The sequence below is a fragment of the Trichosurus vulpecula genome, chromosome 3, assembly GCF_011100635.1.
Source record: "Trichosurus vulpecula isolate mTriVul1 chromosome 3, mTriVul1.pri, whole genome shotgun sequence".
Lineage (NCBI taxonomy): Eukaryota > Metazoa > Chordata > Mammalia > Diprotodontia > Phalangeridae > Trichosurus > Trichosurus vulpecula.
Genome location: NC_050575.1, coordinates 128,917,026 through 128,989,114, shown reverse-complemented (window position 1 = coordinate 128,989,114; position 72,089 = coordinate 128,917,026). Strand labels below are relative to the sequence as shown.

Below are 72,089 nucleotides of genomic sequence, written 5' to 3'. Positions count from 1 at the left end.
CTAGAAGGAACCCTACAGATCTTGTAGTCTGATCCCCTCATTTTACAAAAGAAAATGGGAGCCCAGAGAGGCTTGTCTGAAGTGTGGCAGAACCAGGACCAGAACTTCAAATAATAATGATAGTGACCAATTTTATAGTGCTCCAACATTTGACAAATATCACACAACCTTAGGAGGCACATGCTTTTATTATCCCCATTTTACAATGGAGGAAACTAAGGCAGGCAGAGGTCAAATTACTTGCCAGGTCACATAGCTTTTTCTTGTTTTTCTCAGTTCTTTTAGTTGTGTGTGGCACTTTGTGACCCATTTGGGATTTTCTTGGCAAAGATACTAGAGTGGTTTGCCATTTCCTTCTCCAGTGGATCCATTTTGACAGGCAATCAGAGGTTAAGTGACTTGCCCAGGGTCATACAGCTAGTGAGTATCCAAGGCTGGATTAGAACTCAAGTCTTCCTGACTCCAGACCCAGCATTCTATCCACTGTGCCACCTAAAAAAGCACTGGAGGCAGCTGGTGGCTGGAGGTGTGGTGAGAATCAAATACTATTTGTGAAGTACTTAGCATGATCTGGCACATAGTAGGTGCTAGATGGATGCTTGTTCTCTTCCCTTCCTTCCCTCCACATCATACTGCTGAATTGATTTGGCTAACCCACCTGCATGTCAAACCCAACATGCCCCAAAGTACACTCTTGATCCTTCCTCTAAAACCTACCCCTCCTCCCAATTTCCCTGTTTCTATCAATGACACCACCATCCTTCTTGTCCCCCAGGCTCATAACCCAGGGATCATCATCTCACCTCTCCCTCACTTTCCACACCCAGCTAGTTACCAAGTCCTGCTGACTCTACCTTGGAGATCTCTGTCCCATCCATCTCTTCCTTTACACTCTCACTGTACCTGATCACTGCACGCACCTCTCCTTTGGATTATTTTAATAGCCTCCTACCTAGTCTCTCTGCCTCCTTTCCCCTCCAACCCATCCTTCATACCAATGCCAGAAAAATCTTCCTAAAGCTTCCTATGCAATATGGCCCGACCTTACAGTTCCTCTGCTCAAGCGCCATCAGAGACTCCCTGTGGCTCATCACATAAACTACAAACTTCTTTGCCTGCCATTCAAAACCTTCTTAGACTTATCTGATAGTGCGCTACATCATGCATTCTAAAATCCACCAAACCAGACTCTTGGCCTTTACCTGAATTTGCTCTTTTTTTTTTTTTGACTCCTTGCCTCTGCTCATACTGTCTCCTCTATTGGGAATGCTCTTTCCTACCCTTTATTTTCTATGTGTCGAAAATCTATCTACCCTTCAAGGCTCAGCTCCGGTGTCACCTCCTGCATTAAGCCTTTCTTGGTCCCCGAGGGAGGAGGGAAACAACTCTCCCACCTATGAGCTCTCCGCAGCCCTGGTACCTCTTGTAGGCACTTGTATTCCATTTTTTTTTTTAGGAGGAAGGCAGGGCAATTGGGATTAAGTGACTGGCCCAAGGTCACACAGCTAGTAAGTGTGCCAAGTGTCTGAGGCCAGATTTGAACTCAGGCCCTCCTGACTCCAGGGCCAGTGCTCTACTCACTGTGCCAGCTAGCTGCCCCCTCCACTTTCTACTAATGCAATTTGTGCACATGTTTTTGCTGTAGTTCAACCAATTATACTCAAAGCTTTGGCCTCTGCCTCCCCCAGCTGGTGCCCTCCCTCTGAAATTCCCTTCCTCAGGAAGTCATTTGCACTGCTATTGTATGGACACTTATCTTGTATGTACACTTTTTGGGGGGCATGTTTTAGAATGTAAACTCCTTGAGGGCAGGTACTGTCCTTTTGCCTTTCTTTGCATCTCCAGAGCTGAGCACAGGGCCAGACACACAGTAATCCCCTAATAAATGCTTGTTGACTGACAAATATTTATAAAGTAGCTGTGTGTAGGGTCCTGTGCACAGCATTGGGGAGACAAAGTTGGAAAAAAAGGACAGTCTCTGCCTTCGAGGAGCTTAGAGTCTAACAGTGTGTATACATACATATTTTATGAAGAAATATGATGTGTGGCATCATCATAATAGCTAACTTTTATATAGTCCTTACTACGTGCCAGGCTAAGCACTTTGCATTATCATCTCATCTGACACGGCAACCCTGGAAGGAGGAACCGTTATTATAACCATTTTACAGACAAAGCAACTGAGGCAAAGGGGGGTTAAGTGACTTGCCCAGGGTCACACAGCTAGTAAGTGTCTGAGGCAAGATTTGAACTCAGATATTCCTGACTCTGGGTTTAGAATCAGGAAGACTCATCTTCATGACTTCAAATCCAGCCTCAGATACTTACTAGCTGTGTGACCCTAGGCAAGTCACATAACTCCATTTGCCTCAGTTTCCTCATCTGTAAAATGAGCTGGAGAAGAAAAGGCAAACCGCTCCAGTATCTTTGCCGAGAAAACCCCAAAGAGGGTCACGAAGAGCTGGACACGACCGGAACAGATGAACGCTAACAGCAACAGCGTCCTGACTCCAAGCCCAGCATGGTGCCCTAGGAAAACCTGAGGAAGAAGCGGCGACTGTCAGCTGAGGCTTCGTGGAGATGGTAGCACTTTTGCTGGATCTGAAGGAAAAGGAAACAGCTCAGAAGTAAGGGAGGTAAGACTTGAGTGAGAGCCGGCTTCCTGTCTCTAGGTTTTCCCACCGTGCAACACTGTAGATTGCTATTAGGCTCTTGTTAAAAGTTGGGTGTTCCTCAAGATAGCATTTGCAGTGACGTCCTTCCAATCCAGGGAGCTGGTCAGGCACATTGAGAGCCACGGGTATGTTCCCCAGCTCTGCTTGGGAAGGTCAAAAGGTGAGAGAGGGGACAGGAAATAGAGAAACAGGCTGGCTGCAAGGATGGAGATCGGGCCAGACCACAGGCCACTGAGGAAGGAGTGGGGAGATGGGCCACACCTGCCTGGCTACACAGTCCAGCTGGGATGCTTTGACCCTGAATGGCTCCTCTCTCTCTCGGGCCTCCTGTTCCCAACTGCTGCCTGGTGACCTTCTAACTACCAGCCGACAGTATCCACAGTAGAGCCCTGTTTGGCTCTGTCCAGACCTGTTTGATCTACTTAATGCCTTCTAGTCTTGCTCTATAATCCCTTCTGCCTCATCTCAAACAGTGATTCATAGCCTCACTTGAGTGCCAGCATCCATTTCCATTGTTCCATTCCCTCTTACCTCCCCACCTAGCCCCTCCCCAGAATGCTTTTCATGTTTAAGTGCCTTCTAGTTCTAACATTCTACACTCTAAGGACAAAAAGAACTTTCCAATGGAATGGGCTTTCTCAAGAGACAGTGAGCTTGCTACCACTGGAGGCCTTCAGTGAGAGATCACTTGTCAAGAGGGGATTCCATCGAGGTACATATCGGTACAAGGGACCCACTGAGGCTCCTTCCAGTTTTGAGATGCTGTGATTTTGTGAAGGCCACTTCCAGTTCAATCTAACATTCTATGAATCCCCATGTGGAAATTCCTGTAGCCCAAAAGTCTTCTTCCATGTAAAACCTGGTATATGTGAATGCATATTATTTGTTGCCTCTGCAGATACAGGAGAGGGATTGGGGAGGTCCCAACAGCAACACTGGCTTGCAATGTAGAACCTACATTGGATTACATGCCATCTTGCAGGGAGGGCAGGGGGGAGGAGAGGGAGGGAGAGAAAATTTGGAACCCGTAAACTTGTGGAACTGAGTGTTATAAACTAAAAATAAAAAATAAATTCATTAAAAAAAAGAACTGGGTGATCTGAATTATAATGTTAACTCTACAGAGTGCTTTCTCACAACCACTCTGTAAGTGAAGTGAATGAAGTAGGTGTTCAAGATTATCTAGTTTAGTACACAAGAACGGGCAACAAGTGTTGCCTTGAGGAATAGTTTATCAGTATTTATTCCCCCCATTCTTCTCCCCTATAGCCCCTGAAAGAGTCCCCTACAATATTCCATAATCTTTTGTACCTCTGTCCATATTCTCCAGTGTTTTTTCAAAAAATAAACTCATAACAAAACAGTCTAGAAAGCCCAGGACAGGACTAATGAGGGTTTCTTATTCTGTACAGTATTTGTAAGTAGGGATGGGGAGGGCTCTAGGTTTTAGCAAAGTGGAAGCAGGAGTCATTCATTCATTGCCCCTGGGGCTGGCCTTGTGATTGGACTTCTTCGTGTGGATGTGATTTCATTCTGAGTAGAGGCAGAGGACAGACCCTAATGACCCTTTCTTTGTTCCTTCCAGTCTAAAGAAGTAGTGCTGAAAGTGGAGAGGAAAGAATCAAAGACCTGAATTTGAATCCTGCCTCTACTGCCCCTAGTTGTGTGACTTTACGTGAGTCATTTCCTTGTTTGGGCCTTAATTTGCTCTTTTGTAAACAAGAGTTTAGGGGCATGGCAGTGACTATGGATGTAAATACTAAATAGTAACTGTCTCTCTTTTGGCCAGTAACCCTGAAGGTCTTCCCTTCCCAGTGAGATTTTATTTTTGTTTTATTTTGATTAAAGGGATCATCCCTTGATTAACATCTTAAAGAGGCCTACTCATTGAATGTGCATTTCCTCACTCAAAGTGAGAACCTGAAAAGACCTTAGCCTGAAAGGGCCAGGGTCTCCCAATGCATCCTGGGCCATCTCCAGTCCTCCTGGTGACTATCATCATCAGGCTACTGGACCCAGGTGGCTCTGGAGGAGAAAGTGAGGCTGGTGACCTTGCGCAGCCCTCCCTCACTCAAATCAAAGTCAACTGCAAGTCAGGTCATCATCTCCCTGATGTCACCGTCCTCTTTGAGAACAAAGGACGAACACAGCCAGGCCTGGAGTCAGGAGCTTAATAATAACCTCCCAGAGTTGTTGTGTGGCTCAAATGAGATAACATATGAAAAGTCCTTAGCACAATGCCTGGCATATAGTAGGCACTATATAACTGTTAGCAATTAGCTATTAATTAAGCTAAGCGGTAGAGCAGAGTGCCAGGCCTGGAGTCAGGAAGACTCATTTTCCTGAGTTCAAATCTGACCTCTGACATTTACTGGCTGTGTGACCCTAGGGAAGTCACTTCACCCTGTTTGCCTCAGTTTCCTCATCTGTAAAAACGAATTGGAGAAGGAAATGGCAAATCGCTCTAGGATCTTTGCCAAGAAAACCCCAAATGGGGTCATGAAGAGTCAGACGTGACCAAAAAATGGCTCAACAACAACAAATAAGAGTTTGGGTTCCATGATCTCTGAGATCTCCTCCAGCTTTTATACCCTTGGCCCTACATTCTAACATTCTGTGGTCTAACATATCTTACAGTTCTAGTATTTTGAGATTTGTGTTCTAACTTTCTATATTTTAAGATCTCCTCCTGCTGTGACATTCTGTGATTGAGCTTAAGGAGTCCTTTATAAATACACACACACACACGATGTATTTTAATAGAATTGGTTTCCCTGGAAATCCTATGCACTTACTTTATTCATTTAAAAACATTATTCTGAGGAGTTCATAGGTTTTGCTCAACTGCCAAAGGGGTCCATTGACACAAAAGAAGTCAAGAAGCCCAGCTAGACAAATCCTTCCATCGGACACTGGAAGCTGAGGAGACTTGAATTGGAAACTGAGGCCCAAAGAGAGGAAGAGGGAGTGACTTCTCCAAAGTCATTAATATGTGTCAGAGCTGGGATTTAAACAGCCCTCATTCTAAATCTCACTCTTTTCCCACTCTGCTTATCCATGTTAGTGTCTTAATCACCTACTAGGCTCTGAGTTCCATGAGAGGAGGGAGTTATCTAAGTATTATATTTTATGCCCGGTTCTCTGGACACAGTGAGTGAAGATTGACTTGTATTTTGTGGTGTCTATCTGCATTGACTCTCCTCTCCCTTCCTTGATTTTATTTTACACTAGAAGGACCCAATGTGTAAACTGAGGCACATTTTTGGGTCATTTTAATTTCTCCTCTCTGTGCAAATGCACCTTAAATAAAAATAATTGCAAGTAGAAATTACAATTTTACTCAAATAAAAATGTTCCTCCTACTATCTCTGATTTCTTTTCCTTATGAAAAAAATCACTGCCTCCTTCAAGGTATTCTTAAATTCCAGTCCTGCTGTTTAAATTAATCTTATGTTGTTATTTCTTTATTCTCCAAATGCAGCTTGTTTGAAGTCTCATTTTTATGAACTATTTTTTTTAGTAGTAAATCCTCTCACATGGTTAAGCTGTGACATCATGGGACACAGAGTCTTGTAAAATAAACCAGAGGGTCAGCAAAACAAACGCCACTTTCACTGTGGGAGAATGACTTCAAAACTTCAAAAGAGCTGTGATTTCCTATGCTTTCCCCCATGCCTTAGTAATAATAACTGATGTTTCTATAGCCTTTAGCATTTACAAAGCACTTTGGACGCATGATCTATCTCATTGGTGCCTCATCACCCACCCTTGGGAGGGCAGAGATTATTTTCCTCATGATCAGGTAGTGAAACAGAGGTTTTAGAGATGCCAAGAGGTGACTTTCCCAAGGCTATGATTGTTTATAAGTGACAGAACTAAGACCCAGACTCGGGTCTTCTGATTTCAAATCCAGTGTCCTTTTCCACTATGCCAAACAAGATAATTCTTCCGGAGTTCTTGTCGCCAAGAAAATGTATCACCTGGAGATACGCCTCCCTGTAGTTGATGGCAGTTGGACCTCCAACTGAGCAAGCAGGTCCTTGAAAGACTTTCTGGTTTGACAAGCCTGGCCAGAACCCGGACTCTGCCAGGATGGCCATCAACAACTCAGTATCATCTCCATGCCACAATGAGGGTCACAGAATCACAGATCTAGATCTGGAAGGGACCCCAGAGGCCATTTGGTCCAACTGCCTCATTTGACAGATGAGGATCCTGAGGTCCAGATAGATGTGCCCCAGGTCACATAAGTAGTGAGTGGCAAAGGCAGGCTTTGAACCTAGGTCCTCTAGGGGGGACAGTGGATAGAGCACCGGACTTGCAGTCAGGAAGACTCATCTTCCTGTGTTCAAATCTGGCCTCTGACACTTCCAAGTTGTGTGACCCTGGGCAAGTCACTTACCCTTGTTTGCCTCAGTTTTCCTCATCTGTCAAATGAGCTGGAGAAGGAAATGACAAACCACTCCAGCATCTTTGCCAGGAAAACCCCCAAAAGGGCCATGAGGAGTCAGACATGCCTGAAAAATGCAGGATAAACCTGTGACCCCCAGTTCAGTATTCTTTCTACTGCACCAATACTACTGGAAGATGACATAATTATCACACAGACAATTGAAGTTGAATCATGTGGTTGTGACAGATTTTACTCCCCAGACTTCTCTGTCCTAATCTTTAAATAATATTTATTTGAAATGACACAATCCTTGATTTGGGATCATATTTTTCTTTTATTTCAAAGACTTGTTACATGTTAAAAAAAAGTCGCCAACCAATGTGGACGCATGGCTGATATAAGCAGATTCTACAGGATGCACATTTGTGTGCCCCGCTCTATATAGTGCTGCTGTGGTCAGTTAGGCCTTTACAAGGAGAACTTTGCACTGGAGCTGGGCTTGGCAAACCATGGTCATCTGCCTGTTTTTGTGGGCCCATTTTTACATTTTTAAATACAGTAAGACATTATTTTTAAAATGTCCAAATCATCCTTAGCTCACAGCAGGACAAAAACAGGCAGTAGGGCAAACACGGCCTGCAGGACTTAGTTTGACAACCCCTGGACCACAGGAACTAAAGGAGTCAGTCCTGAAAACCCTAGTATTGACACATGATGGAGGGGAACCCATTTCTTCCTCTCTTCTTAGAGACCCTCAGATCATCCGAGGGGGCCAGATTGGGCTTCACAGGTTACCCCTGTGTCCATAAATAATGATAAGTGACTGTTCTAGATGGGCCCTCCAGACTAAATGAATGATGGCATTGGGCTGGCTCCATGCAGTGAGGGTAGCACTGTAGGCTTTGGGAGCTGGACTTTCTGATACTGTCATAGGAAATAGGGCAATTATCCTAGCCCTGCGAAACACACATGGTTGTTGTTAAGTAAAGCACTATAGAAATGGGATTTATTATCATAGAATATCAGGACAAGTGGTCATTTTATAGAGAAAAACTGAGGACAAGAGAAATTAAGGGCATTGTTTCAGGTCACATTGGCAGGATAGAAAAGTCAGGATTTGAATCTAGGTCCTCCACCCCCCAAAGCTGACACTTGCGATTCCTTCCACTTCTAAAGTTTTTTTGGATTGCTGTATACAAACACAATTCCTTCCTGATCCCAGAGTCAATAATTCTGTGGTATCTGGCTATATTCTCAACCACTGTCTGTATGAGGAGCTAGTGCTCACAAGGAAATGGGCTTACAGATTGGGAGAAGTGGGATCATCTTCAAACAGATGGTAAGATGGGTCTCCTGAAGGATGGGGAGAGGGGAGGGACCACAAAGTCCACCCCTTCCTTGAGAGAGTCAGGCGGGAAGAAGAGAAGGCCATGAAGAGATTCCTGAAAGAAGGCCATCCTGTAAAGGAAATTGTGTGAAACACTTTTGCCTATTTGAGAGGCAGGTTAAGAATGGCTACACACTCCTTCACAACAAGCACTGGGGCTGGGGTCATGTTAGGGGTAGAAACCATGCCTGACTATCCTGGGCCCATTGAGGCCTCAACCACTGGGATGGATGTCACTCTGAGAACGTAAAGAGCTAGTGGAGTCCTTAGAACCAACACTATTAGAGCTGGAATGACCTCTGAATACATATAGAATGCCCGAGATAGATGAGACCTAGAATACAGAATTGTAGCCTATCAAACAGTTGGTCAAGAAGCATTTATGAAGCACTTACGACATGCTGGGCCAAACAAGTCCCTGCCCTCAAGTAAAATATATTCTAAAGGGAGAGACAAGGTGACAGTAACTCGATATGTACAAGGTATATACAGAATAGATGGAAGGTATTCTCACAGGGGAAGGCACTAGCAGTTGAGGGGACCAGGAAAGGCCTCTTGCAGAAATTCTAATTTGAGCTGAGTCTTATCGGAAGCTAGGAGGCAGCAGTGAGAGAGAGCATTCCAGGCAGATGAGACAGTCACAGAGGTGGAGCGTTGTGAGCAAGGAACCACAAGTAAGTCAGCGTGTTGTAAACTGTAAAGCGTGCGGAGGTGAGCAGAAGAAGACTGGAAAGGTACGAAGGGGCCAGGTTGTAAAAAGCTGTAAATGCAGATTTTGTTGTTGGGTCTATCTGATGCTTCAACCCCCATTTGGGGTTTTCTTGGCAAAGATCCTGGAGTGGTCTGCCATTTCCTTCTCCAGCTCATTTTACAGATGAGGAAACAGGGTTAAGTGACTTGCCCAGGGTCATACAGCTAGTAAGTGTCTGAGGCTGGATTTGAACTCAGGTCTTTCTGACTCCAGGCCCACCACTCTATCCACTGCACTGCCTAGCTGCCCAAATGCCACTTAGTTTAATTTATATTCACTGTAGTTTATTGTGAGGTGGGTGGCAGGGGTTGGGGTGGGTGGGTAGGTGTGTGGAATTTTAAGGAGGAGGATGACAAGGCCAGATTTGAGCTTCAGGAAAGTCACTTTGGTGGCTGGGTAGAGGATGGGTTGCATTGGAGAGAGTTAAGGCCAGGTGGAATAACAGATTGTTGCAGTTCTCCGGGCAAGAGGTGATCAGGGCCTGAATGAGAGCAGTAGCTGGGTGAGTACAGAGGAGACATATAAGAAAGATTTCATGCCAAGATTTCACATGAGCATGAAGAGCTCCTAGACCATACAACCAGACAGCTAGAAGGAACCCTAGCAGATAGATTATCAGAACATGGAACACTGGATCAAAAAACATAAAATATTAAAATGGAAAAGGACTTTAAAGGTGATCTAATCCTCCATTTAAAGAGGACAAAAAATGAGAGGGTTAGTGGTTTGTTCAAGGTTACACGGTGAGTTAGTAGCAGCCTCAGCACTCAAATTCAGGTGCCTACATTCCCAATTCAAGACTGTTTCCACTCCCCACCCAGTGGCTTCCTTCAGACCTGACTCTGCTTCTCCCACTGAACGGTTTTCCCATTGAAAGAGAGCCTTCAGGGCTGGTATTCTTTTAGAAAAGCCTGGCCTCCTCTTCCTCACAATCTCCCTCCATTTTTTCTTTCTCCCAACTCCTAGCTGTCTCTGGTCAGTGACAGGTCTCTTTCCTTGGGAAAGCCTTTGCCAGCCACAAACCAGATACGAAGCTCCCTAGGGGAGAAAAGTTCAGGACTCCTGCTATCTGGAACCCCAGCCCTTGAGATACGAATTACATAGGATGTCCCAGTGCTTATAATTCAGACTGAATCCAGCAGAACTAGGGTGGAGGTTCAAAAGGAAGTATGAGAGAAGCGCTCTTTGCACGCACAATACTGATCTGAGTATAGGCCATATTATTCCCACCCTCCCCTTTGAAACAACTCCCAGTTCAGCCCATAATGGGTACCATTGTTCAGCCTAAGTCTGTAGGCTGTTTTTCTAAGAATCTCATCATCTTAGAGCTGGAAGGGACCTTAGATAGCTCTTTTATTTGATAGATGGGGAACCTGAGGCCCAAAGAGGTTAAATGATTCGCCCAAGGTCACACAGGGAGCAAGTAGCAGAACCAGGAAACAAAGCAGACTTCTTTACCCTAGAATCCAGTGCTCTACCAAGCTCCTCCATCAAATTACAGAATTTCAGAGCCGGAAGGGTCCTCGCACGTCACCGGGTTCAACAAGTACCTGAGCGGGGATCCCTTGTCCTATATCCCTGACAACTGGCCTTCCAAGCTTTACCTGAAGCCCTCTAGGATGAAGCACTCGCTACCTCTGAAAGCTGCCTATTCCACTCTTAGTGAGCTCTAACTGGTGAGTGGTTTTCCCTTCTGTTGAGCTAGTTCCGTAACTTCTACCCATTGCCCACTGTTCTTTGTTTTTCCAAAAATGTCTGACTTTAAGAGGGCAGTCTATATCTGGGGGAAAGGTCGGCCTACATTCACACCAATATCGAATTCCATAGCCTGGCAAATAGCAAAGGTGGTGATTCGCATTACAGTTTGGGACGAGTGATTAGTCTGAGGAAAGTTTCCCTGAGTGTGTAGGAAGTGTGTTTAAAATGCCCATTGTGACAGGATTCAAAGCCAGAAGGGACGTTAGTGACCACATAGTCCAAGTCCTCTATTTTACAGATGAGGAAGCTGGGGCCCAGAGAAGTAATTTGTCAAAGGTCATACACAGGGGATGACACGACTTTAGCAGGTGCACTCTGGGAACCTCAGGTGGGGACACTGTGAAAGCTGCCAGGATCATCCGCTGCTCCATATCAAGATGGGAGTGGGGGTAGGGAGTGGGGTGGAGGGCAAAGATATCAGGCATTTGGCCAAAGCAAGCATTTCTGCAGTGGGAGGGAGCCTCAGGCTGGGCCAGAATTGGGGGGAGGGTGAGAAAGGGAGGGGGACAAGCTGATGGAAACAGTGCTCCCCTCCCGACATTTCCTGGCACACAAGCACTTACAGCATTCTTGGGCCCCAACTGCAGAAATAGATGACAACATTTATGAATTACAAAAGAAAAATCAGTGTGGAAGAAAGGGAGAGGACCTTGGAACAAGCTCTCATGTTTTCTTGGTATTTGATTTCAGGCCGGCTCGTGGGTGACTGTGGAGGGATGGAATGTGTGTCGGACAGTGTACAACAGCATCCCAAGAGATGAGGAAGCCACGGGCCTGAATTTAGACCAGAGCAGCCCGAAGAGGCCTCTGGCTAAATACAGCCCGGGTTTACCAAGGAACGGAAAATGTTCCCTAAACCCGGGCTCTCTTGCATACAGAAGACAGAAGACACTTAATATTTGTTGAACTGAAATAAGTCCATAGGACCACAGGATTTAAAGTTGGGAGGGACTGGAGAGGACATCTAGTCTGATTCCTTCATTTTCACAAAAAAGGAAACTGAAGCGCACAGAGGTGAAGGGATTTGTCCAAGCCGGCACTGGTAGTCAAGTCAAGACTTGAACCCAGGACCCCCAGCTGAGGCACAAACAGATCTCAGTCCAGCCTTTTCTTCCCTGTGCAATAGATCATAGGATTTAGAGCCGGGACAAAACTTAGAGGTTCTCTAGTTCAACTCCTTCACTTTACAGAGGAGGAAAGGGAAGCCCCAAGAGAGGAGAGGGGACCTGGTTCACCCGAGGTCTTTCACTGAGCAAGTACGAGAGCCAGTTGTGAGACTTAGGCTTTTTTATGCCATAACGAGTGCTCTTTCCACTAGGCTATACTGTGCTGAATTAAATTAAATAAAATTAAACCCAGGGAAATGACTGCTTCTTGGGTAGACAAATAGGGAGAAAAAGGCAAACAAAATGCTGTCTTATTACCTGTTTTGCCATTAAGCTATGCACATGCACATGCAATCAATATATGTATGTGTATACATACATGTATACATAAACCTAGGTAACCATATGTGTATATCATGCAACATATGTATACATACCTACGTGGATATATATACACACAAACATGCACACATATATAGTTGTAACCTTGCTGATGTTTCTTCCACTGACCCATCCTCACAGTATAGAGGAGACCCTGGTTCTCCTAAGTCATGCCAGTGAAGCCAAGCTCTGGTAGGATAGCCCAGTGACAGAGTGTGTATCTGCCATTGGAGACTAGCCAGCCTAGCAAAGGGCAGAGGGCTCCTCCACAGAAGGATGGCCACCATGGGATGAATTTTTTTTGGCTCCAGAAACTCATGAAACCACTCCCTTTGGGGTGGGGGCCTGGGGCTGGTTAGAACCTGCACTGGTAGAAAGAGCAGCCATGCCATGAGCATCCCAGGTCTTTGAAGTACTGGGTTATATATGTAATCTTTCTATATTACATAGTCATAGGCATTTTTCTGGTAGGAAATTAAGGTGATTTCTGATTTCTGTTAAAGAGGGCAAAATATTTTAGCCCTCAGGCCTCTCAGTAAAGGGTCAGTTTGGACTAGATGACCTTGAAGGTTCCTTTCAATCCAGAGGTTCTAGGATTCTCTTCTTTTCTGTGCTACAGTGGCCTGTCTGCCGGTTCTGGCTTCAGGAGGTCCCCTGGGAACACAAGAGCAACTGAACTTTGTTTCAAGAATGAAGAGACAGTAGAAGGGAGAAAGAAGAAAGGAGGGAGAGAGGATGGGGGTCTAGCTCTAGAAAGCTTTTAGGGACAGGTGAAGCCTATTCCAAGTCTTCTACAAAGTTTGCCCCTCTCTCTGCTCTGTCTCTCTCTCCCTGCCTCCAGTAACACCACTCCAGTCTGGGCAGACCCAGAAATGTTCCCAACATACCCCTGCTCTGTGGGCATGGGGGCTATTATGAGTAATCTCAGAGGGGGGTACTGGTCACCCGTGGCCTCCTCCTTTATGCTTTCGGGGGTGGCCAAAAAGTGCTTCCCACTGTGGTGGGAGAGAGGACCCTGGCTTCCCTCAGACCACAAAATGGAGTGTGTAGGTGACCTGGTGGCCATTGTCCCAGGCATAGAGGACCCTCTCCTTGGGATTGTAGTCAATTTGAGTGGTGAAGGAGTGCTCATTGAGGAAAGGCAGCTTGGGATAGGCATCAGTGTTGGTGTGAGTGTCGAAGGCATAGGAGATCTGCCCCTCCCTCTGGTTGTAGACATCCACTGCATACAGGATCCCACACACTAGGAAGCAATTTCCATAGGAGTTACGCCTCAATCGGGTTTTCCAGGTGGTCTCCCGCCTCACAGACAGGTCACCAGGGTCCAGCCGACTCAGCACAATCACCTCCTGCTGGGAAAAGCCGCCCTCATCCACTGATGGGTAAATGACCCATAGGCCACTCTCATCCACAGCAAAGTCAATGTCAGAGTGGCCTCGCCACTTCCATGGGGTAGTATCCTCATACACCACATCTGGGAGCAGGGTCCAGGCTGCCACGTAGCGCTGCCGGAGGTCGTATTTGATGATATTTTTGGTGAAGGCACGGTTGTAGTAGAAAGCACCCTGGAACACCACATGGCCTGTCCCAATCCAGTTGTACGGGAGTTTGTACATGTTACTCCAGCGGCCTGCAGGGAGAGTGGGAGAGATCAGGAGCCCCAGTTAAGGACCACCATGCCGAAAATGTTTCAGGGTTCTTGGACCTACCCCAGCCAAATCATAAGAGAATAGAGCTGGAAGGGACCTCAGAACAATCCTTTTATAGATAAGAAAATAAGACTCAGTGGGGTCAATGGAGGTAATGTGGTACAGGAGATGAAAGCACTGGCTCTGGAGTTAGAGGATCTGTGTTCAAATCTTGCCCCTGAAGCTACCACTTGTTCAACCCTGGGCAAGTCATCTAACCTCCTTTGTCTTCAGCATCCTCAAAAAGGACAGAAAAAATGGCTCATCAGACTCCTTCAGGTTGTATTCCAATGACTTGCCCAAGGTTGTAGGGTCCTAGGAATTAGAATTAGAAAAGAACCCTAGATACTGTAGTCCACTTCATTATTTTAAAGATAAGGAAATGAAGGCCTAAGAAGTTTGTGGGACTTGCTTGAAGTCATACAGGTAGCAAATGGCAGACCTGGGTTCTGAACCAAGGTGTTCTGACTCCAAATCCAGGGTTCTCGCCCCTGTACCAAGTCTCTTCCAGGTCTAACATTCCCTGCTCTATATTCCCTTCCAACTGTAACATCTCATGATTCAAGGAACCCAAAGGAGAGAGCACGGAAGGGCCACGGGGATGGACGCAGGCCCAGAGATTTCTCCCAGGTTCTGAACCCCTGGCATGTCATTTCCATGTCAATGAAAACCAAACATTTTTGGCACCTTCTCTTTGATTATGTAAGCCTGCATTCAGGTTCCAACACTGTCCTATTTCTGCTGGGCACCAATCCAACCTCAGGAAATCCTGGAGGGTTCTCAGCTCCTGAGCTCATGAAAAGCACCCACTGATCTTTTATCTTGTTTAAACACATGGACTGCATTAGGCACATTCCAGCCCTCTCCTCCTTGCCCCCTGCAGCTCCTCAACCTCTTGTAGCCTGATGCTCAGGGGCCCTTTTGGCCTATCTATATCGGTCATCTTTCCTGATTAAAAAACGAGGGCAGATCTTCCTTACCGGCACCCAGGCCCCCATCCCAAACAGGAGAGCTAGAATCAGAGACCTTAGAACATAGAACGGTGGTGCTGGAATGGACGTTATGTTGGAGTTCAGTCGTTCAAGTCCAACTCTTCATGCCCCCATTTGGGGTTTCCTTGGCAAAGATGCTGGAGTGGTTTGCCATTTCCTTTTCACTTTACAGATGAGGAAACTGAGGCCAACAGGGTTAAACGATTTGTCTAGGGTCACACAGCTTGTAAGCATCTGAGGCCAGATTCAAACTCATGAAGAGAAGTCTTCTTGATTCCAAGCCTAGTGCTTTATCCACTGTGCCACCTAGCTGCCTCAAGAAGGGACATTAGATACCATTTAGGCCCATGCCTCCATTTCACATGTATGGAAACTGAGACCCAGAGAGCAAGATTTTGATAGAACCTGAAATAAAGCTTGATATAGTTTTATATAGGGTATAAATAGTGTATAGTGTGTATATATACAATATATATATACAGAGAGAGAATATAGTGTATAAATATATACATATATATATATATAGAGAGAGAGAGAGAGAGAGAGAGAGAGAGAGAGAGAGAGAGAGAATATTGTATATAGTGTATAAATATCACTATAGTGCTCTTTTCATCATAGCATGCTGTTACTACGTCCAACAAAATCCATTCTCAAATGTTCTCTCTACTACAACCAAACTGCTTCCCTGGCAGAACTGGATGCACTTCCCAAAGTGAACTATGTATGGAGTTGGACTAATTGACTGCTAAGGTCCCTCACGGATTCTGAGATGCTGCAATTCTACCAGTCTCTGCTTCAGTGTTTCTCATTCTAGGTTTGACATTCTGAGTTTTATATTGTAACATTCAGTGTACTAAGGTCCCCGCCTAACATTATATTCCTAATGTTCTATTTGCTATATTCTAATATTTTATATTTTTGAGGTCCCTTGGGATTCTAATATTTTATAATTCATAAACATAAAGACAGGGAACAGGAGAGGAAACTTCATAGAGAGAGGGGGGAAGGTGCCTAATTCCCAACAGTCAGGTCAACGGAAGGGACTATTCCTTTCCCAAACAGACTATCAGATTCCCCCTGATCATATGCCCCATTTCCCCAGGGTGAGGAAACTTAATTCTTTTATGTTCCATGAGCCTCCATAAATATTCCTCACATCCTTGGGAAACCTGGTTCTGAACAACTGGTCCCTGCCACATACCCAGTGGAAGCCAGAAGGTCTCTACTTTTGGCCCCCGCCCCTCCCCAAGAATCTCCCACAGGATCCCCGACCTTGCTGAAAGTTGTCCAGGTTACGGAACTCCACCAGACTGTTCCCATAGTAGTAATTGGTGACATAGATCTTGTCATCTCGGGCGGTAGGGTCCTTCATCCAAGCTCCCTCATTCCGCCCATAGCTGTGCTGCTTCACAGGGGGATCCACAGACTTGATGGTGCCTTCACACGCCACTTCTTTGACTGTAGGGAGAAAGGATATACATTAACGAAGCTTCCAAATCACAAAAACATGGCATTGTGGGCAAAACTGACGATCAAAGGACCTGCTACCAATGTGACCTTGGGCAAGCCACTTAATGTCTGTGGGCCTCAGTTTCCTCCTTTGTAAAATGAACAGGTTAGTCTAGATGCTCTCTATGGTCATTTCCAGCTCTAAATTCAATGATCTCAAGTAAGCCCAGATCATCTCAGCCTTTCTCCTGCCTTTGAACAGGATTATTCCCTCCCCTAGCTCAAAGAAAACAAGAGTCATGCCTGTTCTTAAAGGTCTCCAAGAATTGCAGATGCTATCTTTGTCTACTGAGATCCCATCCTTGAAGCCCCAGCCAAAATGGCACTTCTAGGAAGCCTTTTCTCATGCCCTCCTTAGTCAAAAAGTCTATTTCTTTCCTTGAACCCCACATCAGTCTTGGCCCTTCTCTTATCCACGTTCTATTCTGCATTGTTGTTATTGTGTGGCCTATCATCTAAGTATTAAATACAGATACATATTGCACATTCCAGGGCTCTCACAACCTGTGTGACTTAGCCAGGCACATCTCCTGTCTAATATTCAACAACAAAACAAATCACAGAGAAGAGGTGCTTAGTAATGATTTTCGAATTGTTATTTTCATCTACATCCCACACCTTAACTCCTCTCCTTCCACATTCTCTCTTGATGACTTTACTCATTACCTCCCCTGGGATCAGTCGCCATCTTTATGTAGATGATTCCCAGGTTTTTCTATCTGACCCTGGTCTCCCTCCTGAGCTCCACCCACATCACTGACTGCCTACTGGACCTTCCCAAGAGGATGTCCTAAAGTCAACTCAAAGCCAGCATGTCTAAAAGAGAACTCATTGCCTTTCACTCCAAACCCACCCTTTCCCTGAAGTTCCTCATTTCTGTTAAGAGCACCACCAATCTTCTGGTCACTCGGGTTTGCAACCTCAAGATCATCCTCTCTCTCCCTCACCCCATATCCCAGCAGCCACCAAGTTTCATCAAGTCTACTTCCCTCTATATCTACTACATCTTCCCCCAATTCAGGCCCCCTTCACTTCTTACCTGCACTACTGCAAGAGCTTCCTGACTGCTTTCCTTCAGAAAGTCTCCACTCCAAATACATCTACCACACAGCTGCCAAGTTACAGCCAAAGCATAATTCTGACCTTGTCACTCTTCTCCTCAAAAAACTTCAGTAACTCCCTATTATCTCTAGCATAAGCACAAACTTCTCTGTTTGGCATTTAATCTCTGTGTGGCATATCCACAATATGTTTCTGACTTCTCTTTTCAGGCTGACTCCATGTCCCTCCCCGTCCTATATTCTACATTCCAGCCAAACTTGCCTGTTTACTATTTCCTGCATATGACATCACATCTCCACACCTTTGAAAAGGCTCCCTTCCATACCTGGAATGCTCTCCCTTCTAACCTTTGCCTCTTAGAATCCCTAGCATCCGTCAAGGCTCAACACAAAGGCCACTTCCTACCTTAGGTCATATGGATCATGCCAGTTACTACCCTGGACCTACCAAATGATTTTGTCTCTACTTCAGTACACTTTGTATTGTTTTTATATGCATACATGTTGTTTCCCCTTTGCTGAATGTAAGTTATTTGAGAGGAGGGATGCCATTGCCTGGCGCCTTGCCTTTCACAACACTGGTGCTTAATAAACGCCTACTGAGTAGATGAATGGAGAAAATAAGACCATATAATAGCATGTGAAGAATAACAGCTCTGTAGAGATGTCACATAATGTAGTTTTTAGTGATGATCATAGACTCATAGAAAGTTGGATCTGTAAGGGCTTAGAATATGGAATATTAGGACAAAGAACATGAGATGTTAGAGCTGAGGGCCAGGGAGTGCTAGTGAATGTTTAATAACTGGTTCTCTAGAATAAGGAACAGTACATACAATACATTTTTAAGTTTAATCTGCGTGATTAACATTTTCCCTATTACTTCTTAAAGTCTGACTCTAGACAGTCAACAAAACAGTGTTTGCTGATTCCTAAGGTGGAAACGCTCACACTAAAAATTTAACCACAGGCTCTTGTGAACCAGTTGGAGCTGGCTCCAGCACATCCCTGGCTTGAAGGGATCTTAGAACACAGAATACTAGATCTAGGAGGGATCTTAGAACATGGAATGGCCAACAGAACACGTAAAATGTTAGAGCTGCAATAAAGTTGGTACGATGTTACTCCCAAATACCTACCCCCCATAATAACATGATATGATATGATATGATATAACATAATGGAATATAACGTAATGTAATATAATAGAAAATGTGTCCTGGAGATCCTCTAGTCTAACTCAGATGAGGGTGGGAGCAGGCCCTGTGTTAGAGATACAAGAGGTCTAGAATACGAGAACTAGAAGTGACCTTAGACACAGAATGTTAGGGTACAGAATCTCAGAGAAGAGAATGCTAGCTCTCGAACGGCCTCAGAGATGATCTCATTTGGCTCCCTTGTTTACAGAAGAGGAAGATGAAGCACAAGGAGATTAGGTGACTTGCCTGTTACTCATAACACTCGTGGCAGAAGTAGGATTGGAAGCCAGATCCCAGTGCTCATTCCACTGTCCCAGACATTTTAAAGGTTGACACCATACCTTGGTTAGGACTTTCTGACCCATTGGGGCCTGCAGCATTGTATCCAATGGACAGTATGGTGACCGGAGGGCTGCTAGTAGTGGTGGTGGTGGTAGTGGTGGTGGTACTGGGAACCACGGTGGTGGGAAGAGGGGTGGTGCTTGTGGGAGGCCCAGGGGTGGGGTCTCCTTCCTCCGTAGCCCCCACTACCTCCTGCTCTTCTGGGTTAGGTTCCAGGTGTCTTCCTTCTAGCTTGGTTTCCTGCTGCTCCAGCCCCGTTGCCCCCTTGAGGGTGTTTTCTGTGAATAGTAACAACAATAATAAACCAATAAACATATGTTAAATATCTTCTATATGCCAGGCACTGTGCTAGGCAGATAATAAGACAAAAACTAAATAGATCCTATTCTCCAGTGGGTAGAGGACCAGCCCCGGAGTCAGGAGGACCTAAATTCAAATCTGGCCTCAGACACTTACTAGCCGTGTGACCCTGGGCAAGTCATTTAACTTCAATTGCTTCAAAAAAAAAAAGTTCCTATTCTCAAGTGGCTTACATTTTTTTTTTGAGGAGGAGGCAACTTATACACATAATACCAAATACATTCAAGGCAATTTAGGGCATAAGAAGTTGAGGGGAGACCAGGAAAGGCTTCATGTAAAAGGCACTGCCTGAGTTGAGTTTTGAAGGCGGGCATTCTATGAGACAGAAGGAAGAAAATAAGAATAATGATAACTCACACTGTTAAGCACTTTATGAAGATGGCCTCACTTGATCCTCACAAAGGCACCATCACATAGGTGGTTTAAATATTACTGTGACCACTTGGAAGAAGCCATATAAGACAATCCCTTCACTTTGCAGACAGGGAACCCAAGGTTCAGAGAAATCAACTGACCGGCCCAATGTCTCACAGCAATGATTCAAACCCAGGCCTTTTAACTCCTAGACCAGGGGTCAGGAACCTGCGGCCTGGAGGCCACACGTGGCCTTCTAGATCCTTGGGTGTGGCCTTTTGATTGAGTCCAAGTTTTACAGAACAAATCCTTTTATGAAGGGGATTTGTTCTGTGAAGTTTGGATTGAGTCAAAGGGACTCACTTTAGGATCTAGAGAAGCCTCCAGGCCGCAGGTTCCCCTCCCTGTCCTAGAACTTCTCCTGAGGGGAAAAAGCTCTCGGTGCATGGAGGTCCATGTGCTTGGGGAACAGACAGCTTGACCCATTCTCCTCTCCTCTTCCTCCCTTCCTTTCTCCACCCCTGCCTCCCATTCTCTTCTGAATTCCTCCTGAGCATATCGCAAACTGTGGGAAGGTAGAAATACACTGGGGCTAGACATGCAGATTCACTCAGCCCTTGGCAGGGCATACAAAGGAAGCAGGGAACAAGCCAGGCCTTGTGCTGGAGCCCTCTCTCCCCAGCCACCCTCTTCTGATATAGGGAGGCCACAGAAAAATCTACAGGAAGGAAATGGATTCCTCCAGCCTTGTTTGTCATGGCAGCCTCCTGGTGTTTGAAGCCCACATGAGGCCATTAGGTATTCTGAGAGCACATATCTTAGGCAGCCTGTGGGCCCCTTATCAGCAGGTGGCGGTTTTTGTTTTTGCTTTTTAACTGGGATGAGGCTGTCCCCTTCCCCAAAGACCATGTTTCTAAAGACAGTAACATGAATTAGGAGAGCCAGCCTGTCCTTATGGAAGGAGCATTAGAGAGGGGACCAGAAGTCCTGGGTTCAAATCCTCTGTCTGTTAGTAATGACCTATGTCACCTGACTCCCTTGAAGGTTCAGTTAACATGCTACCTCCTACGGGAAGCCTTTCCTGATCTCTTACTCGTCAAATGCCTTTCCCTTCCGCAAACAATCATATATAGCTCTCTCTTTACAAGCTGTATATTTTCAGTAGAATATAAACTCCATGAGAGTAAGGATTGTTTCATCCTTTGTCTCTGTGTTCCTGGCACCTAGAACAGTGCCTTGCACATAGCTGGTGCTTAATAAATGCTTCCTGGATTGGATTGGATTGGATAGGCAAATCAATTTTCCTGGCTGAGCCTCAGGGTCCTCAGGTATAAAATGAGAAACCTGGACTAATAATGGTCTATAAATTCTCTTCTACTTTAACACTTCATGAAAAGAGGAGAGACTTGACCAGGGTCATACAGCCTAACTAACCCTTGTTGTCGATCATCATAGTGAAAAAGTACTGGACTCAGAAAGAAAGTCCTGCTTCTGCCCTGCGGTGGGTGATTGTGGGCCAATCACATCAGCTCTCTGAGTCCTGAGTCCTTGTCTGATGTGGAGGCTCCTAACACTTGTACTGCCCGTGGGTCAGTAGGAAACGTTCCCCATCTGGAATCAGGTCCCAGCTCTTCCATTTACTGCCTGTGTGACCCAGGGAAACACACTTCTCTTAGCCTCGGTTTCCTCATATGTTAAATGAGAGGGATAGGCTTGACATCCTCGACAGGGTCCTTTGTAACGCTGAATCTACAATCTCCCCTGACAGGGGCACTGTGAAGAAAGTACTCTGTAAACCTAAAAGTGCGCTCTCCAGAAATGCAAGGCGCAGTGATTCTTCGTTGAATCCATCTACCCTTTTCCAGTCCAGCCCTCCTTCCCTCTTGCCTGGCCTGCTGTAACTGCCTCATAGCTGCCCTCCCTGCCTCCAGTCTCTCCTCTCCCCAATACAGAGTGACCTCACTGGTGTTCCTGATGCCCCCAATGCTCTGATCAAGGCGCCCCTCCCTTTGCATAAACCCCTTCAGTAGTTCCTCATTACTTAGAGCAGGGGTTCTAAATCTGGGGGGTCTTTGGATAGATCTCAGGTGGCCCATGAACTTGGATGGGAAAAAACAATTACATCTTTATTTCAGTATAATTGGCTTCCCTTGTAATCCTATCTATTTTGTTTTATGCATTAAAAAAATTATTCTGAGAAGGGGTCTGTAGGCTTCACCAGATTGCCAAAGGGGTCCCTGACACAAAATAAGGTTAAAAGTCTTTAGCACAGAGGCTAAAACCTGCCCATAGCCTGGCTTTCAAGGCTCTCTATAATCTATCCCATACCTACCTTTTCGGCCTTAAGTTACACCCTTCCCTTTAATGTCCACAGAGGTAGCTAGGTGGTGTACTGGGCCCAGAGTCAGGAGGACCTAAGTTGGAATGAGACGCTGGCTGTTTGAACCCGGGCAAGTCACTTAACCTCTATCTGACATAGTTTCCTGAATTGCAAAATGGGCTTAGCAACAGTCTCTATCTCCCAGAGTTGCTGGGAAAGGGTGGGGGAAATCAAATGGGATAACATTTGTAAAGTGCTTAGCGCAGTGCCTGGCATACAGTAGGTGTGATATAAATGCTCATTCCCTTCCTTCCTCTCATCCCACTCACGTTCACTCTACGTTCTAACCAACCTGGCCTGCTTCTTTTGTCCCAAACATGCCCTACTTCTCCCCACCTCTGAGTCTTTCCTCAACTAGGAAGAGAGAGAGACATTATGGAATTAGAATTAAACTGATTTAGTAAGTAACTGGACATGAAAGGTGAAGAAAAAGGAAGACTGAGGTTTCAAATGTGAGAGGATGGATGAGTGATGGGAGCCCTGACAGAAAGCGAGAAGCCAAGAGACGGTGCAGCCGTGGGAGAAGGTTATCAAGACTGTTAGGAACACTCTGACTTTGAGGTAAACTGAGTCTTGTCTGAGAGAGGCGCCTCCTCTTGGTGTGGACTAGAGGAGTATGGGAGTAGAAAGAACTGTGGAAGAGACCCGGGTTTTAGTTCTGGCTCGACCATGGACTGTACATGGTGTTGTCCACACCACTTTCTCTCTCTGGGTTCCAGTTTTCTTACCCACAGAATGTAAGAGTTGAAGCAGGTGATCTCTAAGATCCCCCTGGCTCCAATAATCCAGGCTTTATGTTTTACCGTGTTATAGTCTTCTGTCCCTTCCAGCTCTGACGTCCTCTGCTCTCAGGTCCCTTCTGCCTCTGCTGCTCTGTGTTCTAGAGTCATCCTCAGGGTACTGAGCCCGATTCCATCTTTATACCCTCCCACTCCCCCTTCGTCTCTTCTCCCTTTTTCCTAGTTTTTTCCCCCTACACGCTTCCTTTCAGTTGCCTTTTGTTTTCTATGGGGGTCAAAGGCACCAAAACCACCTGCTCTGTACCCTGGCTCCCAGGGAGACGTTATTGTTCTCAGTGCCTTCACCAGACATCAATCACATTGGTCTCTCTCCCTGAGAGTCAAGACATGCACTTCCTCTCACTAAAAATGTTGCCTGAGACAGCTTAGTAGCAGGCCAAGGGCTCCTTACCAGCCCCGCCTCTCCATAATATAGCTGTGGGTGGGTAACAGAAAAATATACAGAGAAAATGAAGGGGGTCACTTGGGACAGTAACTCATAAATGCAGAGAATGTTAGAACTGGAAGGGACCTTGGGACATAAAATGTCAGTGCTGGAATGGACCCTGGAATCCAGAACGTTAGAACATAGAATGTTAGGAAGCAGGAAAAGACTTTAGGACATAGAAAGTTAGAATACAGAATCTTAAGGTTGGAAAGAACATAGAATATTATAGTTAGAAAGGACTTTAGAGGTCATATAGTGCAACCCTTTCACTGGACAAATTAGATAGAAGTGACTACATCAGGGTCTAGTTAGCGGACAAGATCCCATGCTTCATGAATTGAGTACACTCCAATGTTGCTTCTACTGCACCATCCTACTGAATTTCTCCCTGGGGGTTATCTCCTTCCTCCATCAGATTTGGCTTTGAAAAGTTTTAATCCTTGCTTACTGGCAAGACTAGCCTGGTTCTAGAAAGGAGAGGTTCCCTCACCTTTTCCTTTTTCTTTTCCTTTTCCCTTCCCTTCCCTTTCCCCTTTCCTTTCCTTTCCTTCCCTTTCCCCTTTCCTTCCCTTTCCCCTTTCCTTCCTTTTCCCCTTTCCTTTCCTTTCTTTTCTCTTCTTTTCTTTTCCTTTCTCTTTTTTCTTACTTTTTTTTTTGTGCGTGTGGGGGAAGCTTTTGCAATTCATTTATGGCAGAGTTCAAATCCCCAGTGTAATCTCGATCAGTTTAGAATTTGGCTGACTTTTCCTTGGGCTGTAGCCAAAAACCACACAGCCAAACCCACCTTGGTCTCCAAGCAATAATCTTTTACCCTTGCTCTCCACAGGGCTGTCACAGTGATGGGGTCAAACAACATACAAAGTGACCACAGCATCTCTCTTTATTCCTGGGCTATGGTCCCAAACCATAGAAACAAACCAACCTCGGCCTCTAAGCACTAACTTAACCCCTTCTCCCCACCAGGCTGTCAAAGTGATGGTCAAACACCACATGAAGTTCACCACAGCCTCCCCTTTTATCCCATCCTCACATTCCTCACCTATAACTTCTCCCCTACAATTCTTCAAATCTTCAATTCAGAGGCACAGCTGTAAGCAGCTGGATACCTACTAAGAGATAATAACAACATTTCTGCAGGATTTTAAAGTCTACAGGGCACTCTCCCCCCAACACCCCTGTGAGGAAGATAGTGTAATATGTTATTCCCACTTTATGGGTTAGGAAATTGAGTCTCAGAGGGATTAAGTGGCTCCCAATCATCCGGATCTGTCTCTTAGAGACCTATAATTGAATTAAAATACCAGCTCTGCCACTTATTACCTTTGTGACCTTGGCAAGCCACTTAACTTTTCTGGCTTCAGTTTCCTTAACTAAAAAATGAGGGGGTTGGGCCTGTTGGAGCCAGCTTGAAACAGAAAGCTGATTTTTGCTGTGAGTATGTATACCTGGGAGATCCGAACTCAAAAAAATCAAGGCTTGATTTATTGTTTTGTTGATTATCTAGACTTAAGAAAGGGTTAATAATGAAGACTAAATGTAAAAGTGTGTCCTGTATGCATATCCCCCTCCTCCCCATCCTCCTCCCACCACTCTTGTTAAACATTTATCAGCATGTCCGTGCCTAGATGGCCTCTAGGGATTCTTCCCACTGTGGAGTTACCGTCTTGTACCCAGCTTGTCTTTGGGAAGGGAGGCAAGGGTGAATTGTAGTGATTCACCTTAATACCAAGTGAAGAAAACAGAATGATAGAGTGATAGTGTTAGAACATAGAATCTCAGTGCTGGAAAGGACCCTGGAACAATAAATCACACACACATATACGTATGGTAGGTAGATAGAGCACTGGGCTTGGAATCAGGAAGACTTGTCTTCCTGAGTTCAAATCTAGCTTTAGACACTAGCTGTGTGACCCTAGGCAAGTCAACTGTTTGCCTCAGTTTCCTTATCTGTAAAATGATCTGGAGAAGGAAATAGCAAACCACTCACTCCAGTATCTTTGCCAAGAAAACCTCAAATGGGGTCACGAAGAGTCAGACACAAATGAACAACAAATATATGTACATCCAAATATATATATGTGTGTGTATATACATATACATCCACACAGACACATATGTATCTAGATAATACCTAAAATTTTACCAAGAACTTTTCTAAAAACAACATGAGCTAGACAATACAAGTGTTATTATTCTTATTTAACTGAAGAGGAAACTGAGGCTGAGAGCTGCAGTATCTTGCCCCAGAGCCAGGATATGAACCTCGGTCCCCTAGGCCTAAGTCCGAAATATTTTCCATCACACCTCAAGAATACAAAATGCTAGAACATAGAATGTTGAAAGCTCAAAGGGACCTTAGAAATCACTTAGCCTCACCCTTCACTTTACAGAGGAAACAAGGGCTGGCTCCAGCAGTGCTGGGGTGACAGAGGGGAAGGGAGAGTCAGACCTTGTCTAGACCAGGTTCTTCCCCTAGCCTCCCCTTCCTTTGATGTGCTAACAATTTATCAAGCATTTCCTTGCCTTCTTCCTGTTCACACATCAGGCCTGGCCCTGGAACAACTCCCAGCAAGAATGGGAAGGTGGACATTAGGGCCTTGCATCCCTTTTCAGAGTCCTTGCCATTGGCCTGACCAGCCCAGCAACATGGGAGGGAGAGGGTGGATGGCCCTTGGGCTGCTTGCCAGAAAGAAAGCCTTGGTTCCCACAGGTCTTGCTGGCAAAGTCGGATTCCTGCAGCTGTTTGTCTGCTATGTGCCTTTTTTTGGCAAAGTCAGGGAAGGAATAAATATGGAAACATGGAGCCGGGTTGTGGCTCTTCCCTGTTGAGCTGGGCAGAAGGGAGCACCTGACGCTGGGGAAGTCCTGCCATTGTATGTGATAGGAGCAGCAGCAGAGAAATCCTCAGACATTCTATCTGGGCTCTTCACCACAGGCTCAGTTTAAACACTGACAATTTAAGGTCCCTTCTTTAACATTCTATGGTATATATGTTCAAATTCTATCTTCTCAGGTCCCATCCAGCTCTAACAGCCTGTATTCTCAGATCCCTTCCAGCTCGAATATCCTATTTTTTTCCTTTGTTTTTCTGTTTTCTTTCTTTTTAGGCAATTGGGGTTAAGTAACTTGCCCAGGGTCCTACATCTAGTAAATGTTTGAAGCTGGATTTGAACTCAGGTCCTTCTGACTCCAGGCTGGTGCTTTATCCATTGCACCACCTAGCTGCCCACTAACATCCTATTTGCTTTTCTTTTTTTTATATTAATTTATTTATTTTTAGTTTTCAACATTCACTTCCATAAGTTTTAAATTTTCTCCCCCTCCTTCCCCAAGATGGCATGCAATCTCATATGGGCTCTACACATGCATTCCTATTAAACACATTTTCACATTAGTCATGTTGCACAGAAGAATTATAACGAATGAGAGAAACCATGAAAAAGAAAAACAAAACAAAAAAGAAAAGAGTGTGCTTCGCTCTGCATTCAGACTCCACAGTTCTTTCTCTGGATGTGGGTGGCATTTTCCATCATGAGTCCTTTGGAATTGTTTTAGGTCCTTGCATTGCTGAGAAGGGCTAAGTCTATCAAAGTCAGCCATCGTACACTGTGACTGTTACCTAACATCCTATTTGCCAAAGTTCCCTTTCCACTCTCTCATTCTATGTTGTATGATCTCACATTCCATGTTCTATTTCCCTTGCCATCCTACCCCCCAATCCCTAGCAGCTCCAACATCCAAGGGCACTCGGCAGTCTCCTAATGTTACTTGTATCAGAGAAAAATCTGAATCCTTCTCAAGAGACTTACCAGCTGCATCCTCCACCTGTTCCTGCTTTGTGGATTTGTAGTAGGTGATGCCCCGGATCACCGCTTGCTGGTGTGGGAGGACCCGGGGTCTAGCTGTGGCCTGCAGGGCTTTGCCCTTCACCGTGTCTTTCCTCACCTTCTCCACCTTCAGAAGCTTGTCTTTGGGAGGCCTTGGGACAGACTTGTCCCCAAAGTTTTTCTTGACTCCAGAATATTTGCTGGCTTCTCTGCCTTTTCCACCAGCTGTCTCCTAGGACAGAAAAAGGAAAAAAGGTTCCTAGAACTGCTGGCAGGGGCACCTGTGACCCTAGGTAGGGGTTTGGAATTGGGGGAATAGGTTTCTAGTCATCAAGTCAATGCCCAGGTGCCTAGACCTTTCCATTGTCCCTGGAGGAGCACAGAGAGTAACTGGGTATGGAATTCAGGAGACCTGATTGGGTAACGTACTAGCTGTATGATCATAGGTAAGTCATTTCTCTTTGGCCCTCAGCCTACCTGTAAAATTATAGGGTTGGTCTAAGATGATCTCTAAAGTTTCTTCCAGCTCTAACATCCCATGTTCTATGCTCTACATCCTAACACCTCTTCCAGGTCATTCTGTACTTCAAAGTTAGATACCAACTTACATTCTAATCCAAAATTCCCTCCAAGTCTGACATTCTATGAATCTTTCACTCTCCAAACTCTGTCTTTTACTGAGTCTCATTGGGGCCAGCTAGGTGGCACAATAGATAGAGTGCTGGCCCTGGAGTCAGGAAGACTCATCTTCTGAACTGAAATCCAGCCTCAGACACTAGCTAGGTGACCCTGGGCAAGTCATTTAACCCTGTTTGCCTCAGTTTCCTCATCTGTAAAATGAGCTGGAGAAGGAAATGGCAACCACTCCAGTAGCATTGCCAAGAAAATCCCAAATGCAGTCATGAAGAGTCTGACACTATTAAAACAACTGAACAACATGACCTCATTATTCCGTTCCTAGGAGTAGTTTCTAGTATATAGGCATTTGGAGAGCTTATTCTCTATTATTATTATTATGAGGATGAATAACATTATTTTTATTACTGCTCAGATGACTCTGGTGTTAACTCACTGTAACAGCATGGGGGCCCTATTGGCCAAGTCCATTATGTAATCTATTGTTGAAGCGGATTAAGGAAGAATCATAGTAAGGGAAAGCACACTCAATTGGGAGTCCAGAGATCTGGGTTCAAGTCCTGACTATGCCATTAATTCTTTGGGTGGCTTTGATCAAAGCATTTGCCACAGAGGAGAAACCAAGTTTCTTTGTCATTCCTTTGAAGAAGCCCTAAATAAAACTTGAATTTAGAATTTTTTTTTAATTTCAAGAATTTGGACCAGCTTATTCCTAAGTTAATTCCACTCCTAACATTCTATGATCTTCTAAGGGGTGCCCTCCAATTCAGATATTCAATGTTTCTAGATCCCATAATTGAAAAATCTATGAAACCTCTTGGTGACATGACAAATGCTACATACATAATCCAATTCCCAACCCTGTCAATTGTCTTTCTCCCAAGGCAATGTGTGGCTTTCATTTGATGTTTATTTTAAATTTCCACATTTCATATGTAATATATTATTGTCACTAATGATATTACTACGAGTAATCCCAGAATCCTAGAGTTGGAAAACCCTGATAAAGCATCTAGTCTAATTTGGACCTAAGGAGGAATCTCCTCTCCATCATCTTGGATGGAAAATCTTTCAACCTGAATCAATCAACCAACTGTAAGGTTAATGCAGAATAAGATCTTCCCCGCCCATCAATAGGCCTCATGTGAAGCCCATTAAGGGAAGCTTGCTTGTAAGAAGGTTTACACACCTTTTGCTAATTTCTAATTAGGCACTGAGTCAGGAGGGTTGTGAGGCCTTCTGGCTCTGAGCTTATTAGCTGAAAGAGTACATATTGAGAGAGGTGATCTTTTGCTTTGGGGGCTCGTTTACAAGAAGGACTTTGTGATTCCCAGGTCTAGACCCTGAGTGGTCCTATTGTTCAGAGCTCCCCGATGGCTCAGAGGGAAAGGCTTTCTTGATCCAGTGGTGAATGTAAAGTATATATAGCAGTATAGTTTTGATTCAGGCATACAGCCCTGTGTGTTGATCTTCATTTCTCTTCTCTGTATTTCCTCTGTTTGTAGTTTATGTAATTAAAGAAGATGGTTGACCCCTGAAACAGTTATCTTTCCTAGTAAAGCAGATCTAAGAACCTGTGCTAGCAGCCATCCTGAGTATGCCAGTGTGGTTGCCACTGCACCAATGAACAGAGCAAATTAGTTGTTAAGAAATTTTTCAAAGACTCTGCCACAATGTGCAAATAAGTCTTTTAATCAACTTGACAGGATTATAGAGCTTTGGCCATTGGATGAAGGCAGATGAAGCCACAAAGGAAGTATCTTATGAATGGATGAAAGAATCAGACATGTCTCTGAGCCTATGCTCAGAGGCAGCTCGGTGGATAGAGTTCTGGGCTTGGAGTCAGGAAGACCTGAGTTCAAATCTAGCCTCAGATAGTTACTAGCCATGTGACCCTTGGGAAGTTGTTTAATTTCTATTTGCCTCAGTTTGCTGCACCTTGAAAATTGCTATAATTTGTAAAGTGCTTAGCCCAGTGCCTGGAAGATGTTGCTGCTGCTGTTGGGGCAGCTAGGTGGTACAGTGGATAGAACACTGGGACTGGAATCAGGAAGACTCATATATATATATATATATATATACACACACACACACACACACATATATATATATACACACATATATAGATAGATACACATACACACATATATATGTGTATACAGAGACATGCATAGGGCATCTAGGTGGCACAGTGGATACAGTGCCAGGTCTGGAGTCAGGAAGACATCTTCTGAGTTCAAATTCAGGCTCAGACACTTACTAGCTGTATGACCCTAGGTAAGTCACTTAACCCTGTTTGCCTCAGTTGCTCAGCCGTAAAATGAGCTAGAGAAGGAAATGGCAAACCGCTCCAGCGTCTTTGCCAAGAAAATCCCAAGTGGGGTCACAATGAGTCGGAAAATGGGGATAAGAACAGGACCTTGCAATATTGTTGTAATTTGTAAAGTGCTTAGTTAGTACTGTGCCTGGCCAGGAGTACATACTATGTAGATGCTCATTCCCTTCCCTTCCCCTATGCATGGTATAGTAGTAGGCCAGTTCAGTGGTGGAGGATTTCAAATCATGGAGTTGAGGATTCCAGTTCCAGAGTCAAGCCCCTGAGAGGGAATCACTCTTGGGGTTCAGGGAAGAAAAGCATCTCCTCTCCCTCCCCCACCAGTCTAAATGGAGAGACTGGAGCAGTAGCAATCAATGTGTCCAGCTAGGACCAGAGATACTGGCCTGGTAGGAGACAAAGCAACCAACTGAGTGATCTATTGAGAACAAGCAGATGCGGAAAGATGGTCACCTAAGGAGGAAGGAAGCTTCATGAAGCACGAACCTTTGCATCAAAGAAGAATGATGGCTATGGACTAAAGAAAGGACTTCCAGTCATAAAGCACCAGAAATTAGGAGTCACCCCTTTGGCACTTTTGTACCTTAGGGATCAGCTGGTCTGTATGTACCTGACTCTCACTGGTCTCTCAGTGTAAGCCTCCTCTTCCTCATCTGTGTGACAGTGTGCTTTGGGGGAGAATCTTTTATACCAACTGTTCTTAATACACCATCTTAGTAAATGCTTTTGCTTAAAGCTAGTTAATCATGTTTGGCTGATTGTTAATAAGAAAAAGAACGGTGGGGGCTCAGGAGCAATGGTACCAGAAGTATAACCCCTCAGAGTTACCCCCTAGAACCTTGTGAGAGAAGTAGTCAGTCTTTCTTAGGAGGCTCTAATCTGGCACCAAAAGTTTTGGAGAGTAGCCAAGAAGAGACGGTACGCTCCTATTTCTGGTTGTGTGACCTTAGGCAAGTGACTTCCTCAGTTTCCTCGTTTGTAAAACAGGGATAATAACATCTACATGACTTACCTCATGGGGTTTTTCATAAGGAGTCAACTCGCAAACTGGAAAGTGTTCTAGGAACATGGGCCATCCTCATGATTAATATAATCCACGGTTCTGGCTTACCTGGGCTTTGCTCTCAGGGCCAGCAGCTGCATCCTTCTGTAGCAACTGGTAGCCCAGGCTGGAAATCTCCTTCTTAATACTCATCATGATGTCTGAGTAGTTCTCATAACGCTTCATCTGGTGGGTCAGGTGGGCCACGCTTTCTTTCATGAAATCATTCTCCCGGCTAAGGTTTGTCTTAATGGTCTGCAAGGGACAGGGTCAAGAAGCATAACACTGCAGCTGAAAGAACATTGAACTTTGGCGTAGAAACATCTGGGTTCAAGTCCTAGATCTGGTAGTAGCTGCATGACCTTGGGCAGGTCACTCCCCTTCTGAACCTCAGTTTACCTCTCTGTATAATGGAAATAGTAATCCTTATACTCCCTCTCTCCCAGGACTATTGTGAGGAAAGTGATTTGTAAGTCCTAGGGGGTGGAGTGGATAGAGTAGCAGCCCTGGAGTCTGAAGGATCTCTTCCTCTCTCCTTCCCTTCCATCTCCCCCCTTCCTTCCTTCCTTCCTCCCTTCCAACAGCATGTAATTTTTTTCATAGCCTAAAAAATGCAGTTAAGGGTCTTGCCTTGATAATCAAGAAGCCTAGGTTCTCAGCTGGGCATTAACCCTAGCTGGAGGCGGCTGGGTAGTACAGTGGCTAGAACACTAGACTTGAAATTGAGAGGACCTGAGTTCAAATGCTGCCTCAGATACTAGTCTAGTAACCCTTACCAAGTCACTTAACCTATCTGCATCTGTCTGATTCTTTGTGACCCCTTTTGGGGTTTTCTTGGCTAAGATACTGGAATGGTTTGCCATTGCCTCCTCCAGTTCATTTTACAGATGAGGAAACTGAGGCAGACAGGGTTAAGTGACTTGCCCAGGGTTCCAGAGCTAGGAAGTATCTGAGGCTGGACTTGAACTCACCAAGATGAATCTTTTTGACTCCAGGCTGGTGCTCTATCCACTGCGCCACCTAGCTGCCTAGCTATTATTATAAGATTACTATTGATAATCCCAAAGTGGACATCCCACCAGCCCTGCCACTCTCCGGATTTCAGTTTCTTCATCTGTTAAATAGAGACGTGAGACCTCCAATACCGGTACACTTCACAGAGTTGCTTCAAGGCTCAAATGAGATGAGGGACAGGAAACACGGAAATGTGCATGCTAACCATTAGTAATTATTGAACAATCCAGATTCTCTCTCAGCCGCACTAAAGGGGAAGGGGAAGAGTGTCCACACTGAAGCAGGAGGAGTCGGAGGGAACTGGGAGACAAGGAAGGCTGGGCCCAGACTGGAGGCCGGGCAGGAAGCCTGAAGGGACAGGGGCCTTTTCCCAGCCAAAGCTCTGGGAGGTGGGGACGGGTAAATGGGGCCTACAGACCCAGCCCGTAAAGACAGAGGACAATATTAACTGCTCATGATTTACATTTACAAAGTGCTTTCATCTCGGCGGTACAGGGGAGTGCAAGGGTGACTACCCACACTGCACGGGTGAAGAAAATGAGGCTCGATTACATTCACTTACAAACACTTATTAACTATTCACTATTGTGAAGAGAGCCTCGGGCTCAACGCCAGTAATACAAATCCACACACACAGGGTGCTTTACAAAGCCCTCTACAAATGCTGTCATTGTTAGCTTGGTTATTATTTACTGTTTACGGAGTATTTTATTCACCTTCCCTCGCCTTAGCCTCAGAGCCGCATATTGAGGTAGATAGTGCAGGCATGGCTGAGCTCAAATGGAGGAAATGAAGGCCCACAGAGAGGAATTATCAAAGTCAAGGAGCGAGCAAGGATTAGATGGAGGTCCATGAGCCGGGACTCCAGACTCCAGGTCCAGTTCTCTCTTCATTCCCCCAGGCAGCCTCTAATAACAATATTAATGGACAGTGGTCCAGTCTCATAATTTCCTCTAGGCCAGGAAGCTGCGTAGACTAGAGGCAGGTTTTGGGGGGTAATGAAACAACGAGGAATTAGGACAACTCACGTTGTTGGCATACTTGAATGTTCAAATAGCATAAGGTAGGGAGGGCAAGGATAGTTATTGCCATTTTCCATACGAAGAAACTGAAGCTCAGGGAAAGGAAGTGACTCGTCCAAGGCCACACAGCCAGGAAATGACCAGAGTTGGGATTCGAACTCATTTACTCATTCAACAAACATTTATTAAGCGCTTTTTACATGCCAGGTACTATGCTAGGGAAGCCGAGTTAAGTCTCTTGACTCTAAGACAATCCCTCTTTCCACCAAATCTCCATTTTGTTTCCAAAAGAATCAAGGCTGGCCCAGGAAGGGCTTGGTTCCATTTGTTTGGCCCCCTGAATGGCAGAGATGGAGCTCCTGCTGCCTCCTTCCTTTTGCTCCGGATGCCCCAAAGAGGAGAAGGCATGGAAGGGAACACAGCCTTCTCTTCCTGGTAGCCTGGGGTTCCCAGACTCCAGATTTCATACAAACAAGAGCTGGGGGGAAAGCATGCCCTATGTTTGAACCAGTGTAGAATTCTGCTTCTCCCCCAGTCATTAGTCCCATGCCCCGTTACCATCCTGGAGGAGGCAGACCCTCTCACCTCTTCCAGGGTGTTCATCTGAGAGGCCACCTTGTTGATGTAAGCGTGGACTTTCATCAGGTCCATACTGTACAACGTCCCTTCCAGGAGGTCAACCATGGACTGGAGCTATAAAGGAAAAAGGCCACAGTTTTCCTCCAAATCTCCAGACTTCACACCCAGGCCCCTGCCTGGGGCCCCAAACTGTGTCAGAAGATAGTGAGCTCACTGTCAATGGAAGTATGTGAGCAGAAGTTAGATAAATGCTTGTTGGGGATGGTGTAGAGAGGATTTGTGTTCCAGTGAGGGGTTGGACCACATGACCTCTGGCTCAGGAAGCTTTGACAGCAACAAAGGAGAGCTCTACAAACTATTTCCATCACTTTCAATCTCTCAGCCACTGGGGCTCCATTGCTGTTGAACCAGCATCAGTTTCCATCAAGAATCTACTACTATTATCTGAACAGCTGTCATGGAAAAGAGGGATGCGATTTATTCTGCTTAGCTCCAGGTGCTGGACCGGAAGCAATTGGAGGAAGTTACAAGTCACTGGAAAGGCTTGCCTAGAAGATAGTGAGTTCCTCATCATTGTGGGGATTCAAGCAGAGGCTGGATTTTGTAACAGAGAGATATACACTGGGTAGGGATTGGACTAGATGACTTCTGAGGTCTACACTTCCCATACGAGGGCTCCTCGATACTTTGGTTTTAAGGAAAATTGGTCTAGTGGAAAGAACGTTGGAGCAGGACTCAGCAAACCTGGGTTCCAGTCTGGAGTCTGCCACCAGCTCATAGTGTGACCCCAAGGAAGTCATTTCCCCATCCTTGAAAAGTCTAGTTTTCTTCTCTGTAAAATGATATTATTAGACTAAGATTCCTTTCAGTCCTGGCAACGTCTCTTCAAGTACTATGTTCTAAAGTACTTCTCAACCCTAACATTCCATTTTCTAAGGTCTCTTATTACCTTAAAGCTCTTACAGTTTATGTTCTAAGATCCCCTCCAGGGCTCACATTCTATGTTCTAATGTCCCCTCCAATCCTCACATTCTATGTTCTAAGGTCCCCTCCAGGGCTCTGTAATGGTAATGTAAATGGGAAGATCTTTCCCACCCATTAATAGGCCCATGTGACCTGCTTAAGTCACAGGGAAGCCTAAGTCCCATGAATTTGAATCACATGAAGCCTGTGGTGGGAGGAGCTTGCCAAATGGGCAGAGCAGGAAGGGTGGAGCAAAGCTGAGAGGAAGCTGGTCAGAGCAGTCAGAGCTGGGAAAGAGAGAACAGGCAGAGGAACTAGTGTGAGTGAGAGAGGGAGTGTTTGCTTGAGGGTGTTCGTTTGTGGGAAGGCCCTAGTGGGAGGGCTTTGGGATGGCAGTGCCCCCTGCGTTATTAATGCGTATAGATTTCTTTGTTGCTATGATGGATTTGGCTTTCTGGTGTCTGAATAAAGGTTTTGGTTCTGTCTTCCAAGCAGAGAGTCTGTTATATTTTGTGATTCAGAGCTACGCCAGCATATTCATAGCTGCCATAGGTGCTGTGAATATTGCAGTGGGGCTATAGGCTCACATTCTATGTTCTAAGGTTCTCTCCAGCCCTCATGTTCTATGTTCTAAGGTCCCCTCCAGCTCTCACATTCTATGATCTAAGGACTATATTATATATTCTAAGGACCTTTCCAGCATTAACAATTTCTATATTTTAAGGTCCCTTCTAGCCCTCTAAGGGGCCTTCTAGCTCATGGTCTATGTTCTCAAGTTCCTTCAGTATTCATAGTTTGGGTTCCAAGACCCATTTCAACTTTTTTTAACCCTTAACATTTTCCATTCTGGGATTCCTTCCAAGTCTTCACAATTTGTGTTTTAAGACACCTTCCTGCTCTAAGCTCCCTGGTAGCCCTGCTGGTCGACATCCCAAAGGCCCTCCCAGTTCTAACAATTTATGTACTACAGTCCTTTAAGCTGTAACATTCTGTGTTGCTTCCTTCCAACCTTAAAATTCTGTTTTAAAGTCCTTTCTAGTCATTGCATTCTACGTTCTAAGAACTATTCTAGTTCTAAAAGTCTACATTCTAAGGTTTCTTGTGGCCAATGGTGCATGAGGGCCAAAAACCAACCCCTCACAAGAGCCTAAAGCTGGGGATTTCCTATGTTTGGTGGGTTGGGGTCCCCTCCTCAGAGCCTACCCTCTGCCTTGAGGCCTGGGGACTCTTACTGCTTTCAGCTCCCCTCCCTTTTCTTGGTCCTATGCCCCCTTCCTGCCTGCAAAGCTGGCTCCTTCCCACGTGTGTTTGATGTTACTTTGCCTGGTCTGGGAGCCAAGAGGGAAACAGAACCCACACCCTTTCCCTCATTGACACTATGTCTCAGGTCTCCTCCCCACACCAAACTGGAAAAATGACGAGAAAAAAAAGCACACACCCAGGACATTGTCCTGACTGACCTTTAACTGAAGTCAGTGCTCCCTTGGAAGGGCTGGCATGAGAAGCCAAAGGACTTATGGGTGGGGGAAGGTTATCACACAAAACAGCTCTTGTTGGGGGGAGGGACATCAAAGGCCATGCATGACTGCAGAAGTAGCTGCTCCCGGCTCCTCTCCTCTCTCCTCCGCCCCCATCCCTGAGAATACTCCATTTCCCCAACTCTTCCGTATTTTCCACTGGGTTCCCACCTGCCTTTCCAACTTCCTTGATGTATGCGCACCCCATCCCGCCAGTTCTCCAAAGAACCACATGGGCAATAACTGTTCCTCAGTCCCTCTAACTCTTCCCTCCCTACTATCTGCCATCTCATGACATTTGTTTCTCCTTCCAAAGTCTTGGCGAGGCTGCCCTTCTCTGAAAGCCTCCTAAATCTCCAGCCTCAATCACATTTATCCCTCCCTTCGACCAATGCACACAGGAAATGTGGGTCTGACTCTTCCTCTTTACTTAGGCCCCAAGGGACAGAGCTGATCCTTGGCTCCCTGGCTCAGTCTTCTGAGGCTGGAGTCTGACTCATCCCTCTCCCCCCCAACCCCCAAAAGAGGGCCTAAGATCTAGGACCTGGAGAAACACCCTTACTAAGAGTCTGGACGGAAGACAGAAGTGAAAAACAGAGCTCTGCCCAAACCCTAAACAAAAAGAATGCACAAGCGACTCCCTGGAATTTCCCAGACAGATACTGAAAAACCCATGTGCTGCTAGCAGAGAGAGCAGAAAGTTCAATGTACTAGAAGTAAGAAGGCCTGTATTCTGAGCTTCAATCTTAATTAGCTGTGTAACCCTGGACAAATCTCTTCCTCTCTCTGGGCCTCAGTTTCTTTATTTGTAAAACAAAGGAATCAGACTAGTTAACCCCTAGAGTCCCATTTTTTGTTCTAAGGTTCTATTCCATGTTTTATTTCCTAACATTCTATGCTCCATAGTCTTACTCCAAGTTGAACATTCTACATTCAATGTCCATTTCAGTTTTAATTTTCATCACAGTTTCACACTGCAGGGATTAATGGAATGTGGCACCCCCACAATCTGGAAAATCTGTGTCAAATTTTTTGGCCCTCCCTTTGTACCAGAAAAGAACTCTGAATTTGTTATTTTTCTTTCATGAGGTATTTACAGTACCTTATTATAAAATTTGGGCTGATATTATACAATACACACTCTCTCTCTCTACATATGTGTGTATGTATGTTTTTGCATGTACGTTACATATGTTTTATGCATTTCTGAGTTTCTACACTATTTCCGCGTTGCCTGTTGGCCTTTGTGTATCATCTGTAGCTTCCGCCAAACTCCTAAAAATTTCCCATTTAATTTCTTATGCCAACCCATGATATATTGAAACCACAACGGGGAAAGTAGCAATGTGGAAGGGATAACTGTATTCTAAGGTCCCTTCTTCTCTAACACTATATAATTCTACAATTTACTGAGATTAGAGATTAGGGAATTTGTTAAGATTGGCGATTTTACACTGGAACAGTGATTTGCCATTTTGGTTGAGTGTGATAAACCAGGACTTACTGCTGAGTATTGAGGGGTTCCCTTTACAGGTCCTGTAATCACCTGAATCTGGCCCCCGGACCTGCCTCCCTTCCTCCAGTCTTTCCACCACCCAGCCACTGTGGCGGCTTCTCTTTCCCCAGGGCGAGTGCCTGCTCTGCCCACCCCACATACCTTGAAGAGTTCTGGTGCTTGTTTCTTGATCTTTTCCATCTTCCACTCGTTCTCGCAGGGGTTGAGAGAGGAAGGGGGCGCTGTGCAGGAGCAGCGGCAATCAGCCCCAGAACTCACAGTTTCCACTGTGTAGAAGTCCTCCACTCTCATACTCCCACTGCGGACGCGGCTGCAGGCGTCTTTGCTCAGGGGTCTCAGGATGCATTTGCAGCGGCAGTCGGAGCCCTCAGATGTCATCTGAACCTGTTCCGTATCACCGAAAACCTGGAGGGATAGCAGAACAGAGGTCCCTGGGGAGAAGGCCCAAAGATAGACTGGGCCCTGGGGAGGGAAGTGTCTATTTAACCGACAGGCCAAATAGGCACATGAGTAGTAAGGGCCACCACCATTAGTGAAGTTGAAGGCTTCCTCCTCTCTTCAGTAGAAAAATTTCCCTTTTATGGGAAGCAAAGAAGTGACAACTGGATCTATTCTGGACCTGATTCTCACCAACAAAGAACTGGCTGCCGAATTAGAAATATTAGAAATATTGACCACGTTGGGGGGGGGGCGTGAATCACCACTCACTCCATCTTAAAATCTCTTATGGAGAAGGAGAGGAGATGCAGGTATAGTCTGACAGGCATCCTAGATTTTCAGAGAAGAGATTTCAAAGCGTTCAGAGAAAGCTAGGTAGGAACCTGCTGCCTAAAATTCTACAGGGAAAGTCAGTCCAAAGGGGATGGGAAGCTCTCAAGAACAAAATTCTGAAAGTAGAAACAAAGAGAAACAACTCCAATGAGGAGGGAAAGAAGGTGTCCTCTATGTCAGGGGTTCTTAAACTTTTTCCACTTGAGACCCCTTTTCACCTAAGAAATTTTTACATGTTCCTGGGTATATAGGCCTATAAAAAAATTATACAAATGAAAAGTTTACTGATAATAAATCATAAAGAAACTTATTTTAAAATGATTCTTTGATATACATATAATTTTACCATTTATTAAAGATGAAAGCAAATTTGCATTTTAATGAGAAGGTTGTGCTTGTTTATTTTTACATAAAGAGTTAAATCTTGGTGGAATATTTGATACTGCAGGGTGTTGAGCATCTTCAACATTTTTCAGAGTTGACTGGTATTTTGATTTTATAATCATCAACGCTGATAATGCCACTTCGCGTAAATATATAGTACAAAATGGCAGAAGTTTGCTTAGGGCCATTTCAGAAATTGTTGGAAATTCTATCCTAATCCCAAACCAAAATTCACTTAATGATTTTGTATATCCAGTAAAAATACTACAATTCACAACATACAATAGTCTCGAATCTGAGCCAAGGTGTTTCCAGCAGTGTTTTTGTTGCATTAAGTGTGTTACATATGGTGTGATGGCATGCGCAGTGCAAAGTGTTCAGAACCAGGGCTGCAGTGAAGTTGCACAGTACAACACAGGCAAGTGCTGCCAGAAGCACCTTGGTTTCATTATGGGTTTGGTTTTGAATTAATTTTTGGTCATTGCACATTTAGGAACCTTTTATTGTTGCCAAATTTTTTGTGATCCCTACATTCAGAAACCCCATATCAGGTCTCAACCCACAGTTTATGGAGCACTGGAATATAAAGATCAATGTAGACTTTAAGGAGGATACAAAGGTGGTAGAAGCAAGGATAGGTAATAGAAGTAAAGTGTTGCAGGGTCTTGTAAGAAGAGTGTCAAGAATGTGAAGGTTCTGAACAAGCCAAGGCTGAGCATGAAAAAAGCATTTTAGTTTTATCAGGCAAAAGAGAGAGGAAGCAGGGACAGCTAGGTGGCCCAGTGGATAGAGCACTGGCCCTGGATTCAGGAGGATCTGAGTTCAAATCCAACCTCAGACACTTGATACTTACTAGCTATGTGGCCCTGGGCAAGTCACTTAATCTCCAATTGTTGAGACAGAGAGAGAGAGAGAGAGAGAGAGAGAGAGAGAGAGAGAGAGAGAGAGAGACCCAAGAAAAGATAGGACAGCTATTCAGGAGGGTTGGAACAAAGATAAAGGATAATGGAGAGAAGGCAGAACTACTCAACTCATTTCACTTCTCCTTTCTCTATTAAGAAACATGATCTTGGACTGGAAAACAATTAATAAGGAATTGGAGCCCAAGTTAAGTAAGGAGATAGTAAGAGAATGCTTGACTGCCCGTGATGAATTTGAGTCACCAGACCTGAATGCATTACATCCCAGAGGACTGAAGGAAGAAGCAGGTGTAATTATTGTGCTAGCTGCAGAGATCTTTGAAAGGCTATGGAGAATGGGATTTATGTTTCAGGACTGAATATGAGCAAATATCCCAATTTTCAAAACCAGGAAAAAAGTGGAGTCTGTCATCTAAAGGGCGCTGAGCTTGATTTCAGTTCCTGGAAAAATCCTAGAAAATACATTAAAGAGATGCGTTGTGAACATCTAGAAAGGCAAGCAGCGATGAGCATCAGACTGCATGAATTCCCCAAGAACGTGTCTTGGCAGACCAGCCTCACATCCTAACAGCATGGTACAGAGGAAAAGCCCAAGATCTGCCACTTTCTGTGGGTATGAGGGCGGGGCAGTTGTCTCATCTGTTAAATGAGGGAGGGAGGGAGACTGGACGACGGCTGAGGTTTCTCCCTGCTCTAAATCTATGATCCCGTGACCATAGCAGGCAGCTAGGTGGTGCAGTGGATAGAGCACTGGGTCTAGAGTCAGGAAGACTTGAACTCAAATTCAGCCTCAGACAGTCACTAGCTGTTTAACCCTGAGCAAGTCACCTGACTTACATTTGCCTCGTTTTTCTCAAATGGAAAATGGAGACCATAATAGCACCTATCTCCTACAGTCATTGTGGGGATCAAATGAAACAATATTTGTAAAGCGCTTAGCGCGGTGCCTGGGGCTCAGCAGGGGCTTAGTAAATACTTGTTCCCTTCCTACGATCCCTCCCCCGTCCCCTTTTTTTTGGACAGGATTCCTTGATTGATAGATTATGGAAATGTCATAGACGCTGTAGACCTGATCTCAGCAAAGCATTTGACAACGTCTCTCATGCTAACCTTGTGGACGAGATGAAGAGTTGTGGGCTATACGAGAGTACAGTCTGGTGATTCAGACCTAGCTGAATGAGTCCTAAAGATTTCGGAGGTGGGAAAGGGAGGGGAATAAGCATTTGTCCAGCATCTGTCAGGTGCCAGGCCCTGGGCTAAGTGCTTTAGAAATATCTCCTTCCATCCTCATGACCACTTTGTGAGGTAGGTGCTGTTAGCATTCCCATTTTACAGTTGAGGAAACTGAGGCAGACAGTGGTTAAGTGACTTGCCCAGAGTCACACAGCTAAGTATCTGTCTGAGGCTGGATTGGCACTGAGGCCTCCCTGACTCTAGGCCCAACACTCTATCCACTGAGCTACCTAGTTCCTTCAAGGTCAATATCAACTTGGAAGAAGGTCTCCAATGAAGAGGGCCCCAAAGTTCTTTCCTGGGTTTTATGCTTATTTGACCTTACTATAAATAACCTGGATAATGGTATGGATCGCATGCTTATCGGATTTGCAGATGGAATAAAACTCAGGGGGATAGCTATTTCAATGATGGAGCCAGGATCCCAAAAGGCCTCCATGAGCTGGAACAATGGATTGAATCAAATAAGATGAAATTTAATAGAGGTAAGGATAAAGCCCTACACTGAGATTAAAAAAAAAAGTCCTAGTTCTTGTGAAGAAGATCTGGAGGCCTTAGTGGACTGCAAGCTCAGTTCAACATGACAGTCAGCAACCTTAGGTTGGATGAGGAGGAGAATGGGGTCCAGAGTTTGGGCAATGATAGCCTCACTGTTCTTTATCCTGGTCAGGACCCATCTGGAAGGCTGTGTTCAGTTCTGCCTGCCATGTTTGAGAAAGGAGTAAAAAGTTAGAGAGAGCCCAGAGGAAGGCAATCTGGATGGTAAGGAACTTTGAGATCATGCTACGTGAAGAATATCAGAAGGAACAAAAACATTTAGCTTGGAGAAGATTTGAGGGGCTGGGAGGGAGGACCATGATAGTTACCTTTAAATAAAGTGTCATGTGGAAAAAGGATTAGACTTCTGCTTTAGACTATCACAAAATGAGAATAGCTACAGGTAATCTAAGCATTCCCAGATAAAAAGACATAAAGGTATAAAGGGAAGGGCCCTGCAATGAGATTCACAAGGCCTGGCATTGAGCTCTGGTTCTGATACATAACAGTCGTGGTCTTGAGCAAGTAGTAGCCATAAGAACTATGCCTTAAAGGGTCCTTAAAGATCCTCTCGAGGTTCCCCACTCCCTAGCCTGTCCTCCATTTTAAAGATGAGGAATCCCAAGCCCAGAGGTAGTAAGCAGTAGAGTGAGGATTTGAACTCAGACCCTTTGACTCCAAAAGCAATGCTGGTCCCTTACCCCTTCTGAGTCTTAGGTTCATCTTTAGATAAATAGGGTTAATAATCCTCATACCTCTGAACACAGGGCTGTTATGAAAAAAGTATTCTGTAAACTTAGGAGGTAACATGTTGAAATGAAAAATATGCTGGCTTTGAATCCCAGCTCTGTTACATGAGTGATACTTCCTTTCCCTGGACCTCAGTTTCCCCTTCTGAAAAATCAGAGGGTTGGACCAGATCATCTCTACGGTCTTTTCTAGCCGTAAATCCTATGATTCTGTGAACTGTAAAGGACTGGAGAAATGTGAGCTATTAATGGGAAGATCACTTCCACTCCCCAACTTCAGTTCTTTATCTGCAAAATGGGGATGATGATATTTGCATTGCCTACCTCATAAATGCTGCTAGGAAAAAAAGCATTTTGTGATCAAGTACAGGAATGCAGGCTCATTGCTTTTGTGATTTGTTTCGGATCGCCAATTCTATAGTGGTGGTGATTAATTAGGGTTCATCTTTTTAAAAGCTGCTTTTCCTAGAGATATTTCTTCAGGGTCTTGATCCCTGGACTTGAGTCTTCTCTTCCTTTTCTGGAGGAAGAGAAGCCCAGGAATAATGGTACGGCTCTAACCTCATAATCCCATGGGGAAGACAGGCTGATTCTGAGCAGGGAGCTCTGGGACTGCTGGAGCAAGTTTTTGGTAACAAAGACACTTTCCTGGCAAAACTTACTTTTGAAGTGGCCAGGTAATTATCTCCTACCTGTTAATGGTTAACAGCAGGCCAGGATGAGGGCTCAGTGTTTGCCACATTCCTCAGCCCCATGCCATTTGTGGGAGGAACTTCCAAATGCTAATTCCATCTAATCAATCATGGAAGCATATATGCTACCTGGGTTGGAAGGGACATTAGAACACGGATTGTTAAAACAAAGAAGTTTGAGTATCAGAATGAAAAGGGAGCTTAGACACAGAACCTTAGATAGGGCTTTAGAACATCGAGGATCGGAAATGGAAGGGACCTTAAAACATACAATGCTAGAGCTGGAAGGGATGTTAGAACACAACATCAGAGCCTAGTTTAGACTTCACTAGATTAACCCCCTAATTTTAGTTAAGAAAATGGAAATCAGCCTCGAGAGGGCTATGAATCCTGCCCACATCACACAGATGATTAGTGGCAGAGCCAGCCCAGAAGCCAGGTCCTTTGACTCCCGCTCTAGCTCTCTGCACTAAATGGGGCTGACTCTCAAGCCTGTATGATCAGCCCTAAGGGTCTCCAGAGTCTCAGAGAGTCTGTGTCCTGCTGGTCTCTAGGTTCCCTGCTTCTGCCCCCTCACAATCCCAGCCTGTGCCTCTCTGGCCTGGTCTGATGGGGCCCTAGCAAAAGGGGAGCTGACAGAGATTGGGTGTGGGGGACTTAACTGGAGCCTCCCCCATTACTGGGCAGGAAAAGCTGTTTAGCTCATCTGCCCAAGCAGCGACCATCTGCTACATTCTTTCCCTCAGTGATGAGGTGCAACGTCCTATGTGGTGCAGGGAGGTTGGCAGGACTTACTCAGGCCCACTGGTGGGTCAGTTTTCAAGCTGGCCTGGAAATAGCCTTTGGTAACAATCCTGGGTTTGGTCCAGGAGGGGAGCCCCTCCTCACCCCACCCCAAGCCAAATCCTGCCCAGCTGGCTCATGCCTCCTATCCCCCACCCAACTCCTGTTCCCTCCTACCACCCATCTTTCCACTTGACTAAGGACAAAGCCTCCGTATTCGGAGGTGGAGCTGACTCTGAATTCCTTCCTCTCCTCCACTAATTTACACAATGAAGGAAGATTCCTAAAAACCGATTGTTAGAGCTGGACCAAATCTCAAAACATAGAATGTTAGAACATGGAACATAGAAGATTAGGGGCTGGAAGAGACCTTAGAACACAGACTGTTAGACTCTAAAACAAAGAGTGTGAGAGTTGGCAGTGACCTTAGGGGTTTAGCTTCTTTGTCCAAACCATTCATTTTAAAGAAGAGGAAACGGAGACCCAGAAAGAGAGAAAGCACCTTTCTTAAAGTTAGAGCTAAATAGGAGCAGAGCTAAGATTCGAACCCAGTTCTTTTGCCTCCCAGTCCAGGGCTCGTCCCAGGACACTACTCCCCATAAGGGGTCAAGAGAACTTTTAAATGACTGTGTTCCAGGCATCCTGGGGAGTCTTGGTGACTCTTTATAACTGGCTCTTTTTCTTAATCCTGTCATCCCTCCAGGCAAACCCGGAAAATATGTTTCTCTAAGTCCAGATATCCCTGGTTCCCACTCTCGTCTTTCACTCCCACCCCCCTGCTACCCTCGAAACAAAACTCCTCGCTGCCCACATAGACGGCTGCTGTCCTCATTTTCTCGGTGGTTTTTATATAAACAGGACCCTGAATGCTTACAAGTAGTTCACAATGGAATCCAAAAACCATCAGGGGGAAAATTAGTGGTTTTACTGAAAACGAGTCAATTAGATTCTAAGATGGATCAAATTCTACACGGACCATTGGTGCCAAAGAAAGTTGCTAGTCTCCCTTTCTATCCCTTTGTATTTCCTCTCCAACCCCTCACCTCCTTCCATAAGGCCATCCTGCCACCTACTTGGAAGGTGATTCTGTACTCAAAGCCTGAAAATCTGGCCTCTGGAGCTCTTGCCTGGGACAGTTTAGTTACTTTAAAATTAAGCAATGGGGCCTGATTTACATATAATGCAAATCACCTAATTGTGGACATACCACCCCAGTCAGTTCCAATCTTTTTGGTCTTGTGTCTCTCTCTCCACCCCCTGAATGCTAAACTTGGGGTCAGTTGGCATGGGTATGAGTCCTAACTCTCACATTTACTAGCTCAGCAATTCATGTCACCTCTCTGACCCTCAGTTTTCTCATCTGTAAAGTAGAGAAAATAATCCTTACTTCCTACCTGCCTCAGACGGATGTTGGGAAAAAATGTTTTGTACATCTTAAAACACTACAGAGGGTTCTTAACCTGGGTACGCAACTTATTTTTTATATTTTGATAACCATATTTCAATATACTAGGTTTCCTTTGTAATTTTATATTTTATTTATTTTTAAATTTGTATTTTTTAAACCAAATGAGATAATATTTGTAAAGTGTTTAGCACAGTGACTGGCACATGAGTGGCTCTTAATAAATGCTTGCTCCCTTCCCCCTTATTTTATGCATTTAAAAATATTATTCTGAGAAAGGGTCCATAGGCTTTACCAGACTGGTAAAGGGATACATGACACAAATAGGTTAATAACCCTGGACTAGAGGATCTCTAAAGTTCTTTCCAACTCTCAATCTTTTAGTACTCCTATTACTTCTCTTACTACGCTTCCTCCTCTTCCTTCTATTCTTCTTCTGCTTCCTCCTCCTCTGCTCCCTACACCTCTCCTTCCTCCTATTAATACTACTACTCCTGCTCTTCCCCCCCCATTACTTCTACTACTCTTCCTCCTCCTCCTCCTCTCCCTACTCCTATTAATGCTACTATTCCTGCTCCGCACCCCCCCACCTCCCTCCTATGACTGTTCCCTGGGAGATCTCATCAACTCTCAATGCTTTAAATACCTACCTTGCTAACCACTCTTCAACCTCGTTCACCACTTCCTTTTCTTTCTCCTGCTTCCTAAGCATAAGTTCATAGGGTCATAGCTTTGGAGCTGGAATGAAACTTAAAGGTCATTTAAGTGCTTCCCTCTCATTTTATAGATGGGGAAACTGAGGCCAAGAGAGGTTACCTGACTTCCAATGTAAGGGACAGATCTGGGATTTGAACCCAGATTCTCTGACTCCAATCCAGCTATCTTCAATGCAACCTTCTATGTGAATCCTTTCCTGATCCCTAAACTGCTAGAGGTCTCCTTCCCCAAACTACCTTATTTATATAACATATTCATTTTGGATATATTTTGGATATGCTTATATAAGCCAAATGGTCTCCCACCTCTAGCATAAGCTCCTGGAGGAATGCTTAACAGAGTGCCTAGCACACAGTAGGTGTTTAATAAATGCTTGTTGATTGACCGTACCCTCTGCTGAGCCCTGACACTCTCTCAGACTCTCTTCTTTCTCTATACATTCTCCCTTTGTAATCTAATTCATTCCCATGGGTTCAATGATTGCTTCTATTTAAATGAGTCCCAGTTTTATAGTCTTGATCTCCTTTCTGAGACTTAAATCCATGTGTTGAACTGACTGCTGAATAGCTCCAACTAATTTTCGTACCGGCACCTCAAACTCAACATCCCCCAATCTGCATTCATCGTCTTCCCTCCACTGCCTACATCTGCTCTTCTCCATGACTTCTCTATTCATGACAGCACCATCTGTATTTGGTCACCTAGACTGGGAACCTTGACTCCCTCCACCAATGCCCTCACATTCAATCAGGTGCCAACCTGTCTTGAGGGTTCCTTCAAAAAGTCTCTTTCAAGACTTTTTTCCTCTTCTTTACTCCTGCTATGATCACCCAAATTCTGGTAAAGTGGAAAGAGCAGTGACTCTGAAGTCAGAAAACCTGGGTTCAAATTTAATTTCTGATAATATAACTTTGATGACTTTCGGCAAATGACTTAAGCTCCATGGGCCTCGGTTTTCTCATCTGTAAAATGATGGGGAGATGTGATGATTTCTGAGATCCCTTTCAGGTCTACATTGATGTTATTATAACAAAGTGGTCTCCCTCTTTATCCTTCCAGTTCATTCTTCATACAGTTGCCAGTTTCATCAGATTGAGAGCTGGATTCCTAGTGACTTGCTTATGATCACACAAGCAGTAAGTAACAGAACCAAGATTTGAACTCTGAGTCTTCTGGCTCTAAATCCAGTCCTCTCTTCATTATACACACTGCTTCCAGGCTCAAGGCACAGCTGCAAGGATGCTTTTTAAAAATCCCATGCCTCCTCACTGCCCACACGCCTCAGCCTATTATACAAGGCTCTCCACCCAACTCTCTAGTCTTGTTTCCTATTACTTCTCCGGTCTAAATGAACTATCCAGTCCAGTCAATATTTTCCTGGTTTTCTCTGTCAAGAAGAATGATCTTTGGTCTGGAAAGGACTGAACAAAAATGGTTAACAGGGAGTTGAACCTAAGATAAATGAGGAGATAGTTAAGAGAGTACCTAGCTTGATGAGTTCAAGTCACCTGACCTGAATGAAGTCGATCCTGAAGTACTGAAAGAATAATCAGATGCCACCATGTAATTATTGTCAGTGATTTCTGAAAGACTGTGGAAAATGGGATAGGTCCCATAGGACTAAAGAAGGGCTAACTCTGCTTTAATTTTCTAAAAAAAGTTCAGTGCAGAGGTGGGGAGCCATGGGTCTTGGACCCTACAGATAACTGAAGCTTGATTTCAATTCCTGGAAAATTCTAGAATATATTATTGAAGGGATGACTTGTCAACATCTAGGAAGGAAAACAATGATGACCAAGAGCTGCTATGGTCTCTTGGAAAAAAGGTCATGACAGACAAACCTCATTTCTTTTTTCTTTTGTTGGGGGCAGGGGTTGGGTTCAAAGACTGCTAGATCAGGGTAATATAGCAACCATTCTACAGGATGGAGAGATGAGAGTACAATCAGGTAGATTCACATCTGGTTCAACAACTGGTCTTAAAGAGTCGTCATTCATGGGTAGATGTCAACTTGAAAGAAGGTCCCTTGTGTAATGCCCCACAGGCCTATCCTGGGCCCTATGCTGTTTAACATTACTATAAACGACTTGCATGACTGCATGGATGGCATGCTAATAAAATCTGCATATGACACAAAACTTGGTAGGATAGCTAATACATTGGATGACAGAACCAAGATCCAAAAAGACCTCCATAAGATGAAATTTAATAAAATAAATACAAAGTTCCCCACTTGGAATTTAAAAAAAAATCAATTCCACAAGTATATAACAGGGGACATGTTGTGATTAGATGACAGTTCCTGTGAAAAAGGTCTGGGGGTTTTAACGGATTTCAAGCTCAATGGGAGTCAGGAGTGTAACATGTTAGCCAAAAAAGCTAATAAGATCTTGGGCTTTATCAAGAGAAGCATCTTGGGAGATAAATTGGGAGAAGGCCATGTTCTGATCAGTGGTCAGATCACTTCTAGAGTACTGTATTCAGTTCTGGGTACCACATTTTAGAAACTAATTCATTGACCTGAAGAAGTTGAAGAGTAGGGCAACCAGGAGGGCCAAGAATCTTTTGACCATGTATAAGGTTAGTGGGGAATAAGATCTTCCCTGTCCATCAATAGGTCTCATGTAGAGCTCCCGAAGGGAAGCCTGCTTGCTTGTAGGAAGGCTTACAACCCTCTGTTAATTTCTACTTAGGCACTGAGTCAGGAGGGTTCTGACACCAAACCTATTAGCTGAAAGAGTATATATTTTGAGGGGTGAGCTTTTTGCTTTGCGGGCTCACTTACAAGAAGGATACTGTGATTCCCTGGTCGAGACTCTGAGTGGCCATATTGTTCAGAGCTCTTGACTGCTCGGAGGTAAAGGCTCCCTTGATTCAGTGGTGGATGTAAAGTATATATAGCAATATTGTTTTGAATTCAGGCAGTAGAACCCTGTCTGTTGGTCTTTATTTCTCTTCTCTGTAGTTCTTCTGTTTGTATTTTATGTAATTAAAGAAGATTGTTGACCCCTGAAACAGCTGTCTTTCCTCGTAAAGCAGATAAAAGAACCTGCACTAGCAGCCATCCTGGGTATGCCAGTGTGGTTGCCATTACACCATGTCACAGAAGGAATGACACTGGATGAACTGAAGATAGTGAGTCTAGAGAAGACAAGACTCGGGGTTGGCAAGATAGCTGACTTCAAGTATTCAAGCCAAAGGGCTGCACTTGAGGACCTAGAGGGCCACCTGTGGCCTCAAGGCTGCAGGTTCACCACCCCTGGATTAAACATATTCTTCTTAACCTCAAATGGCTGAACTAGGAACAATGGCTGGATGTTGTAGAGAGGCAGATTTGGGCTCAACATAAGGACAAATTTCTTAACAAGTTACAGTTAACACAGTGCCTGGCACACAGTAGATACTTCATAAATGCTTATCAATTGACTGATCAGTTATTACTGTTCTAGGCACTAGGGATATAAATACAAGAAAAGACTCTCCCCTAGCAAGGCTCAAGAAGGCACCTTTCTCCCCTCTGTGTGGAGGGGAGGGGCTTTGGACCTGGGGCCCTACAGGTAACTCAAGACTGTTTGGATGCGTTGCTTAGTTCTGCTGACATGTAGTTAGTTTTCTCTCTGTTATTCTTTGTTATAAGGGATGGCGCTCTTGGAAGACAAAGGGAGAAAGGATACATTTGCAAATCTATCTGATGTAAAAACAAACATAGCAATAAAATTGTTGGAAAAAAAATTACAGCTCACCCCAGATGGAATGACCTGCCTTGGGAGATAGTGGGAGGTCTGTCCCTAGAGGTCTTCGGGTCAAACACTTGTTGGACATGGTACGGGGGATTCCTGGACAGCTAGAGATGGGACTGGTTGGCCTCTAAGGTTCCCTCTAATGCTGAGATTCTGTGATTGTGTCACAGAAAAAGTGCCCCCCCCCCATCTGGGTAGCCAGTATTCACTCCCTGAAATGCCTGCCATTTTCTTCTCTTGCCTATGTGAATCCTAGCCATCTTTCAGCTCACTTAATTACCTCACTTCCTCCAAGAAGCCTTCCCTGACTAACACAGCTCACAGGAACTTCTCTTTCCTCTGAACTCCTACATGACACATCTTGTCTGTGCCATTCAGCTGGCACTTAAAATCCAAGTTGGCACTTAAAATCCAACAAACAAATCTTTATCTCTGCTTTATGCAGAGCACTGCTCTCAGTGGCTGAGGAAGAAACAAAGTTTAGGTTAACTATATCGCAGCCCTTGTTGGGCTTACATTCTAACTGAGGAGTGACATAAATTATAGAATAATGGAAAGAGCACCGAATGTGGACATGGGTTCAAACACTAGTTCTATTACTGGTTGTGTAACATTGGGCAAATCACTTCCCTCTTTGGGCCTCAGTTTCTCCATGTATAAAATGGGGGATTAGATGATCTCTATAGTCCTTTCTACCTCCTGTGATTTTCTTTGTCCTGTCTGTAGATTATAAGCTCCACGACGAGAGGGACAGACCTGAAATAGACATAGTGTACAATCTATAAATGGCTATCCAGTGATTGGTTGTCAAAGTTCGATCCATGCTACAATACATTAAGCACAAAGAAATCCCCGGCCATCTTGTGTCAGGCTAGATCCATTCAGAATGGGAAAATTACTGGTTGGGGTCTGCTGTCAAGCCTGCAGGGCTTGAAAATCACCAGCTCTCAGTTGTTGGCTGATACCACCACATTTAGTTCTCTTCCTCTGAGGCAAAGTCAGAATCAAAGCTATTTCCTATCAATGTCTGTCTATCTGTCAGTCAAAGGAAATGCTGAGAGATCTGGCCCCTCCTCAACTGGAGCCAGTGTCTAGAGTTTGCCAGAAGTCAGGGTGTCTGTGCCCTACTTTATCTTCACCCTTACCTTCAACCACCCTCCCAGGACAAAGTTTTTCCAGGCTTGAAATCAGGGTCAACCTCACTGTCTGCCAAAAACACACATTTAGGCTCTGTGACCCTCTCCAACCAATCAATGCCTCCTTCCCTCCCACCTCTGCATGAATGAACTTCCAACTTTCTCAATCTAACTGGCTGTATGCCTCTCATTGTCTTTTTCTATCTCTTTCCTGGCTTGCCTCTTTTTCAGGTTTCCCTCTCTCCCTGTTTCCCTGGTATCTTTGTCTTCCCAGTTTCTCTCCTCGCCTTCCTTTTCTCTCCCTTCCTTCTTCTCTCTCCCTCTCTTCATCCTTCTCCTCCTCTCTTTTCCCTCACCTCCACCCCCACCACTTCCCACATTGTGAAGTCTTCAATGTCACAGGAGGGTCACATCGTATATACTTATGGCCAATAAACCACATCTAGTCTCCATGTCTTTTCAGGCTGGGGTAGGTGTAGAGCTTCAGGGGCTGTGAGGAGTAGGGGGTTAGGAAGAGCTGAAGCTAAAAACAGGCAGCAGCCAGAGGCCTTGCTAGAAGTACAGCTGGGTTCTCAGGATCAAAGGATTTCAGTTGGAAGGGACCTTAGAGATCATATAATCCAGCCCCCTCATTTTGCAGATCAGGAAACTGTGGTCTAGAGAGGAGTGACTTGGCCATGGTTGCAAAGGTGATATAAATGGCAGAATCAACATTTAAACCCAGGCCTCTGACTCCAAACCCAATGCTCCTACTTCACAATGTGAGGGAGAAGAGGGTGAAAGACTAAATGGGAGGTGAAACCTAAGAAGAACAGAACCCAACAAAGTGGGGAGAAGCCTTCCGGAGCTTGAGAGACCCCAGAAAGATTATCAGAAGGAGAGAAACTGAAAAATGGGGCTATTGCAGTGGGGTATGGAGGGACCACAGGGGTGTTTCCAGAGGCAAGGCTTTCAGTGGGGGGCAAAGACATAATGGTAGGAGTTGCTAGAAAGAGGAATCCCTAGACTAAGAAACACCTCAATTTAGCCCTGAGAGAAACCCCAAAGAGAGGCTCCCAGAGCAAAGAAGGGAGATGGGGGAAGGGTCCCTAGAGGTAGGTAGAAAAGGAACCTCAGACGAATTAACGGAAGGCAAAGGACCCTATTGTAGGTGCACCAAAGGCAGTGATTCAGAAAGGAAACTCTTCCCCCACCCCAGGCAGAGATAGGTATTCCTGAAGCAAAGGTGGCCTCATAGAGGGGTCCTAGAGGAGAGGGTCACTATTTGGGGTGAAAAGAAGCATCGCCTCCTTGGGGTGGAGGTCAGAGATCCCACAGAAGATCCCACATGCTCTGAGCCTGCCTTAAACCTGGCCCTGGCACTCATGGTCAGAAGAGTGGGGGGGAAGCGGTTGAGGGGGGTGAGGGGTGACAGCTGCAAAGAGCTTTTCCTGCTCCAGCTCGTCCTGTTTCCAATTACACCCCCGGGCGGAAACTCCACAAGTCAAAGAAGAGCCACCTAAGCCCAGGAGGCCATCGGGGCCTGGAACATGTGAGCAGAATCAGCCCTGCCCGATGCTGGGGGAAGGGTCTGAGCCAGGGCCACCTCCTGCCAGCTTCCTCCCCAGCCCCACCTGCTCCCCAGGGACTGCAGGGTTGGCCTGGAATTGAATGAAGCCTGGCATGCCTAGGGCTGAGAACTCCCCTGGCTTGTTACCAGCTGCTTCCTTCTCTCCCACCCCCAGTATGCTGTTGGTTATTTCAGTAGTGGCCTCCTTCCTCAGGCCTCTCACACCGAGTCATCACCAGCCAAAGAGAGGCTTCCTTCACCCCCACCCCCAGCTCATTGGTCTGACAGAGGACTCAGATTAGCCACAGCTCCATGTCCTACCCCAACCCCCAACCCTTGCAGAAACTTACACCTGCTGGGACCTGCTAGGCATCTAATCTGCAGAGGAGACTAGACTCATGGGATATGAAGGCTGTGAGAAATCATAGGATAGCAGAGTAAGAGCTGGAAGAGGTCTCCAAGGCCATCTAGCCCAACCCCCTCATTTTAGAGATGAGGAAAGAGGTTCAGTGATTTTCCCAATATCACATAGGTAAGTGACAGAGTAAGGATTTGAACTCGGGACTGTCTGATGCTAAATTCAGTGTGCCTTTCATGATATGCTTTTAGAGCAGAGAATGTTAGAATGTAAGATGTTAGAGCTGGAAATGACCTTAGAACATAAAATGTCAGACTACAAAACACAGAATAACACCAAAAGGGACTCTTCATGACATCATTTGGAGTTTTCTTGGCAAAGTTATTGAGTGGTTTGCCATTTCCTTTTATAGCTCATTTTTACAGATGAGGAAAGTGAGGCAAACAGGGTGAAGTGACTGGCTCAGGGTCACACGGGTAGTAAATGTCTGAAGCCAGATTTGAACTCAGAAAATGAGTCTTCCTGACTCCAGCACCAGCACTCTATCCACTTCACCACCTAGCTGCCCCCCAAAAGGGCCTTTAGAGATCACCTAGTGGAACACACCTTTGGATTTAGAATCAAAGGGACCTTAGGGATTTCTCAGTCCAACTCCGTTATTTTGCAGACAAAGAAACAGGTCAAAGAGGTGAAAATGACTTGTTGAAGGTTATATCACAACAAATAAGAAGCAGAGCTGAGATCTGAGCCCAGGTTTCTTTAATCCAAATGTGGCCTCGAGGCCATAGGTTCCCCACCCCTGTCCTAGCCCCTAGGGCTTTCAGCAAAGAAAGAGAACTTGGAAGCTTAGGTTTTATTTTTCACAGCAAGGACAGACTTAGATCATGCCTCTTCCTATGGACAGTGAAGATTCCTGTCTTTAGATGGCAGAGGTGCCTGGCTCCTCAAATGCCCACTCACCATAGCAGCTCCAGCCACAAAAGTCATCCACCTGGGACCAAGCTGTTTTGTTTGTGGTTTCTTAATTTTTTTTTAAACAAGTAAGTGATATTTGGCTAACACGGGAAATTTGGATTTTCATCTTCTTTTCTGTTTTTAATTTAAATTCTTCTGCCACAAGCCCACACAACCTCCTGCTCTGTTTAGAGAGACCTTGGAGGATGAAGGAGAAAAAGATGATATTTGGTTCTTGCATCTACGATGAAATGAATCAATGGAAATAGCTGATTCAGGAGACCCAGATACGGCCAAGGGCAAGGCACAGACTCAGAATGTTCTATTTAGACTACAGAATGTTAGGACATTGAACATTCTAGTCCATTCCCACTATTTCACAGTTGGGAAAACTGAGGTACAGAGAAGTAAAATGATTTGTCCAAGATCCCCTAGCAAGTTAATGGTAGATCTGGGAACGATTTTTTTTTTTGGCCTCACACAGAAACCAAGCTTCCCTCCTCCAAATCCAACCAACTCTCCAAGTTCAAACTAGCTCAAAGACCTCCGTTTCTCTTCTGCTTAGCCTAGTAGCCTAGGTAGCCAGAATTAACAGGAAAGGGCAAGAATCTGAAAGAGACAGATTTAGCCTGACATCCAGCACTTTGATCTTTATGACAATAAAAGGAGCTGCCTCACTAGAAGACTTCAACAGAAGGGTGGACCACTACTTGTTGAAGGTGTTTTAAAGGAGACTCTTGGTCAGATAGAAGCTGGACTAGATGACCCCCGAGGTCTCTTCCCATCCCGAGATTCTGTGATCCTTAACATTCTAGCTCCCATGGTTTGTGGGCCATGTTGGAACATTGCATTGGGGCAACTGGGTAGTACAGTGGACATAGCACTGGACCTGAAGTCAGGAACACCTAAGTGCTAATCCTGCCTCAGATGCTTACTAGTTATGTGAACCCTGACAAGTCTTTTGACCCCTATCTGCCTCAGTTTCCTCCTCTGTAAAATAAATAATAATAGCATTTCCCTCCCAGGGTTGTTGTGAGGAAAAAATGCAGTAATATTTTAAAAGTACTTTTAAAGTACTATATAACTAGTAGCTATTATTATGTTCTAAGTTCCTTTTCAACTCTTCCAGAAATTAAGTGAAATTCATATTCCCAGGGGACCTGAGCTACATCACCTGGCATGACAGGAGTCAGAAAAAAGAGGTCTAAGAAAAAGCACAGAGGATGACTCCAGTCCCATCTGCAAGTCTTTCTCTCCCCCCTCCCCCAGGAATGGCTCCATGGTCAATGGAAAGTCATCATTCACTACAGACAGGCATTGGTACCACTTTTTCCAAGTTATACTTTGCTGGTGAAAGCCCCACCAGAGGCTTTAGGTGAACTAGCCACCATAGGCTGTGGAAGACAGTCCTGCCTCCTTTTTCTTTCTATGCTCAGACAATGTTTTTGCCCTTTCCTGCTTTATTCCCTTTCCCTGAATTACCAGGGTCAATAGATGGATCTTTCTCCTCCACCCCCTTCTATTGGAGATCTAGTAGCTTATGGAGGGTCTTGCAGAATTAGAATGTAAGAGAGCTGGAAAAGATCTTAGAATGCAAAATGCTCTAACACAGAACCTTAGAATTTAGGACAAAGAATATTTGAGCTAGAAAGGATCTTGGAGGTCATCTGGTCCAAGTTCCTTATTTTACAGATTGAAAGGAAAAACAGCTCTAGTCTCAGATCCTGAATGCACTGTAATATTGTATTATTTACATAACTTAGGAAGAGTTTAAATTGATTGAGATGTGTGCCAGGTAGGGTAGTACTAAGCAAAAAAAGCACTGATCAAAATGTCCCCTTTCCAGGGTCCTCCTATCCCCTTTCCCAGGCCCCAGCCAAGAGTATTCCCTCCCTCTGCCAGGACCATAGCATTCCTTCTCCTGGTCACAGCACCACCCCAATCCAACACCAAGAAGCCACAGGGTCAGTTCCCCTGGGAGGGGTGACTGGCAAAAGAGCTTTTAACAGAGCACCAGTAGAAAACAGTGGTTCCAGAGGCACAGGGCTTTAGCAGAGGGCTGAAGAAGGGCAAGTCAATTTTCTTTTCTGGGCCTCAGTTTCCCCATCTTTAAAACTGGAGCAGGGCGAGTGTTGCCTTCTCAGGTCTTTTCAAGCTCTGACATTCTATATTCTAACATTCTAAGGCCTAAGGTCTCTCTTAACGCTGACATTCTGTTTTAAGTTTCCTTACAGCCCTGACATTCTATGTTCTAAGGTCCTTCCAGATCTTGACATCCTGGGATTCTTAAAGGCATGGTGACGAAGGGAGCCGGTGTGAGCACAGGAGCCACTTTCCCTGGGCTCCCTGGGTCTTACCTTGCTGTTGGCCCTCACTGAGGCGACGTAGAGCACCAGTGGCAACCAGAGCAGTCCGCGTCGGGCCATGGCTCGGGCTGGACAGGCTGGACAAGCCGGACAGGCGGCTGGGCTAGGCTCAGCTCGCAGTTAGGTCCCCGAAGCTCCCGCCGCTCTTTCTGAGCGCCCCGCCCTCGCCTGCCAGGCTTGTGTAGGGGCCGGACCAGGGGGTGGGGCTGGAGTGGCCAGCCCCACCCCCCTCATTCCCTTAGCCCTGGGGATCTAGGGTTGGGCCCCGGACGCCGCCCCGCCCCGCCTATCCCTCCGGCCCCCAACCCTCGGCCCTGGGACTTTCCCATCGGCGGAGTGGTTTGTTTGAAATTGCGACTCCCTTTCCTCAACTGGGCACGTGTTTGTTTAAAAACAATTAAAGCGTATTGAAAGCATTTGGGTTTGGAGAATTTCACCACCTGGAGATAACCAGAGACGCTGGGGTGGGGTGTCAGAACTGGGATTAGGAAGGGTCTCTTCTCCTTTCTCTTCAGCCTTTTCCTGGCTTTCTGTTTCTCCCCCTTATTCGCCTTCCCTGGCCCCCGCATCCTGTCTACTTAACATACTCTCCAGTCTTTTCTTCTTTCTGTTTTTCTCTGATTTCCTCCTGCATCTTCTCCTTTTTTCTCCCCTGCTTCTGTAACCGCTTTGTCTTTCCTCTCTATCTCAGTGTACTTTGTTTCCACTTGTATCTTTTTCTCTCTTTCTTCCTGTTTGCTTGGACTCAACTCACTGTCTTTCTATCTCTGCTTTTCTCTCGCTCCTCAACGTAGACTCCTCGCTTCTTTAGCCTAGAGCAGAGATTTTTTCACCTTGACCCTCAATTCCACTTTCTGTAGCCAAACGCGAAGCCAACGATTGGCACCAGTTACTACTACTGGGTTCTTTAGCTCACGGTTTTCCACTTTTTCAGTTGTGTCTGAATCTCCATGACACCATTTGGGGTTTTCTTGGCAAAGGTATGGGAATGGCTTGCCATTTCCTTCTCCCACTCATTTTACAGATGAGGAAACTGAGGCAGACAGGGTTAAATGATTTGGCAGGGCCACACAGCTAGTAAATGACTTCGGATGATGAGCCTTCCCAACTCTAGGCCGGGTACTCTTATCCCCTGAGCCACATAACTGCCCGAATTTCCCACTCTAGAACCACCCAGTCTTCATTTAATCTCTCTAAACTCACAACGTTCCTGTAGAAAAGACGTTAGGTCTTTGAGGGCACGACGATCATTTTGTTCGCTTTACCCTCCCAGCTCCAAGCACAGAGCCTTGCGTCCAGTAGTTATTGTATTATTTATATAACTTGGTAAAAGTTTAAGTTGATTGAACTGTGTGCCAAGCACGGTGGTACTAAGCAGAAAAATCTTTGACTAACAGGCAGAGGAAGTAGATTAGAATCTTGGCCCCGACATTTACAGCTGTGTAACCTTGGGCAACCGTTTCCTCTTTCCATAAAATGGGGTTAAAGATACTGCACCAAGCTATGTTGAGTAAGTGCTTTGTAAACCATAAAAGATGATCTATCCCATTACTCTCTGGGAGAAATCAGGAAAAAGAAAGAGAAAAAAAATAGGATAGAAAAATGGCAGAGAGATCACCAATAATTTTCTCAATGCCCTCAAGGATATTTCCCCCTTTCCTCTTTCCCTCTACCCTATCCTTCAGCACCCTCCCTGCAACCTCCCCCCACCCCATCTGTCCACGCAGAATGACAGAGCCTCAGAATCTCAGAGCTGGGAGAGTCCTCAGAGGTCAACTGGCCCAAGGGTTCCCTGTCTTTTAGAATATGAGGATCTCTTTAAAATAAAAAACATTTTTAAAATTGTGAACCTCCCTACACACAACCCTCATCAATATCCATTAAGAAAATAAATGACAAAAGGTTAGTATGAATTCAGAAGCACTTAAAATAAATTTGTGTTTTCTTATTCACAACATCTAAATTCAATTAAAAACAGAAAATCTGTGTGTAAGACAGTTTATTCAATCTGCAGAGGGTATGCTTGCCTATTGTGTTGAATCATGCTATATATTTCATAGGAGCTAAATAAAAATAAAAAGGAAAATGGTTGTTGGGCATATGGATTTCTGGACCCCTTGCAAAAACCTGGAGTCCAGCTTCCCCTCCAAAGGAGGGGATTCTTGGCCTACTGGTTGGGAATGACTGATCTAGTCCAGTTGATATCTGAACAGGAATCCTAGGGTAGCAGGTGGAGTGTTAAACTTAGAGTCTAGAAAACCTAGGTTTGAATCTTCTTTCAGGTACTTAATAGCTACGTGGTTCCTTCGCCCGTAAAATGAAGATGGTATCAGGGTTGTTGCTAAGATCAGAAAGAGATGACCTAGATAAATTGTTTTGTAAAAATTCAAGTGCTGTACAAATATCAGCTTTTAATTTTATTTAGATAGGAAAGAATCAAGAATTGATCATTTCATGTCTTTCTGAAATTCAGTTTTCTCTGTTGGTGAAATCATTGAAGTATGGAAGCATACATACATTTATGAAAGGCATCATGGCATACTGGTTAGAGCTGACCTCAGATTCAGGAATACTGAGTGTGAGTCCCTCCTTTGCCACAGACTGGTGTGTGACTGAGTCATGAAAACTCTAAGTGCCTGAGGCAACTTTCTGAAATTATAAATTGCAGAATAGGTGCTGACTTGCATTGATGCTCTAAGTTTCCTCAAAGGGAGTTCCTTACACTAATTAAATCACAGTCAGGTCCTCTCCCCACCCCAATCTATTTAATTGAGCTTCAGCCTGGGTACATTGGTATGTTATCCTGGAAGTGTTCAGAGCACAGTGGCAGTGGGAGACCTTAGTTATGGGGGAGATCATAGGGGAGGAAGGCTGAATGAAAGATGTGGCGGAAGCTGTGCGGCTAGTGGAGAGTTCTCTCTGAGTGGTGGCCAACAGCCCAGCAACCTGCAATTTCCCAAATCCTGTCACTGCAGTCTTCCTGCAGATGCTTTCCAACTCAGCTCCCGCCTGCCCCCTGGTGTTTTTATAGTAAAACAATCAGTAAACATTCTGGGTGCCACGAAAATGAGAATTAGAATAAAGTTTTACAAGCTTTTTTTTCATACCTGGGGTGATCCTTTGAGGTCAGCTCTGTAGGCATGAAATTACCCATTTTAGAGATGAGAAATCTGAAGTCCAGGAAAACTGCTTCGACCAAGATTACATAGGTAGTAAGTGAAAGAGTTGAGACTTGCACCTAGGTATTCTGACAGTTAAGTCCAATGCTCTTTTCACTCTACCAACACCATCTTTAAACCAAGAGTCCCAAAAGCTAAATCAAGAGTCAAAATTGCCTTTGGGAGCCTCTCCTGCTGCCCATGTCACCTGACCACCACACTCTCCAAAGAATCAGAATTGCAGGTCACACAAAGGTCAGTGACAAGTTGTATGACAGATGCAAATAGGCTGAAGCATATTTCCAGTGAAAATTTAGATGGAAGAAGTGGTGTAAACTACATTCAGTTTATTTTGACATGCATTTATTAAGCACTTACTATTTCCTGGCACAGTGCTGGGCACACAAAGACAAATAATTACAGTAACTGCACCATCCTCAAGAGTTGTACCTTTTCCTGGGGGAGAGGTGGCATACATACAAGCTTATACAAATAAGCAAATATGACATGATTTGAGGAGGTGAGACAACAATTAGGGGACTCAACAATCAATCAATCAATGGACATGCATTTATTTTTCAACTTTTAAATTTTTATTTCCTTTTAGTTTTCAACATTCACTTTTATATGATTTTGAGTTCCAAAATTTTTTCTTCCTTCCTCCCTTCTTACCTCCCCAAGATGGCAAGCAATCTGACATAGGCTGTACAATCATATTAAACATAGTTCCACATTAGTCACAAGAGAGGAAAAAAAAGAAAATATTATGCTTCCATGTGCATTCAGGCTCCATGGTTTTTTCTCTGGATGTGGATAGCATTTTCCATCTTGAGTCTTTTGGACTTGTCTTAGATCATTGTATTGCTGAGAAGAGCTAAGTCTATCAGAGTTGCTCATTGCACAGGGTTGCTGTTACTGTGTACAATGTTCTCCTGGTTTGGCTCACTTCACTCAGCATCAGTTGATGTAAGTCTTTCCAGGTTTTTCTGAAATCAGCCCACTTCTTGTCTCTTATAGAACAATAGTATTCCATTACATTCATATACCACAACTTGTTCAGCCATTCCCTAACTGGTGGGCATCCCCTTCAACAGTTATTTATTAAATATCTACTATGTGTCAGGCATCATAGATGATGAATAAAACAACCACTGACTTCAAGGAGGTGGATCTTCTGGCTGAGGATCCAACATGTGGATATGTAAATGTACTTTTAAAATATACAAAATAAATACAAGATAATTTTGGGGTGGCAAAAAAGGATTTGAGGGGAGCTGAGAGAGCTCAGGAAAGATTTCACAGAGACATGTCTATTGAGCAGGGCTTTGAAGGGATTCTAAGAGTCAGGAGTGAGAAAGGAAGGCATTCCAGACCTAAGGAACAGCCTAGGTAGAGTAGAAGAGACAGGAGATGACAGCTCACTTTGACTGGACTGTATAATGGTGAAAAGGAGAAATGTGAAACAAACCCGGAACGGGAGGCGAGAGCCAGACTGGGAGGGACTTTAAACACCAAGCCGAGAGGTTGTATTTTATCATAGCGTCAATAGGGATTCATGGGAGCTTCTCAAATAGGGAAGTGACATAGTCACACCTGTTCTTTAGGAAGACTGTCTATTTGGAGGATGGATTAAAGAGAGTACAGACTTGAGGCTGGAAAACCAATCTAGGAAGCTACTGCAGTATTAATGGGGATGAGAGAGGTATTGAAGAGGTGGACCTGAGGTGATTTGGTAGGTCATTAGATATGGGGAATGAAGGAGGAGGAGAGTCAAAGACGAAGTCTTAGTTGTGAACTTGACCCCCACTTAAGTTGTCAGGATGGCTGGTGTTATCTTCAGCTGAAACTGGAAAGTTTGGAGGAAGGACAGGCTTAAGGAGGAAGAAAATGAATTCTATCTTTAATATAATTTATTTATTTTTGTTATTCTGAACCTGACAAATACAGCAAATATGAGCATTTCCTTAGAGAAAGAAATAGAAAAAGAGGATTGTACATGAAGTCACAAATCTCCATTACATAAAACTTGGGATTTTCACAGTATAGAATACATTCGTCGGGTTAGTTCCAAAGCTCCCCCTCTTATCTTTGCTCTCAAACCTCCTTTTGTTCTGTGCACTTATTTATTTTTACTCTCATAGGATTTTTCAAAAAATTATTTAGAACAGAAAAAGAGGATTGTGCTTGAAATTGTGACTCTATTACATAATGCTTATTTTTCTTTTAACGTGTATAACAAATTCAACATGTAACTTTTTTTACATCTTTGAAAAACCTTTTAAGATGCACCATGTTCAAGAGTATTTTTGGTATGTTGTATTCAAGATAATTCAGGGATGGAAGTTGGCAAGATATGAGTGGCGATAGGACAAGAAGGCAAGGGAGTCAAGGTTATAGGTATAACTGAATTACGTAACTGTAGGATCAAGCTTTTTTTTTTAAACCAATGATGACTTGCACCAAAGAAGAGGTGTCAAAGACATCAGTCAGCAAGCACTTATTAAGCATCTACCATGCACCAGGCACTGTGCTAAGTGATGGGTACACAAACAAACAAGCAAACAACAACCAAAAACAGTTCCTGTTCTCAAGGAGACAACTTGAAAACGACTATGAACAAACACAATGTATCCAGGATGAATTGGAAATAATTGGCAAAGGGAGGGCATAGCAGTAAGGGAGATTGGAAAAGGCCTCTTGTAGGCAGTGGGATTCTAGCTGGGACTCCGCCAGGAGGCAGAGCTAAGGATGGAGAGAATTTTAGGCATAGAGGACAGCCAGTGAAAATGCCTGGAGTTGGGAGATGCAGTGTGGTGTTTGAGGAACAGCAAAGAGGTCTATGTCACAGGATCACAGAGTATGTTGGAGTGAGTAAAGTGTAAGAAGACTAGAAAGGTGGGAGGGGACCAGGTTATGAAGGGCTTTGAATGCCAAACAGAGGATTTTATATTTTATCTTGGAGATGATAGGGAGACACTAGAGTTTACTGAATTTGGGGATGACAGGGTCAGATCTGAGCATTAGGAAGATTAATTTGACAGCTGAGAGGAGGATTGGATTGGAGTGGGGAGAGCCTTGAAGCAGGGAGACCAACTAAAAGCCTGTATCAGGGTGATGGCAATGTCAGAGTAGAGAAGGTGGCATATATGAGAGATGATAAGAGGGTAGTATCAACCGGACTTGGCAACAGACTGCACATGGGAGGTGAGAGACAGTGAGAAGTTGTGGATGACAAAGAGGTTTTGAGCATGTGTGACTGGGAGGATGGTGGTACCCTCAACAGTAATAGTCAGGAAGGAGGGAAGGACTTGGGGGAATGATGAGAGAGAGAGAGAGAGAGAGAGAGAGAGAGAGAGAGAGAGAGAGAGAAGAAGGAGAAGGAGGAGAAGGAGAAGAGAGGAGAGAGAGGAGAGATGAGAGAGAAGAGATCAGAGAGGGAGGGAGAGAGAGAGAAGAGAGAGAAGAGATGAGAGAGAGAGACAGAGAAAGAGATGAGAGAGAAGAGATGAGAAAGAGAGAGAAGAGAGAAAGAAGAGATGGGGGAGAGAGAGAAAGAGAGAGGGAGAGAGAGAAGAGAGAAAGAAGAGATAGGAGAGAGAGAAGAGATGAGAGAGAGAGAAGAGATGAGAGGGAGAAGAGATGAGAGAGAGAAGAGATGAGAGAGACAGAGAGAGAGAGAGAGACAGAGAGAGACAGAGACAGAAAGAGACAGAGAGAGAGACAGAGAAACAGAGAGAGACAGAGAGAGAAAAAGAGAGAGAGAGAGAGAGAGAGAGAGAGAGAGAGAGAGAGAGAGAGAGAGAGAGAGAGAGAGAGAGAGAGAGAAGCAAAGAATAATAGCTTAATAACCATCCTCCCTTTCTTAGCCATACTCCTTGAAAAGGATCTCTGTACTTGCTTCCTCCATGTCTTCATTCAACAGTCACCAAACACTTAGGCCTTTCTTCTCACTCACCCTTCAACTCTTAGCAATCTAATGTGGCTTCTGACCTTATCACTCAACTGAAACTTCCTCCTTCAAAGTTTCCATGATCTCTTAATTGCCAAATCTGATGGGTTTTTACTCAGACTGCAGCTTTTTCCAACCTATCTGCTGCATCTGATATGGCTGACCACCCTCTTTTCCTGGCTACACTCTCCTCTATGGGTTTTTGTCATGCTGCTTTCTCCTGGTTCTCTTGCTTATCTGGCCCTTCATTCTCAGTCACCTTTGCTGGGTCATCATTCATATCATGCTCCCTAATTATGACTGTTCCCCAAGGTTCTGTCCTGGGCCCTCTTCTCTTCTCCTGCTCTGCTTTCTCTTGGAATGTCCTCAGCTCCCGTGGACTTACTACCATCTTTATACAAATGAGACACAGACATGCATGCATATATACATGTATGCGTGTAATATATGTGCACACACAGAGACCATATAGGTACATATTATGTGTGTCATGCACACATACCACATGAATATATGTGACACGTGTAAAATATAACAAATACCACACATACACATGTAATAAATGCATATACACACGTGTGTAGCTATATAACATCTATGTGTACATTTATATTTACACATACCTCACACTTGTAGAGATGTGACATATGTGTATATATACACAATGTGCCATATGTATATGCAATATATCATACATATATAGAGAGATGATATATGTATGTGTATATATACACATGTATAAACGTCTATACACACACACACACACACACACACATCAGTGACCAGCTCCAGGATTTCCCCTTGAGCTTCAGTCCCTCATTACCAATTATCTATTGGTCATTTCAAACTGGATATCCCAGAAGCATCCCAAACTCCATATGTCCTAAACCGAATTCATTATCTTCCCCCCTCCCCTGCCAAAACCCTCCTTTCTTCCAAGCTTTCTTATTCCTGTCAAAAGTACCACCATCCTTCCAGTTTCTCAGGTTTTTAACCTAGGCATTATCCTTAATGGATCCCTCCAGTTGCCAAATCTTGCCATTTCTGCTTCCATGACATCTCTTGCATCCAAGCCCTTCTCCCCACAAATGCTGATTCCATCTTTGTTCCATCCCTCATCACTTCTTGTCTAGATTATTATAACCATCTCTTAATTGGACTCCTTGATTAGAGTTACTCACCATTACAGTTAACTTGACACATTGATTAGTCCCAACCTATCTTTCCAACCTCATTGTATATTGCTCCCCTTCCTGATAGGCCAAACTAGCCTGCTCATTGTTCTTTTCTCATGATACTCCATGTCCTGGATTCTGTGCCTTTGGCCATCACTCATGCCTGGAATGTATTTCCTTCTTACCTCCACCTCGTAAAATCCCTCTCTTCCTTTAAGACACAGGTCAAGCATCATCTTCTACATGAAGCCTTTCATGATCTTCCCCAAATGCTATCATCCTCCTTCCCAAACTACTTTGTATTTATTCACCTTATATTTATGGTGTGTCTATATACATACATATATACACATACATACACATGCACCATAAATGATGTATATGTTTATGTGTGTATTTCTACACAGACATGCACATATATTGTATGTACACATGTATTTGTTGTCTTCCCCATTAGAAGGAAAGTTCTGGGGGGGCGGAGCCAAGATGGCAGCTGGAAAGCACAGACTTGCCTAAAGCTCTCCCCTGGGACCATCCAAACACCTATAAAATGGCTCTGAACAAATTCTAGAACTGCAGAACCCATGAAATAGCAGGGTTCCAGCCCAGGACAGCCTGGATGGTCACTGGGTAAGGTCTATCGCATGGAGCTGGGAGTGGAGCGGAGCAGAGCCCAGCGTGGGCTGCGCCTGGACCAACCAGATCGGGAGCTGGCAGAGCAGGCCCTACCACCCTGAATTAGTGAGCTGTGGCAGTTACCAGACTTCTCAACCCACAAACACCAAAGACAACAGAGAAGGTTAGTGGGAAAAACTTGGGGAAAGGAGTTCTCGGTTCAGCCACCGCCCTGGGGGCAGCAGAGGTGGTGCAGCTACAGAACTACAGCTGCAGTTGCTTCTGGCCTCAGGCCCATCTGGTGGGAGGAATTAAGTGGGGGATCCGAGTGGGAGTGCAGAGCCTATTCAGATATGAGTTGTGGTCTGGGCTGGCGGTTCTTGGGGGAGGAGCACTGGTGTGGCAGAGCTTGCTGTGTAGAAATATCTCTGAAAACAACAGCACAGCCCCTCAAGCTTGGGACAAAGTACTCTCTACTCTACAAGCAGTCATACCCCAACGAAAAACTCAAGGGTCAAGTAGTTGGCTGGGAACATGAACAGGCACTGAAAATGGTCTCAGATTCAGACTCAGACTTTGGAATCTTTCTTTGGTGACAAAGAAGACCAAAACATACAGCCAGAAGAAGTCAACAAAGTCAACAAGCCTCCAAGAAAAACATGAACTGGTCTCAGGCCATGGAAAAGCTCAAAAAGGATTTGGAAAAGCAAGTTAGAGAAGTAGAAGAAAAATTGGGAAGAGAAATGAAAGCGATGTGAGAAAACCATGAAAAACAAGTCAATGATTTGCTAAAGGAGACCCCAAAAAATACTGAAGAAAATAACACCTTAAAAAATAGACTAACTCAAATGGCAAAAGAACTCCAAAAAGCCAATGAGGAGAAGAATGCCTTGAAAGGCAGAATTAGCCAATTGGAAAAGGAGGTCCAAGAGACCACTGAAGAAAATACTACCTTAAAAATTAGATTGGAGCAAGTTGAAGTTAGTGACTTTATGAGAAATCAAGATACTATAAAACAGAACCAAATGAATGAAAAAAATGGAAGACAATGTGAAATATCTCATTGGAAAAACCACTGACCTGGAAAATAGATCCAGGAGAGATAATTTAAAAATTATTGGACTACCTGAAAGCAATGATCAAAAAAAGAGCCTAGATATCATCTTTCAAGAAATTATCTGGAAAAATTGCCCTGATATTCTAGAGCCAGAGGGTAAAATAGAAATTGAAACAATCTACCGATCGCCTCCTGAAAAAGATCCCAAAAAAGAAAACTCCTAAGAATATTGTTGCCAAATTCCAGAGCTCCCAAATCAAGGGGAAAATACTGCAAGCAGCCAGAGAGAAACAATTTGAGTATTGTGGAAAAACAATCAGGATAACACAAGATCTAGCAGCTTCTACATTAAGGGATCAAAGGGCTTGGAATATGATATTCTGGAGGTCAATGGAGCTAGGATTAAAACCAAGAATCACCTACCCAGCAAAACTGAGTGTCATGCTCCAAGGCAAAATATGGATTTTCAATAAAATAGAGGACTTTCAAGCTTTCTCAGTGAAAAGACCAGAGCTGAATAGAAAAATTGACTCTCAAACACAAGAATCAAGAGAAGCATGAAAAGGTAAACAAGAAAGAGAAATCATAAGGGACTTACTAAAGTTGAACTGTTTTGTTTACATTCCTACATGGAAAAATGATGTGTATAATTCATGAGACCTCAGTATTAGGGTAACTGAAGGGAATATATATATATATATATATATATATATATATATATATATATATATATATACACACATATACACACACATATATATATATATACATATATATATATATATATATATATATATATATATATATATATAGACAGAGGGCACAGGGTGAGTTGAATTTGAAGGGATGATATCTAAAAAAAATCAAATTAAGGGATAAGAGAGGAATATATTGAGAGAGGAAGAAAGGGAGAGATAGAATGGGGTAAATTATCTTGCATAAAAGTGGCAAGAAAAAGCAGTTCTATAGGAAGGGAAGAGGGGGCAGGTGAGAGGGAAAGAGTGAATCTTGCTCTCATTGGATTTGACCTGAGGAGGGAATAACATACACACTCAATTGGGTATATTACCCCCAGGAAAGAAGGAGGAAGGAGATAAAAAGGGGGGACAATAGAAGGGAGGGCAGACAGGGGGAGGAGGTAATCAAAAGCAAACACTTTTGAAAGGGACAGGGTCAAGGGAGAAAATTTAATAAAGGGGGATAGGATAGGAAGGAGCAAAATATAGTTAGTCTTTCACAACATGAGTATTGTGGAAGGGTTTTACATAATGATATACATGTGGCCTATGTTGAATTGCTTGCCTTCTTAGGGAGGGTGGGTGGAGAGGGGAGGGGGGAGAGAATTTGGAATTCAAAGTTTTAAAAGCAGATGTTCAAAAAAAAAGTTTTTGCATGCAACTAGGAAATAAGATATACAGGTAATGGGGCATAGAAATCTATCTTGCCCTACAAGAAAGTAAGGGAAAAGGGGATGGGGCGAGTAGGGTGACAGAAGGGAGGGCTGACAGGGAATGGGGCAACCAGAATATATGCCATCTTGGAGTAGGGGGGAAGAAAATTTGTAATTCAAACTCTTGTGAAAATCAATGCTGAAAACTAAAAATATTAAATAAATAAATAATAATCCTTAAAAAAAAGAAAAGAAGGAAGATTCCTTGTGATTAGGGTTTGTCTCATTCTTTGTATTTGTATCACCATTGCCTGGCCTATAGTAGTTGCTTATTAAATGCTTATTGATTGATACAAATACAAAAACTATAGATGTTCCCTGTTCTCAAGGAACTCACACACTAACTGGGTAAAGGAGGGTTCTGCTGCAGAGTATATAGCAAGCCTCAGGGCTCCTTAGGGTGCATCCATAGGTCAGATGGCAATACTTAGGGATCTGAAGGGCATGCTGTGAGGGCAAATTATAAGACTCAGAGGACCTTATGATCAAGTGGTAAGGCAAATCTTCTGTCTTACTAGTCCTCCATATTGTAGTTGGTGACTCCTAGTTCCTCTTGAGTGAAATGGGCAGTCATGTCTACTCTGGTTTACTACCATTGTGAAATGATGAGTTTAATTAGAGGCTCAACTTCTTGTCAATTTGTACTACTAATCCCAGGTTGAAATACTTTTGGGCAAGTTATATAGGTTATCCTTTCATCTGTATGTCATAATCTGTACAATAAGTGTTCTTCATCTATTTGTTTTTTTTTTATGCGGATGATTGGGCCAAACTTTTTTGAGTGATTACAGGTCTCTTCCAGAATGCTTTACAAAATTCTGAGATCTGATGCAATCATCAAGATGACGTCCACAAACAAGAGAATCTGGAGGACCTTACCATCCACAGGGAATCTCTATTCAACTTTAATTGTGCACTAAATTTCATCAAGCTTAACTTTTACATCTGCCTGCTTTATGCTGTGTCTAATGCTTATGGTCATTTAACAAGGTTATCTCTGTTGTCATAGATTTCAAAGAATCTTGAATGATTTTGATGCATGGATTCGAGAAGTCTTTTTAGAAGGGGTAATTTTGCTCTATTGAATCAAACAAAAAAGCAAATAAAACTTTTTGACTTTCACAGCAGACCACTACAAATCAGTGACAGAACCTTCATATTTCAATGACCTGACTGGTATACATTGTTCTGGAAGATGTAAAATACATTCAGTGGTTGTCCTATAATTTAACAGATTTTTTTTTCAAAGAAAGAATTCATGATGTAAAAGTGTGAGGCTTCTTTGTTTTCTATAGGCCTTTGTACTCTCTCATTCCCTATTCCTGACTTTATGCTTTCCAGTTTATTTCTCACCATGCTCACCTATTTCCACCTTTGCATTGAAGTCACCTAGTATTAAAAGTGTATGTTGATTTATTTTGCAAGGTCTTAGCAAGTTCTTTATTTTCTACAACCCATTATATAGGCCTAAGTACTTTCATATCCTTTTTTGAAATACTTAATGAACACTGAATACAAGATGACCAAACATCCCATGAAATGATGTTTCTTGTCACCTTTGAGCAGATAATAAAACCAATTTTACCGACTTGTTTCTTTGCTTCTAAGGATTTGAGGCAACCTTTGATTTGGTTGCAACTTCCTTCTTTCTTCTTCTCATTTCTTTTATAGCAAGAACTCAGGATCCTTCTGAATATGTCCACTAGTTGAACACTAGACAAGGGTTTCACTCCTCTTTCCCCATCCCCTCTTCCCCAGCTTCCCAACACCTGGGACTCAAGACCTCAGGGCCACCTTACTTCTTCTCTCAACTTCCCTACCCCCATCCAATCGGTTGCCTAGGACCATGCCTTAAACCCAAATTACTCTGGCTCTCACTGACTGGCCAGCGTTAGATCCCAGGCCAAACCCCACTTGGGCAACAGGGAAGTGAGAAAAGAGTGGATGAATAGGAGGCAATTTAGCCCAGTGGAAATATCAATGGTTCTGGAGGCAGAGAGGCTGGGTTCAATCAAATCTCACCTGGGATGTTTCCCATCTGTGCCTTCATCTCCTGAGTGGCTTCTGAGGGCCCTTTGAGATCCAATCTGGTGAAATCTTGAGAGGAATTCCCTTTTCTGAAAGACACAAACAACTTGAATTGCATGGGGAAGCTCAAGCTCTTTTTGAGAATCTCCCTGTCTCTCTGAGACAATGGATGGAATACCAGAAGCTGGGGCCCAGAGATGGTGTTATTTGCCCAAAGTCACAACAGGTGGTAAGACAAAGAGTTGGGATTCCAACCCAGGTCATCTGACTCTAAATCAATCGCATCACACTATCTCTCTTACCTTGGTTGTCCATGGCCACAAGTGTGTCTTGGGGAAAGCGATTAATACTTGAACATCATTGGATTGAAAAACTAATACACTTCATCTAAAAAAAAGGTATTCAACAATATTAAGAGCATGGCTATAGAGAATCAAATGCTTGTCCTTTCCCCTCCCTGTGTTGCCTTCTTATCAGAGCATCTCAGTGGCACAGCTTTCATCTAGCATATTCTAGCATGTTACATTTGCTAACTAACATTATCTTCAGCTCAGATTTCCCAGATTCAGTGTGAGTTGTGCTCCCCAATTTTTAGGCCTGATTCTGCTTTTATTTGGTCTCCAAAAAGAATGGGGTCTCCTGCCCCAAAATCCCCTGCGGCAGCCATTCACATTGGTCCACCTCAGGGCTCAGAAACAAGGTGATGCCTTAGTTTACAACCCCCAATTTAAGCTCAGTGCAACAAGCATGATTTCAAAACCTAACTTATAATGTTGTGAGGATCAAGGAGATAACCTATGTAAAGTGGTTAAAAATGCCATATCAAACCTAGCCATTATTGTTATTAAGGCCTTTCATAATCTACCTCCTCCCTAACTCCCTTTAATGGCTCAGTCTATGGGCCATCTCCTATCAGAAACTTTTTTGGATACTCTTAGTTATGAATACTCCCTCCTTACTATTTCTCCTTTGCAAATGATCCTGTATATACTTATCTGTTTACATGTCATATACTTCCAGAAGAATATGGGCTTCTTGAGGACAATAGTTTTTTATCCTTTTCCCATTTTGTATCCGTAGTATTTGGCATGGTGTCTACTCATAGTAGGCATTTAATAAATACTTTTTAGATTGGAACCTACCTTTCCAGCCTTGTTTGGTATTGTGCATTCTAAACTCCAACCAAACCTGACTGGTAGCCATTCTTCAAGTTTAATAAGCCATTCTCCCTTGTCTCTGCCTTTCAGATTCCTTTTCTTCCAGCTCAGGTAGCAGCACCTCCTTGAAGTGTTCCCTGATCTCTTGAACTGAAAGTTTTCTCTTCCTAGAATTGTCCTCAGCATTTGTCTGGCTCGCCATCTCATCGTGCTCTACTCCCATTACTCTTATGTGTGTTCATGTCCTATATCCTGCCAGCATTCTCCCATCCACTTCCTCCCACACCTAAAACATAGGTTTCAGGACAGCAGTGGCTGAAAGTTTTTTTTTTTAATCTTTGTATTCCCAGCACCCAGCATGTAGTCAGCTACTAAGAGCAATAGATCTTGATTGAGTTGAATTGCCCACAATCATACAGGTAGCAGATGGAATTCATCCATCAAACATTCACCTAGCACTTGTGAAGTGCAGAACCTAATGTAGGGAGTTGGGGGAGAGGGGAAGGGGCAGGGCCAAGATACTAGAATTGGGGAGCTTAAAAACTCAATTTTTGCAAAAGTTGATGAGAGATTAGGATGTGTGTGGAGGGTGCTGAGGGAGGAATAAAGAACAGTAATTGAATGTCTTTCCCCGACTATTTTGTTCATCATCGCAGGCCCTAACCCAGGACTTGTCTGTAATGAGACAGCCACCAATTCATTTATTCCTTGGTCTTGGGTTTGACCGGTGAGCTTCAATGCAGCAGCATTGGTAGTAGTTGCACTCCATCTCCTGGCCAAAGATGGCTCAACAGCTAGAAAAACAATTTTTCAGTTGTGTCGGCGTCTCCGTGACCCCGTTTGGGATCTTCTTGGCAAAGATACTGGAGTGGTTTGCCATTTCCTTCTCCAGATCATTTTTACAGATGAGGAAACTGAGGCAAGCAGGGTTAAGTGACTTGCCCAGCATCACACTGCTAGTTAATTGTCTGAGGCCAAATTTGAACTCTTCAAGCCCGACTCTATACACTGCGCCACCTAGCTCCTCTAGAAAAACAATTAGGGGATCCAAAAGTGGAATTAGCTGAGGGTAGTAATTTCAAATAGATACTAACAGGTATTTAGTGGAAGGAACTAATTCTTGCTAGTTTGAGGATCGGACTTCCTATTCTCCCGATGTTCATTCCAATCCAAGATTCCATTACACCTGTGT

The 72,089-nt window shown here is 44.2% G+C and overlaps 1 protein-coding gene across 1 annotated transcript; it reads right to left on the bottom strand.

Moving 5' to 3' along the window:
* Positions 1-12,538: 12,538 nt before the first annotated feature.
* On the bottom strand, positions 12,539-56,430 carry OLFML2A (olfactomedin like 2A). The gene is made up of 8 exons (XM_036752098.1): positions 56,300-56,430; positions 38,156-38,419; positions 34,025-34,132; positions 31,473-31,658; positions 27,373-27,622; positions 19,242-19,520; positions 16,404-16,589; positions 12,539-14,081 (listed from the first exon to the last, which is right to left on the bottom strand). The coding sequence occupies exons 1-8, from the start codon at positions 56,366-56,368 to the stop codon at positions 13,477-13,479; spliced, it is 1,947 nt and encodes a 648-aa protein (XP_036607993.1). The 5' UTR covers positions 56,369-56,430; the 3' UTR covers positions 12,539-13,476.
* Between the last annotated feature and the right edge of the window lie 15,659 nt (positions 56,431-72,089).

Excerpts from the sequence above, each read along its gene's own strand:
- OLFML2A (XM_036752098.1), bottom strand. The coding sequence starts at position 56,368 with ATGGCCCGACGCGGACTGCTCTGGTTGCCACTGGTGCTCTACGTCGCC. Across the intron at positions 38,420-56,299 it reads CAGTGAGGGCCAACAGCAAG|GTTTTCGGTGATACGGAACA; the intron begins GTAAGACCCAGG and ends CTATCCCTCCAG. Across the intron at positions 34,133-38,155 it reads AAGCACCAGAACTCTTCAAG|CTCCAGTCCATGGTTGACCT; the intron begins GTATGTGGGGTG and ends TTTCCTTTATAG.